Genomic DNA, 72,089 nt, shown 5'->3' with positions numbered 1-72,089 from the left:
AAGAAATATCCAAAATAAAAGTTGTGTATATTATGTGTGTGTATGTATACTATTATGCATATATAAAGACAGACACATACAGTATATATTTTGAAAATATTTAAAAAATATGTGCATATAATTCATATTATATATAAATATATTCAATACATAAACATTACATATTTTTCTTAAATATATACATGCATGTGTTTGTATTTATATATACATAATAAAAAATACACAGTACACACACATATATTATGTAAACAAACACTTCTATTTTGGATGCAATTAATCGCGATTAATAGTTGCCCAGCACTAGTTTTTACACTTAAAAAAAAACATAAATATTAAACTTAATATTTAAAATATTATATATATATATATATATGTATACAGTTCCTTATAATAACTTTTACTTCAATACACACAAATGCATTGGGAACATTGCACATTCTATTCTAAATCAAAACATGAAGAAAAATTTAGCAAGTTTGTTATTACTTTACAGAAAGTGAAGAAAAAGGAATATTAGGCTGTTCAAAAAAATAGCAGTGTCGAACATTTACTGTATAAACAGAAAAATGCTTGAAGATTTAGCTTTCTTGTGAATGACTGAACTAACATCTAGCTGTATAGCCACGCTTTCTGAGAACTGCTTCACTTATGTGTTGCATGGAGTCTGGCGGCTGTGAACAGGTTTTCCAGCCCAGGACGATTGCACTACATGCGACAATTCCTCTGCATTTCTTGGTTTTGCCTCAGAAACAGCATTTTTGATGTCACCCCACAAGTTCTCTATTGGATTTAAGGTCTGGAGATTGGGCTGGCCGCTCCATAACATTAATCTTGTTGGGCAGGAACCAAGATGCTGCTCACTTACTGGTGTGTTTGGGGTCATTGTCTTGTTGAAACACCCATTTCAAGGGCATTTCCTCTTCAGCATAAGGCAACATAACCTCTTTAAGTATTTTAATGTACTCAAACTGATCCATAATCCCTGGAATGCAATAAATAGGCCCAACACGTAGTATGAGAAACATGCCCATTTCACGATGCTTGCGCCACCATGCTTCACTGTCTTCACAGAGTACTGTGGCTTGAATTCAGTGTTTGGGGGTCGTCTCACAAACTGTCTGCGGTCCCTAGACCCAAAAAGAACAATCTTGCTTCATCAGTCCACAAAATATCGCGCCATTTCTCTTTAGGCCAGTCAATGTGTTCTTTGGCAAATTGTAACCTCTTCATTTTTTCAACGATGGGACTTTGCGGGGGCTTCTTGCCAATAGCTTGGCTTCACATAGGTATCTTCTAATCGTTACAGTACTCACAGATAACTTTAGAGTTTCTTTGATCACCCTGGAGCTGATCATAGGCTGAGTCTTCGCCATTTTGGCTATTCTTTGATCATTCGAATGGTAGTTTGACGTTTTCTTCCACATCTTTCTGGTTTTGATTGCCATTTTAAAGCATTTGATATCATTTTAGCTGAGCAGCCTATCATTTTCTGCACTTCTTTATGTTTTCCCCTCTCTAATCAATTTTTTAATCAAAGTATGCTATTCATTTTAACAATGTCTGGAACGACCCATTTTACTCAGATTTTCAGAGAGAAATGCACAGTACAACATTTGCTGCCTTCGTCCTTAAATAAGGGCCACTTGTTTGACACCAGTTTTTTCACAGAATGATTTACCTCTCTAATTAAACTCCTCAATGCTATTATTTTGAACGTACCCTTTTCAATTAATAATTCAATTACACAGAATCAACAGCATGCATGTCATGACTGTTGGCTCTGTTAGGTCTGTTGGTTTTCTATTACTCTACCACACCTACTAGTAAAACATTTGCCATGTAGAAATATAATTTCTACCAAAAACAGTGATTGATCTGGTTAGTGATATTGGACTGCTATTATTTTGAACACAACTGTATATATATATATATATACACACACACACACATCCTCTAAAGCTTCCCCATAATTACAAAATAAATAATTAAAAATGTTTTTAAGTACCCTAACAAACACTAGCTGTGCTATTAGCTTCCAGTCTCTGAGTATAATGTAACAGCAGCGGCCAGTAACTATGGCGCCCGGAGCGGTGATCTGCATCTGAAAGGCGCATCAGCGTGTGTGGCTCGTATATATGTGAGCCCCCGGAGCTCCGGCAAGCGAAGTGCCAGGTTTTAACCTGCCCTGGAGACACGTGGCTCTGCGCACACCAGGTGGCCTGGAAAAGCGCCAGCGTGCCGATGTTACGACCGGCACCCAGGGAAGAGAGCAAGAGCTTGTCAGAACCGGCCTCGTCTGCCACGCAGAAGCCACGAACTCTCCCCGCCACCAAACATGGCTGCCACGAAAACTCCACTAATTAGTCCCTTAATGACTCCCAGGCTTGGCAAACACGCTGCTACAACTTCATCATAAATAAATTAGCAGATAAATAGTTAAGGAACTCATTATAACTCAATAACAAGATGTCGGGGCACCGCGGTCAAGCGGCGCAGCAGCCCCTCCTGGTGGTCAATCTAATCTACATGCGCAACATGCGCTAAAGATTTGGGACGAAACGCTAACATGAAATCAAAACTGATGCTATTTACTTCCAATCTACTAGCACATGTCAATCCAAAGAAAATAAAGCCACCACCATGCTATAAAACACAGATAAATTTAAAGTCAACCATATTTTTACTTTACTGTATATCCAGTTTCCCTCAGAAATACATCATGTAACAAAAGAAAAAATGGCTTGAAAACACTTTATTATGACTTTAATGAGAAAAAAAGCTTAAGGATTGCACTGAAGTGACAAGATTAGCATGACTGCAAGTAGGTAGCTGCCCTGTTGCGAACTTGTCATCATAATTTCTCTTTACCCTGTTGAAAACAGCGTATGCTGGTTAGGTATGGTTTGAGCTGGTTTGAAGCATTGTTTGAGCTGGTTTGAAGCATTGTTTGAGCTGGTTTAAGCTGGTCCTAAGCTGGTCCTAAGCAACTAGCTCCTGCTCAGGACCAGCTTAAGACCAGCACATGACCAGTGTAAACCAGCTCAAACCAGCTGCCATGCTTCACAACATACCTAACCAGCATATGCTGTTTTTTCAACAGGGTATAAATCCAGAAATACATCACATTACGAAAGTAAAATTGGTTTTGATTACTTTATCATGATTTAAATTAGAAATATCTTGTGATTTCATGAGATTAGTGTGATAGCATGTAGCTAGCTGTCCTGTTGAGAACTTCTCATAATTTCTCTTTATGCATCCAGAAATTCATCACATTACGAAAGTAAAATGGGTATTTATCACTATATCACGATTTAAATGAGAAATACCATGTGATTTCATGAGATTAGCGTGATAGGATGTAGCTAGCTGTCCTGTTGCAAATTTGTCAACATAATTTCTCATTATATATCCATGAATAGATCACATTATGAAAGTAAAATTGATTTTGATCACTGTATCAAGACATTAATGAGAAACACTTTGTGATTCATGAGATTAGCAGGATAGCAAGAAGCTAGTCTTGAAACTATTTAACTGCGACACTCCAAATGATGTTACTCAGAAACAGGATTGTGTTTTGCGCTAATGCTAAGTATATGGTGGATAGCAAGGATGAAGACTATACTAGCACGTCAAGTAGACTTGTTCGTTAGATGGTATGAAAAACATAAGCTGCACTAGCCGTGCAATATTGTAAAAATACTGACCTGTGCTATGAATCAAGCATGAATGCTACATGCTAATGATGATGAAAAGTAAACATGAAAGCGCATTCACAACTCAGTTTACTTTGTAATGCAACAGGATCGTCAGCTATAAACCAAGACATGTGAGGTGAGAAGGTGAGACATGACTGGGATTGAATTTACTAAAACAATGACTACTTAGCTAATTTGCTACTGGCTAACATTATCCATTAGCCTACCTAAACTGACTTTAAAGCACAGAAACACCAGCAATTATTGGCTGTATTGCTTTTGTAACAAATCTAAACCGGTTTAAATGGTTCAAGTTGAAATGTAGGCCACAAGTTAGCATCTGTGATTCTTAGCATAATAGCGGTGAGTACAAACACCTTAAGACATGTTGTTTTAGCTGTTAAGCTGCTGTGGGAGGTTTGATAAGAGTAGACAGGCCTGTAATTACACACACACGGAACAAAGGACCAAGTGAACGTTAAATAATCATGATAGTCATTTACAAGCCAGACGTGATGGGAGCAAAATTAAAAAAGCTTCCTAGTGAGCCGCTAGCCTTGATTACAATCCAGATGTGTGTCACGCGAGCACAATAATACATCTAAATACATTACAAGAACAAAACAACTCTAATTTTAGACGCCAACAAACCAAAACACGAAATGGCCACAATGCCAAGTCATTGTTAGTGGTTGCTAACGCACTGCTATGCTAAAATGCACAATTTTGTGATTTGTTAGCATGTTGCTATGATTCTATCATATTAAATGCGATTGTGAAATGTATTACTTGCCAGTTTTATCACCCTCAAACCTCTAACCCTAAGTATAAGCGCTAGCGATGCTAATCTAAGCAAGAAAAGCTAATTACTTAGCAAAACTAGCACTTTGACATTAAATTCTTTAATACACACTGGGTGTATATGCTTCCCACATCCCTAGTGCCATTAAATCGCAACACAAATCACAGCTCAGAGACTCTCAGAGAACAGCTACAATGTCCTCAGCGCAAATGCTAACTTCTTGGTTGTGCAGTGGGTCAACATCAGTGCTAATCCCATCACACACACAACAACATTCAAACGCACAGCGCTAGAATAAAAACTATCAAGTTTGAGTTTCTTGGAAACGAGTCTGACTCGCACGCACCGCGTCAACGCAATTATCTCACGACTACACGCTAGCATTACTGATTACTTTAGCATGACTATCACTCTGCTGCAGCTCAGACGTCATTTACTGATAATGCTAGTTCACATTCATCATGTGTATAATGTGATTGTATGCATTTTGTAGCTACACCGTGTTTGTTTTTGTTTAGCGAATGCGATAAGCTAATCCGTTACACATGGCAGCTAACTTCCTGTTTTCATGGTTAATGTTTGTCAGTTTCTCAAAACAAACAAACAACTTCCTGCTTGAGATTCTTTCACATTGATAGCATAGATCATCTCTCTGAATGGAATGGGCTAGCAAAAAACTCTCACGGATTGAAAAGTAGCATGAAATGCTAATGCTAGCTGCTAAACCACTTTAAACAACAACAGTACAAGTCAGTCAGTATATAAATCTCTACAAACTAACCTGTCCTGTCAGCATAAATGACCATAACACAAGGCTAATATCAATTAGCATTGAGATTTGAAGGCAGCTACAGTGACTAGCATACGAGTTAACAATTTTGGTGGCTAGCTAAAGCGGTAAATTGAATGTATTGCGTTTATAAATAAAAACATAGTATTGCCATAATACCATGTGCAAAATCAAACAAACATTTCCATTCTGTCTGATGTGGAGTGTGTTTGTGAGCAGTAAATATGAGCATGAAGACAAAGTGAGCTGCTCTTTTAAACTTGTGTGTGTGTGTGTGTGTGTGTGTGTGTGAGAGAGAGAGATTGACTGGTTTTGCAGATCGATACTGCGGCTTCTCTAATTGGACAATTTTTCTCGACTGCAACCAGATACCCACAACAGAGAGACGAAGCATCCCAGAGCATTTAGAGCCAAACGCAAACCACTGCCGGATCGTCTGCAGCTATTCCAGCTTCAAAGTCACCTGCTGTGTGTGTGTGTGTGTGTGTGTGTGTGCGCGTTTTGTGAAAAGTCAGGACATAGATTTGTATAATAACAAAGGTATGACATAGGTATTACAAGGTGAAGGTGACATCTCAGGACATTGACCCATGTCCCCACTTTTCAAAACGCTTATAAATCACTCAGAATGAGGATTTTTTGGGGAAAGTTGAAATACACAGTCTCCTGTAAGGGGTAGGTTTAGGTGTAGGGTTGGTGTAGGACAATAGCACATACAGTAAGTACACTATAAAAACCATTACGCCTATGGAATGTCCCCACTGTGTGTGAGAGTGAGAGTGTGCCAAAGTCACATGTGAATTTCTCCTCCTTTATGGTGCAATAAACAATAAAATACATTAAAATATATCAAATAAATAAAATTAATTTAATTAAAGGTTTATGGTGAATTATTATTTTTTAATAAATAAATATTAATAAATATTAATTTTTACATTCAAGCGATAGAGGTTTATGGAGCAATAAACATTCAAATACACAGTTTCGAGAGAATAAAAATATTAGATATGTATCAAATAAATTAAATAATTAAAATGTAATTATTTTAAATATAATTTCAAATTAATAATTTATATTCTTTCACTAATCGTTCATGTTAAAAACACAAACATTTATTTACTTACTGTAAACACAATATTTAACCTTAAAAATAACAAAACGATCTTCAGTGTTATACTGACTCAATACTGTTTGTTGAAAAAACCCAAAAGATTTTTTTTTTTTTCCTGCATCCCAGAGGATTCAAGTCAAATTAAACTGTCAGATCAAGACAGACTAGCAAACAAATCCACACATTTATCATCTGTGGACTGACTGCTGATTTTATATGATTGAAGTGATTATTTCAGGTAAACCCGCCCCCAAATGACACGGAAAACTCTGATTGGACGCTTTATATGTCAATCAAACGTTCTGTTTTTGTCTAAGTGGGTGTTTCTTATCTAGGAAAAGTGGCAAAGTAAAGCAGGCTTTATTAGATTGAACTGGAATAACTGGTTTTAATAGTAAATAATGCTTCTGACTGATGATTGAATATTCAAGGCTCTTCTGAGTGAATCCCATCATATAAACAGTGTGAAATATTAACAGAAAAACATCTGGCAGATATTCCAGTCACAGATTTCAGATCAGCGCCGCTCCTAAAGCCATTTCACATGGGCTTTAGCAAATCACATTAGCATTAACGTTTATTTAATACATATTTAGATGCCATAATTACAGCGCTAATTTATGTATATGAGCTGAGTGTGACTTTAATAACGCAACAGCAACAGCAACAGAATAAAATACATCAATAAATAGCCACATTTATAATATTATCATTGATCAAAATGACTAAAAATAAAATACTGAATGAAAATTATTACACTGCAGCTACTTTACAATAATTTATATTTTTATTTATTTATTAATAACATATTTAGGTGCCATAATTACAGCGCTAATTTACGTATAAAAGCCTAGTGTGACTTTTATAACAGGACGGCAACAATATGACAAAATACACCAATTATTCATAAAAAGCCACATTTATAATAATATATTACTAATGATAATTAAGACTAAAAATAAAATATTGAATTAAACAGTAACAATAATAAAAAATACAAAAATTATAAATATTATAGAAATTATTAAAATATTACAAATGATACAATTTACTGATGTTTGATTTTATAAGATGTATTTTACAATAATTAATTAATATGATTTTTTTATTACATATTTACATATTAGTCATAATTACAGTGCTACTGTATGTACAGGAGCCTAGCATGGCTTTAATTAATGACAGCAACATGAATGCTACATTTATAACATTAATATTGATCAAAATGACTAAAATTTAAATATTTTTAATTAAGCAACAATAACAAAAAATAAAAATCATAAATACTTTATTTTTTTTAAATATTAAAAATGATTTATAAAACATTTTATTTTTTTATTTTTCATTCTATCTTTTAATTAATATTTTTATTTAGCAATGTTTAATTAGCCTCTTATCCAATCGAGATATTATATTCAGATTGTATTATATGTATTTATTGAACAGTGAGGTTATAATTATTATATAATTGTTATTATTATTAGGGCAATTGTTGGTGTAAACAAAAATGCTAATACATTTAAATTGATCAATAAAATAATAAAAATAAACATTAAAAATACAAATATATTGTTCATGAAAAGAAAAATACTAATCAATTAAAAATAATAAATTAAACAAAAATAAACAGTAAAAATATTAAAATACATGTATATATATATATATGTATATATATATATATATATATATATATATATATATATATATATATATATGTGTGTGTGTATATGTATATATATATATATATATATATATATATATATATATATATATATACACACAGTGGTGTGAAAAAGTGTAGGCCCCTTCCTGATTTTTATATTTTTGAATGTTTGTCACTCTTTAATGTTTCAGATCATCAAACAAATTTAAATATTAATCAAAGATAACACAAGTAAACACAACATGCGTTTTTTAAATGAAGGTTTTTTTATTATGAAGGGAAAGCAAAATCCAAACCCACATGGCCCTGTGTGAAAAAGTGCTTGCCCCCTCCTATTAAATCATGAAAGAACTGATTAACCACATTATTTTAGAAAGCTGAGTTAAATTTCACTAGCCGCAACCAGGCCTGATTACTGCCAGACCTGTTGAATCAAGAAATCACTTAAATAGATCCTGTCTGACAAAGTGAAGCATGTTTAAAGAGCAACACATGATTCCACGATCTTAAGAAATTCATAAACAGATGATTTCATAAACAAAATAGTTTACATGTATCAGTCTGGAAAGGGTTATAAAGCCATTTCTAAGGCTTTGGGACTCCAGCAAACCATGTCAGAGCCATTATCCACAAATGTAGAAAACTTGTAACAGTGGTGAACCTTCCCAGGAGTGGCCGGCCTACCAAAATTACTCCAAGAGCACAAAGACGACTCATCCAGGAGGTCATAAAAGAACCCAAAACAACATCTAAAGAACTGCAGGCCTCACTTGCCTCAATTAAGGTCAGTGTTCATGATTTAACAATAAGAAAGAGACTGGGCAAAAACAGCATCCATGGGAGAGTTCCAAGGCAAAAGCCATTGCTTACCAAAAAGAACACAAAGGCTCGTCTCACATTTGCCAAAAAATATCTTGATTATCTCCAGGACTTTTGGGCAAATATTCTGTGGACTGATGCGACAAAAGTTGAACTTTTTGGAAGGTGTGTGTCCTGTTACATCTGGCGTAAAACCAACACAGCATTTCATAAAAAGAACATCATACCAACAGTCAAATATGGTGGTGGCAGTGTGATGGTCTGAGGCTGCTTTGCAGCTTCAGAACCTGGATGACTTGCCATAATTGATGGAACCATGAATTCTGCTCTCTATCAGAAAACCCTGAAGGAGAATGTCCGGCCATCAGTTTGTGACCTCAAGCTCAAGCGCACTTGGGTTCTGCAGCAGGACAATGATTCCAAACACAGCAGTAAGCTCACCTCTGAATGTCTCAAGAAAAACAAAATTAAGGTTTTGGAGTGGCCAAATCAAAGTCCGGGCTTAAATCCAATTGAGATGCTGTGGCATGACCTTAAACAGTCCTTTCATGCTCGAAAACCCTCTAATGTGGCTGAATTAAAACAATTCTGCAAAGAAGAGTGGGCCAAAATTCCTCCACAGCGATGTGAAAGACTCATTGCCAGTTATCGCAAACGCTTGATTGCAGTTGTTGCTGCAAAAGGTGGTGCAACCAGTTATTAGGTTTAGGGGGCAAGCACTTTTTCACACAGGGCCATGTGGGTTTGGATTTTGTTTTCCCTTCATAATAAAAAACTTCATTTAAAAACTGCATTTTGTGTTTACTTATGTAATCTTTGATTAATATTTAAATTTGTTTGATGATCTGAAACATTAAAGTGTGATAAACATGCAAAAAAATAAAAAATCAGGAAGGGGGCCAACACTTTTTCACACCACTGTGTGTATATATATATAAAAGTTTGTTAGTTTCATTAATATAATTTATAGTTGTCAAGCACATACTATATAATTGAAGAGATGTGATGTTTGTTTCTGTATTTCAACTGATTGTGAATCGCAGACGTTCACCTGTAGATCGTGAGGAAGAGGAAGAGTCTCAGCGAAGCACTAATGACCGCAGCCGTTATTAGAGGAAACACAGGAATGGATCTGCACTCATTAGTGTGCAGCGGTCGTTTGTTCTGTTAATGAGGCGTTTCTGTGGGTCGCTCTCAGGTGTTCGGCGTTCTGCGGGTCAGACAGCGACAGACCGACACGGACCTTCATCGAGGACCAGACGTGACCTCAGAACCAATCAAACACAGATCATTAACAGAGATCTGAGAGAAAACAGAGAGATGACAGCAAACTCACCTAAAACACACCAAACTACTTCTCTGACCAACACAAACTAATGGCAAATCATTTATTAGAATTACATCTAAAATATAGAAAATAAAAAATATTATATATTTAAAAGTATTAAAGTAAATATAAAATTGTATCTAAAACTAATCTATTAACATAAAAATATTTAAAATGCATTCATTGTGTTCACGCATTTAACTTTTATTTTAGTATTATTGATTACTTAGTTTTTCTTAGTATTCTGAATAACATTTTCTTTTTTTATTTTAAATTTTTAAATTTTAAATTTTTATTTTAGTAAGTTTTATGAACTTAGTTTTTTTAGTTAATTTCTATTTGTGTGTGTGTGTGGGGGCTGTTTATTTTTTTTTAAATGTTCATATGAAAATTAAACTTTTGTTGACAACATTTTTATGGTTTTAGCTTTAGTTAATAATAATTTAGATTTACAAAATTATTTAAAAAACTATAAAATCATAATATTTATTTAAAAATATATTAAAATGTAAAGGATAATATATTTAAAATTCAACAATTATATAAAACATAAAATGTATGTGTGTGTGTGTGTGTGTGTGTGTAGCTAAAATAATTAAAATATAAAATGTTGTTTAAAAATTATAGTATATGTAAAAGGCATCAAAACAAAAGTACATAAAACACACGTATATTATATTTAAGAATATGTATAACATATTGAAATTTAAAAACAAACTTTAAGTGTATTAATGTAGTTTAAAACATGTAAAACAATAAACATTTCTAATAAGAAATTAATATAAAATGTTTAAAATTAATTTAAAAATAAATATAAAACCGTCTACAAATGTTTAAAAGCAAGTATATAAAATGTTAATATGAACATATTGAAAATGGATTTAATATGTAATTTATAATATATTTTGATTATATATATATATATATATATATATATATAAACAAAACTCATATAAAATAATGAATTTAAAATACATACAAATTATAAAAGTTTTAAAAATATATTAATAAAACTAAATTATATATTATTAATTGCTAAAACTTTAAAAATACAAAAGAATTTAAAATTAAATACCAATGAATTATTAAACTAAAGACACCCTTGTCATAATAGTTAGTAAGATATTAATATGTAGTCTTCCTACTATGATTTGAGACGCTCTAATGCTCATCTCTCACACACTAAAGCATGCAGACAGGAAGTGAATGGAGCTGTTACTGTTCTCTGGGTTCAGATGTGCAAGCTTGCTCTCTCTCTCTCTCAGAGATGATGACTTCTGCTCTCTGGCTTCCTCTCTAATTTCCATGCTGATTCATGTATTGTCATCAGTCACCCGGCTCGCCCTCATACTCGCTTGTTTGTTTGTTTGTTTGTTTGATGCCAGATGTCGGCATTGACTTACAAACTTTTGAGTTTTGTCGCAGCTTGTCATCTTGTCGTGGAGCAACGAAGCGTCCCGATTACTGAGCGCTGATGTCCTCACATCTACAGAAAACCAGAAACACCGTTAATAAAACTAAAAACAACATACAGGAATATCAGGAATAACAGGTGACCAATAACATAAATCCGACCGGTTATTCTCACAAAACTGATGAATCTCATAAAAACATGAGCAGGTCATATTTTAAAAATAACATACAAATATGCATAATACAGAATAAATCTAGATATAAAAATAAAAATAAAATTCTCTTAAAATTAATATTTTTATTTTCTATTAACATGTAAAACAAAACAAAAAAATATATATATAGTTATATTTTAGTAGCATTTTAACCATATTTATTTGTCAGTTTAAAATGATCATTTAAATGTCCTTTATATCATATTCAAAACACAAAATTACATAGATACAAATATAGATAAAACAATTCTGTTAAAATAATATGCACAAAACATGCAGATACAAACTATCTTAAATTAATACATTAATATAATAAAAACAGATAATAAAATGAAAAATAATTTTTTGATAAATTAATTTAATATTTTATCGTTTTATATTAACATACGATAGTAGTAGTAATAATAATAACAATATCTCTTGGTTACATTTTACAATTATTGTTTATTTTGTCAACTTTAAAAGTGACTAATTAATTTAATATTAAATAAAAATATAGATTGCACTTTAGATATATAAATGTAATATTTTTAGTTACATTTAATTCACATTTTAAACCTAAATTGCATACAATTTAAATTTAAGATAGCAGAAACTGTAAATGAAACCAATGCCTTCCAGTCACCTCAGAGTTTAAAAGAGAAACGCCACAGCTGGACTTGAACAACATGGCTGGTGTTGCATTGGTTGGTGTTGCTTTGACAAATAACTCTATATCTACAAATATATCACATTTATTGGAGCTGTGATGTATTTCCTCTCAGCATCACACTCTTATTTAGGAAATAAATAAATAAATAAACAAGACAAAAGGCCCAGCTGAATCGTCATTACAGATGAGCGCGCCTACACCGGGCGACAAGTCCACTTCATCTTCCCGCGCTTACACTCTGAGAGCAAGCAAACAGAGGTCGCGATTTACCCAAGAGATCGCTTTTTTTACTCTTCCCGCCAAGAAAAGCAGTGGTGTAATGGCGCGAGTCAGCTGGAGTTAAGCTGAAACCAAGGAAAAATCATAACGAATGGAGGAACCGATGGCCGTGGCGGGAAAATAAGTCCAAAAATCCCCTTTCAGTTCAACAAAAAACAACTGTCCTGTCTTTATTTACTCACCCTCTGTGCACGAGGCTGTTGTCTATCTGCACAGTCAAACTAAACCATGAACATTTATGTTCATAAGTTTGATGTGGTAAAGTTGTTAGAGATAACAAGTCATGAACACATTTTAAAACCCCTTCTAAAGTAATTTTACTACAAAAAAAACAAAAACAAATGACGTTTCTGGAACTTTCCTTTTTTATTTAAAGTAACAATCTGCACATTTAAATTACATTAAACAGCGGTTTGTGTTTATAGGTTTATGGTAAAGTTAATAAACATTGAAGACATTAATACATTTCAGAACATTGTAACGTAATTTTGTTTCCGTATCGTTTCGTATAGGATTTAATAGAAAAATTAACAAAAAAATGCATTTTTTATGGGTTTAAATGTGATAAAGTTAGGTATTTACATCATTTCAAACATCATTCTACATAATTTTACAAAAAAAAAACATTTGTGGAACATTTTATTTGTATTTAAAGTAATTTTAAAACCAAATAGCATTTCTGGAATGTTTCTTTTGGATTAATAGTAACAATTTGCACATTTGAATTAAACATTAAAAGAAACCAAAATGTATTTATTTATAGGTTTGATGTGGTAAAGTTAGCCATTTTAGTCATAAATGCATTTAAAAAAAATTTACTGTAATTTTACTACAAAAACGGCAACGTTTCTGGAACGTTTCATTTGTATTTAAAGTAATAATCTAAATTAAACATTAAATAAAAAAATGAAAATGTATGTTTATAGGTTTGATGTGGTAAAGTTGTTAAGCATTAAGCATGTTGTTAAGCATGTCAAGTCATAAATACATATCAAATTATCATTGTAATGTAATTTTACTACAGGCAGACACACACACAAAAAAAAAAAAAAAAATCAGTTGGAGTTAAACTAAAACCAAGAAAAAAGTGTTTCTGAAAGCCGTCAAATCATAACAAATGGAGGAGCCGATGACCAGCAAAAAAATAAATCCAAAAATATTCTTTTGAAGGACTAGTTCACCTAAAACCAAATGGTGTGTCTTTCTTCATTTGCAACACCAGAGCATCTCATTATCATCTTCCCCTGTTTAAAGCTCATAAACACACACAAGGCTGTTGTTTCGCAGCTGAACAAGGGTTTATGAACTCATCTGTGCAGCAGAAACAGCAAAAGCCCATTTGTCTGGATTCATAATACATGTTGTGGGGTGAAGATCTATATATACCAGCCACTGGCACCATTCTGCCGCTCTTCTTCGCGTTTAATCTCTTGTCCTCTTCGCAAATGGCTTCTGACGGCAGTTTATGGCCTTGCAATCTGTTCACAGGCTCCTAGGTAATAAACATGCGTTTAATGATGGTTTGGTAACTGAAATTATAAATCAAATTAATCAAATACACCCACCTTAGAGGAGCCTGTGGTCCTTCATCTTCTTCTCATTCTTTTTGGTCTTTAACGCAGCACTCGTTAGTTCTTCAGAGTCATTTTCAGACAAACATTTAATTTAGTAATGAAAACATCTTCATTTTACACAACCACCATAAAACATTATGAAACAATGTAAAAATACCAAAAAAATGTACCTTTGAAATATCATTATAATGTAATTTTACTACAAAAAACAAACATCAACGTTTCTGCAACATTTCTTTTAGATTTTAAATAACATCATCTGCATATTTAAATTAAACGTCAAATTAAACAGTGAAAATTTATATATTTATAGGTTTGATGTGGTAAAGTTCTGAAATATTTTAGTCATAAATACATTACAAAACATTATTGGAACCTAATTTCCTAAAAAAATAAAATAAAAATAAACAATAATAATAAAAACAGCAACGTTTCTGCAACATTTAGTTTGCATTTATAGTAAAAATCTGCATATTTAAATTAAACGTTAAATTAAACAGTGCAAATTTATAGGTTTGATATAGGTAAAGTTTGTTAAACATTTAAGTCATAAATACATTTCAAAACATCATTCCAGCATAATTTTCCTAAGAAAAACCAAACAGCAATATTTCTGAAATGTTTGTTTGGATTTGTAATACCAATCCGCACATTTAAATTAAACGTTAAAGGAAACAGTGAAAATGCATTTGTTTATATGCATTTTTGGTCATAAATTTCTGAACATGATTCCAATGTAATTTTACTACGAAACAAACAAATGTCAATGTTTCTGGAATGTTTAGTTTGGGTTTAAAACAACACAATCTGCACATTTAAATTAAACGTCAAACGTACCAACAACAACAAAAAATATATATATTTGTTTATAGATATGATGTAAAAATGTTAAAACATTGCAAAAGGATGTGCGAACAATATCATAACGTTTCTGCAATGTTATGAAAATAAGTATTATGTTAAAACAACAAACAGCATCACACATTAAAGAAGCTTATGGTAAAAACAGTATTGCAAACTTTTTTACAACATAGTTGTGAAAGCTTGGATCTCAGCTCTTTCACATGGAAACCTACCAATCAACTGGGCATGGTAACGTTTATATACGGTAGCATTAAACTCACATATCTAAGGATGTTTATGCACAGTCATTGATACTATATGTATCTACTCAAATGAAACACATACAGTGTAATCTTCACACATGGATTTCGGGCCATCACCAAGCTGTTAATTAAGAGTCCTGATTTCCTCTTCCTCTTAAAACTTTACAGGTGCTGACAGCCAATCAACAACCACAACAGCTCTTAAGTCTGGATGTGTCAAAAACACTTCACAGCCAATCAAATTATGGCTGCGTGATGACATGAGAGCGGACTGAATTCAGCTCGTAGCAGAATAAGTGTCAGTTTATATTGTGATCATTGTGAGGTGTTTTAGAATGGCTCAATTTCAGGTTCAATTTGTGCAAAATGAATTAGTCTATTAGACTTCAGCTCACCATCTGAGCCACACACATGAATGATGCCTCGAATTATCCCGCCGCACAATAGAAATCTGACAAAGGCCCATAGACTTACATTGAAGGAGGGACTCAAGCAGTATCTAGGCACCAGAGGGGGAATTGTTTTCACATAGGGAAGAAAACACCTAGCAACAACCCACAACATCTTACCAACTGCCTAGCAAGAGGGGGAATTGTTTTCACATAGGGAAGAAAACACCTAGCAACAACCCACAACATCTTACCAACTGCCTAGCAATGGCAAAGTAACTCTACAGAGCACTGTAGAAATGGCAAAGAAATGTCTAGTAAGTTCCCATTACACCCTACTAAGAACAATTACTTAACAACAGCACAGAACACCATAGAAACCACATACAGTAGTAATACCTTAGCAACCACCCCAACACCCTAGCAACAGCATGGAATATAGCACCCTTACAAACGTAACAGAACAGCCCTGTCAATACCCTAGCAATCACTTTTAACACCCTAGAAACTGTATAGCAAATATCTTAACAACTAAGCACCCTAGTCACAATGTAGCTTTCACATAGCAACATCCTAGAAACCACCCTAGCAACCACCTATGTATGTTACCACCCACAAAACCCTTATAAACCTTAGAAACCACCTAGTAACACCCTAGCAAGCACTTTCAACACCAGAACTGCATATCAATGCCCTGACAACTAAGAACATCTTAGCAACATACCAGCCACAACATAACAATTACATAACATCCGAGCAACCATTATAATACTTTGTCAACTGCATAGCAACACCTAATAATACAGAAAACCTCTGCAACCACCCACAAAATCTGAGTGCATAGCTATTCCTTGACAACAAACCACAACACCTTAGAAACCACCTAGTAATACGTTAGCAACCACTTTTAACACCCTAACAACTGTAACTAAGAACACACTAGCAACTACATAACATCCTAGCAACTAATATAACACTGAATAGCAACCTCTATAAAAAAAAAAAACACCTCTAGTTGCTGGGCAACGATTTATCACGATTAATCACATCCAAAATAAAAGCTGTTGTGTACATAATATATGTGTGTGTACTGTTTATATTTATTAGGTATATATAAATACACACACAGGCATGTACTGTATATATTTGAGAAACATATGTTGCTTATATATTAAATGTTTTTATATCAATATAAATATGTACATGTAAATACATGTAAATATTTTCTAAATATATACTGTATGTGTGTGTCTTTATATATGCATAATAAATATACACAGTATATTATAAAAACAACGTTTTTTGTTTGTTTTTTTTTCCCCAGCTGATGAACGCTAAAAATATTGACAGCCAAACAGAATCCATCCTGCTATAAAGTGCTCGAGAATTTAAAGTGGCAGACGCACGTGCGCTTAGAATAAACAGACGATATCGTTCGCTGGAAGCTAATATCGTTATCTTTATAGTTATCGTTCTTGGTGTGAACGGGGCTTAAGTCCACCAAAGTCTACTCTCCTGTCTGATTTGTTTGTGGTGGATTCAGCATTATGATTGGTCAGATCACCTTTCAATCAAGCTCTTTGCCAATGGTCAATTGCATAGCGACACCTTAGCAACGCCCTGGCAACAAGAGTTTAATCACAGAAAAAAAATTGACCATATTAAAACCCAGTTTCTATCTAAAATGTGTGTCAAAAAAGGTATCTAAATAACACGACAGAACTGAACAGCTAAATCTGTTGTGTCGAGGAAGCACAGGCATGAGTGTAAGTGGTTGTCTTCCAGAGGTCAGAGATGACATTGTGAGGCTCCTCGAGCTGCAGGTTTGTTTGCAGGCCGCTGGATGAGAGAAACTGAAGATGTAATTTGGCCTTGGAAATCTTCAGCGAGTCTTGGACGGAGCCTGCGGCGAGCAGCGGGGAGCGGGAGTGTGTTTTCCCGCCGGTGTGCTCATCTTCACTACCTCTCGTCGAGCTAATGGCCGCTGGAATCGCGCTGCAAGCGCTCGGGCCCCTGAGAGTGAGAATAAACCTGCTGGGAGGAGAGAGAGAGAGAGAGAGGGACCCTCGCTGTTCCAAACAAGAGGGCAGAGGAGGTGAGCCAAAACACACGGCAAAACCTGTTTATATTCCTCCTGAAGCTCCAGGGCGCCTCACGTGTCGAGTGTTGCTTCATTTTCATTACCAAGAACAATATTTCAGTGGCGGCCACACCGGCCCCGTGAGGTGGAAAATTACGCGATTTAGGGTTTTATCATCTGAAACACAAGAGTTTCATTTTCTGAGAGAAAGTGAAGTGATGGCTGGAGACCTTTAAAAGAGATAAGGGTTCTGTTATATAATATACTACAAACTTAAAAAATATATATATATATAATATATATTTATATATATATATAAATATACACACACACACACACACACACACGTGTTATAAGAACAAGGCAAGCTGAGTCATTGGGTAAATCTCAATAAATAAATAAATAAATACCAAATGACATATTAATAATAAAATTATTAATATTATTATTATTGCTACACACAAAACTAGTGAAAACCAACAAACATAGTAAAAATAATGACTAATAAAATTGATATCAAATGCATCTAGTGGTGTGTTGTATTAATTAAAGGAACAGTGCACCCAAAAATGAAAACTCGCATAATTTACTCATCATGTCATTGCATCATGTCAGTCCGGATTTAAAGGTTTGTGAGATATGGGAAAAGATAAACATATTTACTACTAATTTTATGCAAAATAAAAACTAGAACTAGATGCATTCTAGTCTTTTCCATTTGTACACATACTTTACAAAACACATAATTTGCATACAATGTGACACTGCCACATAAGGGACGTGTTTTACCACTCTGTATATAACTGTATATTTCTGTATATAGAGTTTTAATAGGTTATACATGCTTCCTTGTGCATTTGAACTCTTGTCTTGTCTTTAAAAACTGAGGGCCAGTTTAACTAAACAGGGCAAATTAAGGCGAGAGCGTAATTCCAAAACAGAGCTGATGGGAGGGGACATTTCTGCAGGTGATTTACTGACAATGCACAAATTAAAGAACACAGACGCAACATCCCATTTGCATATCGACCAACGCAATGTGTCAAGCGCAGTGCAAATTAGTAGTCGCAAATAAAGATTAAAGAAATAAAGAAGCCACAGTATGTTGAAAAGAACCGGAGGCCAAAAGTGAAGGTTTGCTAGACGTTTTGATAGAGCTGGTATTGTGTGACACCTAGTTGGGGGTTCAAAGTCGTCTTTTATTTCCTGAAGCAAATTAAAAATAACATGGCTTGGCAAACGATATGTTTGGATAATGTGTTCTTCTGGTATTCAAAATAAATTAATACATGGGAAAAAATCCTCTCTCTTCTACCACCTCCTCCTAGCAACAATAATTGCAGCCATTTCAAGCGCAAAATAGTTTAAGACATGTTTTTTGGGTGGCATTAAAAAATGAGTGCAAATGTTAGTAAATCTCGTTGCGTGATTCATTTGAATACTCTCCTCCCATAACTTTTGCGTCTCCTACAAATGCATATTCAATAAGGTCAGGCGCAAATATAACTGTGTCCATGCCTTTTTAGCACTAATTCATCACTGTGCATCTTTAGTAAAACCTAACAGTACAATTTTAACGGCAAAAGATGGTTTGTGCTGGTGCAAGCTGTTAGTAAAACTGGCCCTGAGACTTTTACCTGTCATGTGAGCAGAAGTAGGAACTAGCCAGTAGCCTCTCAGGATAAAAGTATGGATCTCAGTATGGCCTATGTTTGGGGCCTGAAAAACCAAATGGGACTGGATTGTGAAGTACCTTGTTTTGAACACTTGCCATTCCAGGAGTACCTTTTCACACTTGCACTTTGGATTATGTCATATGGGATTGTATATACATGGGTGGACATTGGACCAGGGGTCGGCAACCTGTGGCACGCAGAGGGATAATTACTGGCATGCGAGCAATAGGGAAATCTGCATTCCGACATACATTTTGAGGTAATCATTTGTCATAGTTACACAGCCTGTTAGAATCTATAAATACTATTAAAGTGTGAGAATTAACTTGCGCTAATCTACAGATACGCGGGGGGATATTGGCACAGTGGTTAAACAGAAAAATTAAAAATGGCACTTCATGCCCGAAAGGTTGCCGACTGCATTGGACTGTCAACACACACAGTTTCTTATGGACTACTGTAGGGTATGGAATTGATGGACTCTATGCTGCTTTTACTAGTCTGAGGATTATTTTATATTGTGTTGTTTTAGTACAGTGTCATTCTTGTTGGTGTACATACCTGTTATTTTATTGCTGTTTTCTTGACCTCATTTTTAAACTCAACGTACAAGTATTTGTTTGTGGGGCAGTCGTGGCCTAATGGTTAGAGAGTCGGACTTGTAACCTGAAGGTTGTGGGTTTGAGCCTCAGGTCTAGCAGGGATTGTAGGTGGGTGGAGTGGATGACCAGCGCTCTCTTCCACACTCAATACCACGACTGAGGTGAGACCCTTGAGCAAGGCACCGAACCCCCAACGCCGCTCTGGGTGTGTGTTCACTACTGTGTGTGTGTGTGTGTGTTTGTGCATTTGGATGGGTTAAATGCAGAGCACAAATTATGAGTATGGGACGCCACACATCACTTCACTTCAAGTCTTTTAAACAATTCTCCAGTAGGGTGTTACAACAAATTTAGCTGATGTTGCACATACCATTATTAAATTATAATTGGAACTTGCTTTATTTGTGCAGCTTTATATTGTTTCTTACAACTGTTTTAATGGGGTGCAATGAAAACTGCAGGAATTGCATTGAAATTTTTTGTTTTATTTTTGAATATTTCAAATCATATGAGCCCTTCACAAAACTACAGTGAACTTACAAATTGAAGAAAAACAAAAAAGTATTAAAAATGTATAATTACAGGACTGTTTCTTTAAAAAAAAAAAAAAATAATAATAATAATCTGTTCTACCACATCCTGAAGATTCCTGATTATACCGAAATCTGGGAAAAGTGCAGATTTTTGTCATTCCAGGTCAGCGTTTTATTTTGAAAGATTGTCTGCTCACACTTTGGTTTCTGCAAAGTAACATCATAATTAAATAAGGATATTTTTAATTACACTTTTTGAAAACAAGCCAACAAACAAGATTATTATTCTTCTTTTTTTTTATCTTTTAAAAACATTTTGAATCCAAATTAATTTGGCCAGTTTATTCCAGCTTGTGTGGTTACATGAGACTATAAATAAGTGCTGAATATATAGACCATGTATATGGACCATGCAGCAGTTGAAGACTGAATTACGGATTTAGAGGTTGTTTGGTCAATAAATCGGAAAAATAAATAAAATAACCAATATTATGAATACTCTCATCATACAGACAAGTGTTTTGAAGTATGCCTTTGTAAGTCCTTAAAACAAAACAATATACTAAAATAGATATTTAAAGCGATAGTTCACCCAAAACTGAAAATTTTATGTTTATCTGCTTACCCCCAGGGCATCCAAGATGTAGGTGACTTTGTCTCTTCAGTAGAACACAAACAAAGGTTTTTAACTCAAACCGTTGCAGTCTGTCAGTCATATAATGATGTCCTAAGACACGAAACAATCAGTTTGTGCGAGAAACTGAACAGTATTTATATAATTGTTTACCTCTGATACAGGCAATGTCCAACCATCCTGAGCTCATCCACAACATCCGGCGCGTGACGCGTCAATGGCTCTGGAAAATAGATATATATACTGATGTATACATAGATATATATGTAGATCCTTACCTATCACAGCCCATAGAAACCGTCGCTAATGAGGCATCTATGTATATATATCTATGTGCCAGAGCAGGTTGACGCGTCACGTGCCGGATGTTGTGACAGTCGGACATTGCGGTGTATCAGAGGTAAAAAATTATATAAATACTGTTCAGTTTCTTTCACAAACTGATCGTTTAGTGTCTTAGGACATCAATGTATCGTCACGAGCCGCAAGGTTTAATTTGGATTTGTGTGTGCATGTTTTTTTTTCTCTCAAAGATTGTGTGCCCATTGACTGGCATTATATGACTGACAGACTGCAACGGTTTGAGTTAAAAACCTTCGTTTGTGTTCTACTGAAGAAACAAAGTCACCTACATCTTAGATGCCCTGGGGGTAAGCAGATAAACATCATATTTTGAACTATTGAACTTTTGAACTATCCCTTTAAGGAAGAAACAACTAACTGATAATAATAAATACAATCATTCCTCAAAGCTGAAACCATGTCCTAATAAATACAACAATTGATTAATTAAATAAAATGGAATAAACAGAAAACAAAATAATGTTGTAAATACTGTTCAGTTTGTACACCTATTGTACAAATGTACACCTTATTGACACCTTACCAGAATATGAAAGCAACATGCTAAATGTTTTCTTTATGATGGTTTTATGGAAAAAAACATTAATTGCGAGAAAACAAGAAACTGACAAACCAGGTGGGCTTTCCCATAAGGATGTAATGTTGCATGAAAATTATGAATAATAATAATAATAATAAAAACATAACCATAAAAACACTACACCACACTATAAACAACTTACTGTTGTTTCTCTTGATCTTGTCCTCAGTCAGAATCTTCTAGATAGTCTTTCCCTCGTGATAAACCACACAAACGTACCGGGTGTACCAGTTGTCTGAAGGAACAACAAGGGTATACTGTAGATTTATTTCATATTGATTGATTGATTGATTGATTGATTGAAGCTTTCTGCAGAAGACAGTTAAGAATGACATGCATATCTGATCCTGTGATGAATGAATCATTCAGCGCTTCAGTTCCTCCAACAGTTCGACTCAGACCAAAGAGCCGTTGATATGAGCATGTGTGAACCGAGCTCTTCAATGAAGGGGCCAAATTAAAGTTTTTATGGTTTCTCATTGTTTATGTAAAGACTAGTTTATTCACTTAACCAGTCCGCAAAATCATACCAGACTTCCCCATTTGTCTGAGACTTTAGAGGTAATAATGTTGTAAATAAAGTTCAGTTTCTTGCACATACCGATCGTTTTACTTATTAATACCTCAATATTTTATCAGGAGCCATGGGTATTCATTTTGTCTTGCCTCATATGCTCTTTTTGACTCTCGAAGTGATGACAGCTGTTGACTTGCATTATATGAATTACCAAGGACCATGGTTTCAGCTAAAAATCTCATTTACTGTTCTACTGAAGAAAAAAGTCAATTATATCATGGATGACCTGAGGGTGAGTAAATTGTTTATTTTTGGATCAACTTTCCCTTTAAAAACTTACTGATGTTGCTCTTGATATTGTACTTAGTTTTCTGGATGGTCCCTGTCATGTGCTCCACCACACAAACATACTGGTTCTTCTTCCACTCGTCTGGAGTAACATAGACGGAAGATGTCTTCTGAAATGTCCCATCTTCATTTGGAAGTAGCTCTCCAAGATCCACATCCTCATCTTGATCCTGTCCATTTCTTAACCAGGTAATAGTTACTCCTGATGGGTAGAAACCTGTGGCATGACACAACACTGGAGACGAGGGATCCTTCTGTAACAGAGACACTTCAGGAGCTAAAAAAGAAAAAAAAAATATTGAGATAAATGTGAGGAAAATACTTAACCGTTTGAATCAGATCAGTTAAATAAATACATCTACATTTTGTTTTAAAGGGGTGGTTTATTGCAATTTCACTTTTTTAACATTAGTTTGTGTGTAATGTTGCTGTTTGAGCATAAACAATATCTGCAAAGTTGCAGTGCTGAAAGTTCAATGCAAACAGAGATATCGTCTTTTAAAATTCTGGAAGTTTAATGCCTACAAAAACGGCTGGTAAGGGACTACAACGAGATACTTCCCGGGTCCGTTATGAAAAATGAAGCATGAACACATGTTAGACTGCACCCCATAAACACAATCAAGCCTAGAAAAAAAACAGTAAACCACCCCTTTAATGAAGCAATCCGTAAGAAAGAGAAGCACAAATAAAATAGTCTACTTCTTGAACAAAGTTCTACTTACTTCTCGAAGACATTCTACCTCTTCTCTTTAAATCTGCTTTCCTTAATGTCAAGAAATAGTTTAGCCAGTCAACGCAATAATATTTGTAGTATTGTTTCAGTAATTCAAGTTGTTTTCTGTCATCGTTCCACTGTATCACTGTGGGCATTCCGTGCAGTACAGGTGTGAAGTATCTGAGCTCCTTCAGGTCTAGTGAGATAAAATCCTCTCCATCATAACCGTGCAGATCAAACCCTTGTGAGTATCCAGTCTGATCATCCCATTCACATCCATACATCCTCTGATATGTATGAACACCTGAAGAGAGCAAGTGAGAACCATAAAATCTGTTTGTTTGCTTTTTTTTTTTTTTTTATTATTATTGTATAAGGTAATTCTTTGACATAAAACTGTAGCATAAAGTATTGTAACTCACCATGTGAGTGATTGAATCGCTCCATTAGAACAGTGATGTTGATTTTGTTGGTCTGCTGTACTTGTTCTCTGATCTCAGTGTATTCTTTAAATCTGTCTGTAGATACAAACTCCTTCATCCAGTCCTGTCTGGGAATCAGCTTCTTTATCCCACTGTCATAATAATCAATCTGTTGTCCATCCAGTGTAGTTACAGCAGAAAACTCTGGGATTCCTGCAATCGTCTGTCCATTTATTTCAGTGTAAAATGTGATGAAGTTGTGAATCTCTGAACAAACAAGATGACAAATACAGTTAAACACCATGTACAGTGCCATAAACCAAATTACTGTTTGAGTCATTAAGTTTTTTTCCCCCTTAAATTTCACATCAATACTTTTGCAGGTTCATCATAAACTAGATCAAGTTTGTCAAGACAATCTTCAGGTTAGCTTGAGAAAGCCTAGTCTGAAAGTTTGAAGTAGTTACTTCAAATCTCGTAGATAGATAGATAGATAGATAGATAGATAGAAGGTTGCCACTAGGCAGCTGCTATGCAGTTGTTAGGGTATTCAAAATGGTTGCTAGGGTGTTGTGGGTGGTTGATAGGTGGTTTCCAAGGTGTTCTGAGTGGTTGCTAAGGGGTTATGTGTGGTTGTTAGGGTGTTGCTATGTATTTGGTAGCAACATGCAAACATGTCATACACACGTTAGCAAAGTGTTAAAACATGCAAGAACCTTGCAAATTACCAAATTACACCAATTACAAACAACTGTTAGCATGTATTTACACATTGCTAACGTGTTTTAACATGTTAGCATGATTTAACATGTTGCTAGCAAGTTTTAGCATATTAGCATGATTTAACATGTTGCTAGCATGTTTTAGCATGTTAGCTTGATTTAACACACCTTTAGCATGTTTTAGCATGTTTCTAGCATGATTTAACAAACAACTTTCATGTTTAAGCATGTTTCTAGCATAATTTAACACATTGCTAGCATGTTTTAACATATTGCTTTCATGCTCTAGGCTATTTTTAAGCTTTGCTAGTTCTCTTCGAAGGGAGCTTGATTGTTAGGCAATCTGGCCAATCATGACGCAGAATCTGCCATTTTTGTGTGACAAACAAACCAGACAGTAAAGTAGATTAACGTTGGTGGAATTAAACTTGAAAAATAGTGTGTATTGACGTCATTCCAAGGTTGAAATAAGATACCTTCTGATATTCATTCATGTTTTTTTCGTGTTGTAACTAGTAAAGAGGAAGATATGATCAATTCATGTGCCGCTTGAACTGAGGCGCTACAGCGATCTGTCACGACACATTAAAGAGCCACAAAATGCTATTTATTGTTTGAATTTCTTTTTTTTTTTTTTTTGTTTCATACCAAAAGTAACCTGCTCTGTCTTGTCTGTCGGGATGTTGTCAGTGTTTTTTTTGCTCTGCAGTGTATTTTTCACGCCGTGAGAACATTATGTGTGAGAGCGCCATTGCTTGTCGAACATAGCAACGATAACTATGGGGGGCCGGTGTTTGCGAAAGGTCAATTGAATCTCAAGGGATTCTGGGAGTTTAAATTTTAATTTTGACAGTTGGAGTTTGAATAGTCTTGGCTTATCTGAACATTCCGTCAATGTAAGTCTATGGAATTTTTCATCTTAATTTTTGGGAAAACTGTAAGTCCAATCAGTTAGAAAAGATATAGCATACCTAGTCATAACATCTGAAGATCTGAGGTGAGTACGGTGAATATGGATGGAAAGTTTTAGGAGAAGTTAAGCCTTGTTCAGACTGTCAGTCCAAATCTGATTTTTGTTTATATCCAATTGGAAGCCGATCTAAAGTCTAAACAGCATAACAAAAAAAATAAAATAAAAAAAAAGACCCCGTGAAATCTGATTTTTACAAATCTATTTCAAGGCACATTCGTATGTGGTTTGAAATCATACCCAAATCACATTTCGGGAAATAAGTTTCAGCCAGATAGATCAGATTGGATTTTGCGTAGATTTATTTCGCCTACGTCACTTTCTCATGTCACATAAAAAATAAACATGTCAGACATTGTTTGTAGAAAACATGCTGGCTGTCTTTGCAGAAACAAGGTTGTGTTGTTGTGAAGCGCAAGTCAAGTGGAAAATGACAATATACTGCTGGTCTACAGTACTCTGAGTTTTGAGACTGGCTGAGAAGGAAGCGTGGAATAAAGCAGTGCATTCCATCTTCATATGTTTCTGCCACTGCCTTATAAGACACATATATTCCAGCGAGATGGCAACGTGTTGTTATGTTCTAAGACAACATCCGTATTGAAAACTGTATTGCTGTTATTGTTGTTTTTAGTTTAGGCATACCAATGCAATGTCACTAACATAGAAACCAATGCAGATAAAGTAAAATAATCAGTAAAACAAAAGAGTGTCACAGGACACAACAGTTTTGATATTGGATACCATGGAAATGGTATTTTAAAACCTTTTAAAACTCATTTTTTGTGATATCAACTTCAAATTTGGAACACGACTTGTTTAGACATATGGCTTTGATTTTATAGCAATTTTGTCCAAATTCACAAATCCAAATTTTGTCAAATATATTTTGTATAGAATAAAAAAAATGTTTGTACATTTGCACTTTCATTTTTTTTGGCATGCTTTTAATCGGCAATGTGTCTTCTTTTAAAAAAGACCAACCTTGAGTCTGTATTCCAAAGCATCCATGAATTATGGATCTATGTTAAAAAAGGGGGGTTGACATTTAATGGGTTAATATCTCTCACTTGACGAGTGTGGGTCTGCCCTGCTTTTGAGCATTTCCTCCCCCTTAAAAAAAAAGAAAAAGAAAAAGAAAGAAATCGCATGCCAGTGCCACCACAGGCCTGTGGTGAGATACTACCTGTCAATGATACAGCTGATTCTACAGGTATATACAGATAGTTGCAACATTCGCAAGTTAGCTAAAAGGATAAAACCAAATTAGACAGTCATTATTGAGCTCAACTGCCCCATCAAACTCAGATGGTGAAAAAGTTCACTTGTTAAAAATTAAATCAAACTGATTTGGCTTAAATTTGAGGGTATGAGCTAGAGGTGGGAAATAAATATGCCCAAAATCTTATTTCACAATATGATTATAATTTATTATATAATTTATTTCATGATCTAGTCATTTTTGTTATTTTTTATTTGCTTGTTTTTTTTTTTTTTTTTTTTATTAACATTATAGATACAGACAGCAGAAGGAATATTAGCCTGCTGTAAAGATCCAATATATTGATACGCATGCATTTTCTTTCTCATCTGTTTCCATTAACTTAAGTCATAAGCCAAGACGGGCATGTTAACATAATTGTGTGTGCAGTAAGTAGTGAAAGATATCTGAATTTACAATTGCATGCTGTCTGTGAGAGAGGTGGCTTGGGTGTGTGATAGCACACAAGCACTGAACTGAGTTTATTGCGGTTTAACTCTTTTTAGCATGTCCCGTACTTTATTTTCTCATTCATGCATGTTCATTATTCACTTTAAACTGTCAATAACCTTAAGCAGTCCTGTGCTGTCTGAAGTTTGGGACGGCCAGTGTTTATGCAGGGAGCAGAAGCAGAGCGCTTTACACAATGCTGTCGCAAGCCAACACAGCTCAGGAAATAGTTGTGCAACACTATATTGGACTAGATAAATAATAAACTAAAAAGGGACAAAATAAGTAAATAAAATTAATAATAATAATAATAATAACAATAGATTGTTTTGTATTTGAGAGAATTAGATTAAAAACACCTGTCAGTTCAACCAGGGATAATATCGATACTTAAAAATATTAAAAACGTTTCTGTTAATTAAAATGAAGCTGAAAACGAAACAGAATTGATAATAAATATACTGTAACATGAATATCAACTGAAAATTTGAAAATTAAAACCATTGCCTTGGAAATGTTCAAATTGAAGCACTGGAAATAAATAAAAATTGAAATAGCAATATTAGAAAATATAAAGAACAACAAATAATTAAAAAAAAAAGAATAATAAAATGACAAAAGCACAAAATAAAATAAATAATAAAAAGAAATAAACAAAATAAATACTAATTCAAAATATTAACAAAAGTAAAGAAACTCAGAGTTCAACACACGGAAGTAGCTGAAGGCCTTGCTGACAGAAATCTTTCTTTTTAACGCAATACCAGCATCTATGGCTATATTCATGGCGAGAACCGAGTTTAATTATTCAAAAAGAAAAAGAAAATTAGATTTTTAAGATTTTTTTTTTTTTTTATTGTTGTTCAAAAAAAACCCAAGACCAAATTTGGATTAACTTGATTAGTTGACAGATTGTTAATAGTTAATCTCACCTGAGTAAACAAAAGGTATGTAGATGAAGAAAATGATGAACTTCATTATGGACAAAAATCTGTGCATTTGACTCTCAAATAAGTGTATTCGTCAAAAAGCGCAGCAGACACTCTCTAGTCTTCACCACATCGACAGGAAGAAGTGGTTACTCAGGGAAGCTGCAGCTCTATATAAACAGTTTCAATACGGATGCTTAAGGAGGAAACTTTCGAGCACAAGTTCACTGCTTCATTCATTAACCATTTTTTTCCCAGACAGACATTTGATCATTTCTGTTAACACTTTATTTTGATAGCCCACGTTAGACATTCTACTAACAGGCAGATCTAACAGTAATATTTAGGTACTGAAATACTGCAGATATTGAATGCAGTAATCAAATGCAAAATAACACTGAATATTTATCACTATATAAATACAGACAAGTCATTACAGATAAAGTTAGAAAAAGTTATTTTGTCAAGAGCAATGAGTGATTTTCTCTTTGTTGTTTGTTGCTGCTTGATTAACATTAATGACGAAGACAGCAGCAGGTTTATTAGGCTGCTGTCACTTTAAGACCTAATGCACGTCACGTAATGTATACTTTCACACATGTGTTTTCTTGCTCAACTGTTTAAACTCATTTAAGATATAACCGACTGTGTTTACATGAATACTCACCAGGACGGGCATTTTGACATCATTTTCTGCGTATCAGAAAGTTTATGTGCAATATGCCATAAAAAGAACTCAGTTTAGTAGTCACAAACTGTCTGAAAAACATTTTCCTGTGTGCGTTTATCTGAGTTTCACATCTTCTTGCACTTGAATGGTGTAAAATCTCTTGAATGTTTACATTGGAATCAAGTCGATAGTATTGCCAAAAATTAAATGGTCACCAAGTAAGAAATCCAAAAGCAGCAAAAAACCTTGGGAGAAACCAGGTTCAGATAAAACCAGCATGGTGTAGTTTTAATTCCAGGCTGCAAAACAAGTCAAAATTGCGCAGAGGACTCATCTGGTTCCTGTGGTCTAGGTGACGAGGTCTTCATAAAGCAACTGTCTCTGGGGCTCATCTAGTTGACATGGTCTCCTAATCTGGATATGGGCTGGATTCGGGTGACTGCAGTGACAATCTGATCTGGATACAGAGTGGGTCTTGGTTGCTACGATGACCTTGGATTAAGAATGAAACAGATTAATATATAAGTATAATTTATATATAACCTCATATATAACGAACACTGATTCACTCTTAAAAACAGTCTCTTGTCGCCATCAAATGGCGCATAAACACACACTGTTTCTCAATACTAAATACTATTATTATATACTGGTATTATTTCTATAAAACATTATTTATTGAATAATAATATTTTTTATTTTAGGCCATCATAAAAGTTGACAGTCAATTCAGTCAAAAGTATAAAGGCGGCGCTCTGATATACAGCATTAAATTTATATAAAATGTGATGAGATTTTACCCACAGCCAAAACTATTTGCTCTGGAACAAATAATAGAATAATGAGACCTAAAACTGCCCGTTAGATTTACCCAAAATTATGAATTATATTTCATATAATAAGAGATATCAGATCAGCAGTCAATTCTAGACATATCTGAAGTCTAAAGAACTACTTTCTCAGTGACACAAAAACAATTTATTTATAAAATTAATTGTTATCAAATTATCATTGAAGCTTTGTTTTTAGCTTTATATTGTTTCTTACAACCGTTTTAATAAAAAACAATGAAAACTGCAAGAACTGCACTGAATTTTCAATGTTTTATTTTATTATTGTTATTATTATTTTTACATTTCAAATCATAAAAGCCTCAAACTAAACACATAATCAGTAAACTTATGAATTGGAATAATAAAAATAATTATAAATAAAAATGCATAATTACAGGACATTTTCTTTAAAAAAAAAAAAAAATGTTTTGGTCTGGCATGCTGGAAATCATCTGCTCTCCCACATCCTGAAGATTCCCAGTTATACTGAAATTTAGGAAAAGATGATTGGAGGCAATGTCATAATGATTAAAAGGGTATATATAATTATTATTATTTTTTAAATCACTGTGTACATTAAAGGGATAGTTCACCCAAAACATAAGCATAAAAACACTATACCGCACTATTACTAACTTACTGTCATTACTCTTCATCGCAAATCTTCTGGAGGGTCTTTCCCTTGTGCTCCGCCACACAAAAATACTGGTTCATCTTCCAATTGTCTGGAGAAGCATGGAGGATATACAATAGGTAGTCAACTAAAATGCCTGTTACCAGTGCGGTGGTAAATACAACACAGTCAAATTTAAAAACTAGTTTATGAAATCTCCACCAGGTGGCTCAAAGCTGGAATTGTGACAATGTCAGTGAAGATAAAATAATGAAAAATGACTGGTAATATTAATTACAATAATAATCTAGCAATATATCATTTAATCTCAACAAATTATTCATCATTCAAATCCTTAATGTTCCAACTATTTGACTACTGTTACATTGAAATACTACAGTGACGGCAGTGCTTGAAGTGTGCTTTTTACTGTACAGTACTAGCCAGTCGATTACTATACTGTACATTTAGAAAGGTGTGCATTATGCCACAAAATAAATAAAACAATTAAAAATGCATGTGCCATCTTCTGACGAGATGTGGGAATTCATTTGGCATGACCCTCACAGTGCATTATGGGTATTCTCAAGCCGTTGAGTGTACATTGTTTGTACGCTTGCTGTTGTAGTGCATTATGGGATACATCAAGTTCATTCCTAACACTTCAAGTTATTCCCATCTCATTTGGTTCAGTATGGTACGCAATTATGTCCGTTTCCATTGTCAGAAGTTGTGAATGGTATAACTATAATTGATATATTTTTGAGAAAATTTGGCATTTGATTAAAAACACCACATGAATTTATGTTAGTTCAACCAGTGATTTTATCAATAATGAAAAAAAAAAAATTCTGTTAATTAAAATAAAGATAAAATAAAACAAAATTAATAATAAACTACAACAAACAAAAAGAACAAAAAAAAAGAATAAAAAGACAAAACTAAACATAAAAATAAAAAGCTTATTCAACATATTAATAAAACTAAAGCAACACTAAGTTTAACACAGGGAAGTAGCTTTAGCCTTGCTGAAAGAGAAATCTTTCTTTCCTTTCCTCTTATAGCTTCTGTGGCTATATTCATGGCGAGAGCCATTTGGATTCACTTGGTTAGCTGACGAAGAATTCAACCTTTAGATGATGTTATGAAATGAATCTCGCCTGAGTGAACAAAAGGTACGTAGATGAAGAAAATTATGAACTTCATTATGGACAAAAATACATGCATTTCACTCTCAAATAAGTGTAACCGGCAAAAAGTGCTGCAAAAACTCTAGACTTCAGCACAATGAAAAGGAAAAGTGGTTACTCGAAGATTCAGAACATACGTCACTGCGCTCTGATGAACAATCTCAATACAGATGATTGGGAGGAATTTTTTACTCACAAGTTGACACCGCTTCACTCAGTAACCTTTTATTTGCAGACAGACATTTATGATAACGCTTTATTTTGGTAAGACATATTAGCTATAAGTAACTTTGTACCAGTCAGAGTATTTGTGGACACTTTTTTTAAGTAGTAGATTTAGTAGTAGATTCTTTTTTATATTTGATCTCACCTAAATGTTTCACTCAATGTGTGTTTTTACAATTAGATTCATATTTACATTAGAAAGATAGTTACAGAAATTTGAAAGTGTACAACTCTGGATGGTGCTATAGGGCCAATTTAGTTGTGCAATAGCTTTTGTTGTTTGATTAACAGACAGCAGCAGGTATATATAGGCTGCTGTCACTTTAAGACCTAATGCACGGATCTAATATACTGTTACACGTGCGTGTTGTTTCTTGACTGCGTTTACTTGAGTACTCACCAAGAAAGGCATTTTGACAATTTTGTGTGTTTCAGAAAGTTTAAGCTCAGTAAACCTTGGAAAATAACTTTATATGTGAGCGTGCATAGAAAACATCTCTCAGAGAGCATGTGAGCACTGAATTGAGTACTTATTCACGTCTTCTTGCACTTGAATAGTTAAAAATCACCTGAATGATTACAATCACTAGCAAGACGTGTGCAATGTGCATATATATTCCGTCAGTTGTCCTAAGCATCTTTCATGCTGAAATGTTTGAGGCATTACAAGCACGGAACCTGTGGGAATGAGTAAAATTTCATTTTTCATTCAGTAAAATGATTTCTTCATTTTCATTACCAAGACTAATATTTCAGCAGAGGTCACACCAGCTGTGAGGTGGAAATGACATAATTTAGGGTTTTCTCAGCGAACACGACAAACAAGTTAGGTACTGTAAGTTATTAGTACTAATCTAGAGGTTAAACTAGAATTTGATTATATTTTTTCAGCTTTATATTTTCTTACATACAACAGTTTTATTGAAGAAAAAAAATCGTTTTTCAATGTTTCTTTTTTAACTTTTAAATTCATAAAAGTTAGCATTCAAACTACACGTAATGACGCTACAACTTGAAAAAAAATGAACATTGTATTTATAGGAATGTTTCTTTTAAAATATTTACAAATGCGAATGGTGAAAGACAAGATCAAAGTAACATCTACAGCACCCATTACAGCTGCTATTAACATAAGTTTCATAACTATACAGTATCTGGATATTCTTAAGCTCGTTTGCATTTGAACCTTCACGTCTAGTGCATTTAGATATACTTCACACAATGTTAAAAATGTTAAATGTTTAAAAAACAAAAAAAGTCCATGACGTCGCTGGGTTTTATTCACCACTGAAACATGTTTTGATCACACAAGCATGCTGGCAATCATCTGTTGTCCCACATCCTGAAGATTCATGATTGGACTGATATACAGGGTCTTTGAAGACGACTGGAAGAAAGTCTTCAAAAATGTTTGTATCTTTCCTGCTTTTCCTTTTGATAGACTGCAAGGTAAAAGATTAAATGAAAATTGTATAAACAGCAAATTCTGAAACAGTTTTTCTCTTAAGATTTTAAACATCTTAAACTTTTGAAACTTAAACTCAACCTTGCATCAAATCAGTACGTCTGTATATAATGATATATAAAATATTTTTTACAATTTCTACAATGAGTATTTCTTTTAATAGTTTTATAGATTCTTTTTTTTTTCAAAACGTTTTGAAGAAGAAAAAAAAAACAACTTTATATCCAAATGACGTGGTTACATGAGATTTTTATTATTAGGTGTAGTCTGAATAAGAGTGGACTATTGTGATCCATGTCAATACAGCTACTGAAAACTGAATTAAATATCTAATGTTTGGTTGAGCAATACAAACTTTAAACATCATGTGGAGATCATTTGTTAACAATGTCTAATTCCTTGATGTCTGAAGACATTTTGGAGTAAGTTTACACTAGCATTCAAAAGTTTGTCAAAAAAAAATTTGAGCCAACTTATAATTTTAAGGCAACCAGCTTCAACAGATTTTTGAGTTTGCTCAACTTATTTTTGTGGGAGATTCAAAAAATTGTGTTGTATAAACTAAAAATCTGCTGAAGCTGGTTACCTTAAAATTTTAAGTTGGCTCAACCTTTTTTTTTTTTTTTTTTACAGTGCAGAACTGTGGTAATGGTTACTGAAGATAAGGCATTGCATTTTAAGGTATTTTAATAATTCTGAATCATTTCCAGCCATAATAGTGTTTTTCAACATTAGTAAAGTATTGGCTTTATTTAATTCCACACTACTGGAATTTCAATGCATTCCCCGTAACATTTTACATTCATTCACAAAAATATTCGTTCCCCCAAGAAATTTTGCATTCGCCTGAGACACTTTTGTGGAAAAGTTTTCTACAGAGCCCCTGAAGGGACATGGTGATAGAAGATATACAAAAGAGAGGAAAAAATAAATTTCAATGCTTTTTGGGTCTCACAAAGGTTTTGTGAGTTTTGCTTTCACTCGCCAAAGTTTTGCATTACACTCTTGCATTCAGTTAAAAATATTTTGTATTCCCCACTTTGCTTTCCCACATTTATTCCCATCATCCTACAGTTGAAGCCAACTGAATGTGAAATAAGATCATTGCAGAGAAAGATCAGAAAAAGTACTTGCTTTATAGGGACTACAGTACAAATATGAATACTCCCATCACACACAGAAGTGGATGTATGCTTTTGTGGGTCCTTAAAAAAAGGGTTATTATCGCGTTAATTAAATAAATATTTTGTTAAGCTGAAATCAAAACACTATAAATATTATAAGAAAAACATACTAAATTAAAATTTTAAACATTGTCTTGGCACCCAGAGTAACTGTTAAAGCTAAAAAACTAAACTAATAATAAATTAAACCTAATAGTAATATTTAAAAATAACAAAAAAAAAAAATACTTAAAATGTAAATAAAAATTAAAAAGAAACATGAAAATATACAAACTAAATAATTTAAAGTACTAATACAAACTATAATAGTATATAAATAATGTTTTAAGTCGTGTGACTAGCATAGTTACCTGGAGTGAAAAACGTCCGCTGCATCGCAGCACAGGCCTAATAGTTTTTCATCTCAAAAGAAGAAGAAAAAAAAAAAACTATGTTAACATAAATGCAAGTTTTTGGGCATGTTCCTGTGTGACTTGATGTGAAAACTATGAATAAAATAACAACCATAAAAATACTATACCTCACTATTAAGAATTTACTGTTGTTACTCTTGATCTCGTCCTCTCTCAGAATCTTCCGGATGGTCCCCGTCATGTGCTCCACCACACAAACATACTGGTTGCTCTTCCAGTCATCTGGAAAAACAGTGAGGGTAGATGTCCTCTGGAAGGTCCCATCCATATTTGGTAGTGTCTCTCCAAAATCCACATCCTCATCGTGATCCTGTCCATTTCTTAACCAGGTAATAGTTACTCCTGCTGGGTCAAAACCTGTGGCATGACACACCACTGGAGACGAGAAATCCTTCTGTAACAGAGACACTTCAGGAGCTAAAAAAAAAAAAAAGATATAAATGTGAGGAAAATATTTAATACTTAAAATTAATGATAAGATCAACTCAAACATAAATGTTGCTTTTATTTTCAGTGCTCCTCATTTGTGAGTCACATTTGTGGTTTCGTGGTCAAAAGTCACACCTGAAATGATTTTGCTGAAAAAAATAAATAAATTACATTTCTGTTCAATAATATATTTTTTTCTTTATTTTGCATTTTGAGAAAATGTTATGTTACTTATTAATATGTATGCAGTAATTATGATCAATTTTTCCAATTGAAAACATTTATTTTTCAATTAACGCAGTATTTCAGGTTAAATATCGCCAATGAGCACCAGCAGGTTAATGAAGCAAACCATGAGAAAAGACAAACACCAATTAATCATTCAATATAATGATAATAAAAAAAATCTACTTGATAAATAAAGTGAATTTCATGAAGACAAGCTACCTCTTCTCTCTAAATCCACTTTTCTTAACGTCAAAAAATATTTTAACCAGTTAATGCACTCATGCCTGTAGTATTGTCGTAGAGAATCAAGTTGTTTTCTGTCATTGTTCCACTATATCTGTACTGTGGGCATTCCGTGCGGTACATATGAGATGTATCTGAGCTCCTTCACATCTAGTGAGATAAAATCCTCTCCATCATAACCGTGCACATCAAACCCTTGTGATTCTTCAGTCTGATCATTCCATTCACATCCATACATCCTCTGATATGTATGAACACCTGAAGAGAGAAAGTGAGTATTGCTCTGCCTGATTATTTCGACTACTGATTACCTGGATTTGCCCCTTTACTCTGTTTGCCTGATTGGACTGTTACTCTGGTTTTGACCCTTTGCCTGTCTTCCCATTTCTGTCTGCTGCTAATCCTTTTAATAAACTTCTGCGAATGGATTCTAGTTCTGCCTCAGCACCGTCCTTACAGTTGGACATACTGCTTTGATTTTACAGCAATTTTGGAGTCCAAATTTTTTTGTAAAACATATTTTGTATAAAATAAATATGTTTAGATCAGTACATTTGCTTTTGAGTAAACTTAAACTAGAACTTTTTAACACTTTAAAGGGGTCATATGATGCAATTTCAAGTTGTCCTTTCTCTTTGGAGTGTTACAAGCTGTTCATGCATAGATAAGATCCCTAAAGTTGCAAAGACTAAAATCTCAAACCCAAAGAAATATTCTTTATAAAAGTTAAGAGCCCTCCTAAAACGGCTCATTTAAAAAAAACACCCCCACATGTCTACGTCACGGTGTGGGAAGATTTTCATAACACCGCCCAAATGTATACGCAAAGAAAGAGGGCATAATGTTTATTCTCGCTGTAGTGTTGTTTCTGCCACTGGCGCCATGTCCTGGAGACGCTGTGTTTCGTTGTGAAAGCGAAAGTACTTTCTTTGGGCTTCCAAAAGAGGACACAACTAGAAATCAGTGGTTAAATTGTATTTACAACACTGTTCCAGAACAGTTCAACCCAAATATTCGAGTGTGTGCAATGCATTTTACGAAGGACTGTTTCCTGAACCTAGGAGAGTAGCCTACAATGCCAGCTGTGCTCAAAGACTGTTTCTATAAAGTGGGGCAATTCCAACTTTGCAAGGACAGTCTGGTGCTTCTGACTCACAGCCTGTAAGTATGTTTTCTTATTTAAAGAATTTTCCACTGACTATTCAAACACGAGTTTTGAGCAGTGTAGAGTAGCACTTGTTGTTTGTCGTTTCTCAAATGCACACATGGTAATGTATAACACACAGTATAAGTCATTATAATCAGTAATTATGTCCCCACTGGATGCAACAAATTCCTTGTTTATAATGATTTATTGTTTTTGTCTCATCGCGCCGGGACACGGCATTACAATACGGTAAGGGGCATATCATTTCCGTCACACGCTTGAGGTATTCGGCCAATCACAACGCACTGGATAGCTGACCAATCAGAGCACACCTCGCTTCTCAGAACGATGAGCTTTGTAAAAATCGGCACGTTTCAGAAAGGCGGGGCATAGAGGAGCAACAATAATGTATGTGGAAAATAATATGTTTTTTGAACATTAAACCATATAAACACATGCATTACACCACATGCACAAAATAACGTTCTTTTTAGCAACGTCATATGACCCCTTTAATTTGTATATGCTTATAGAGTGTCTTCTTTAAAAAGACCAACCTAGGTCTGTAATCTAAAGCATTCATGAATCACAACCATATAAGTTCAGAGCTATGCTCAAAAAAGGCAGGTGACAATTAACAGGTTAATTTACATTAAAAGTGTGCATAAGTTTAAGTTGAAGCACTTAAACTTATTTATTTAAGGGAAATAACTAAAACTGAAACATAAGTAAATGAAACCTACATATTATTTTTTTTTAAAAGAAGAAGAATAAAATTAAATTGCTAAAATCTAAACAAATTAAAATGAAAACTAAAAATCTAAAAAATAAAAGCTAATTCAAAATAATAATAAAACTAAATTAACACTGATAAGTAGCTGAAGGCATTGCTGACAGAAATCTTTTTCTTTCTTTTTTTAAAGCCATGTCAGCTTCTATGGCTATAGACATGGCAAGACCCAAGTTTAGTTATTCAAAACTAAAACTAAATTAGATGTTTAAGATCCATTTTTTTCTTCTTTTTTTTTCTTAAAACCTTAAAACCAAATTTGGATTAACTTGGTTAACAGACAGAGAATTCATCCTTTAGATGATATCATGAAATGAATCTCACCTGAGTAAACAAAAGGTGCATAGATTAAGAAAAAGATTAACTTCATTATGGATGAAAATCCGTTCAAATAAGTGTAGTCATCAAAGAGCGCTGCAAAAACCGTGTAGTCTTCAGCACAATGACAGAAAGATGTGGTTACTGAGGGAAATGCTGCTCTAGATAAACAGTTTCAATACAGATGCTTGTTTCTTTTACTCACAAGTTGACGCTGCTTCATTCAGTGACCTTTTTTCCCATGCAGACATTTGATTATTTCTGGTAACACTTAATTTCAATGGTCCACTTTAGACATTCTAATAACTATACGTAACTTAACAACTACATGTCAACTACCAGTCATTAGAGCATTATAGACTTTTAGTAGATTTACTAATGAATGACAGACTAATGAATGAAACCTGCTATGATTACTCTACTTTTAAAGCATGAATTTGATTTAAACAATAGGTCTACATAATATTCACATATGCAGTTCATAGGGAACATATATGTGCCCTACAGTTACAGCATGAAATACTATTTAAACCTATAACATTTTACTTTTAACGTTACCTATTTTGTCTCACAACTCTTTTTTGAGACTCTTTTCTCGCCAAATGCAACTTTATATCTCGTATTTCGGACTTTATAACTCGATTTAACTCAACAATAGCGAGTTTGTCCATTCTGAGGGGGGAAAAAAGCCAGAAGTGTGGGATACAAACTCAAAAGAGAGAATGACGAGTTGATTTTTCTTATCAGAATTGTGAGATATAATCTCGGAATTGCGAGAATAAACTCAGAATTTTAAAATATAAACAATTTTTTTTTTTCTACATTCTTATTCTTTTATTCCATGGTTTCCATAGACCGTCACTTGAAAACTGTCATTTTCTGCCACCAGATAGGCTCCACCCACAAAAAACGTCATCACTGTTTGCAAACACCAAATTGGTCTATTAGGTGTTGATTTATATTTATATTGTTAGAAAGATACTTACAATGTAGTGTACAACTCTAGATGGTGCTATGGGGCAATTTTGTTGCGCATTAGCTTACTAGCTGCCCCTTGGTATAATCGCAAACAGCGCCCCTGCTTGTGGGGATGAGTAATATTATGTGCAATACCTGTAAGACCTTTGTTTATCATCAGAACACAAATTAAGATATTTTTGATGAAATCCGAGAGCTTGTTGACCCTCCATAGACAGCAACGTAATTACTACATTCAAGGCCCAGAAACCGGGGGGGTGAAAGGCGCCTTTGATATTATTTTCATCTAAACCACTAGATGGCACAAAAACGTGGCGTAGCACTTTCTAAAACATTCGCTTTTCAAGATGCACGTGTAAATTTGTCTGATCTGTGATGCGATCCCGCGCGGCAGCACAAAGTTGATTCTGTGCTTACTTGATCTAATATTTTATGTTTTTCAAAATGTTGTAGATTTAAGTAGCAAATGAGAAACTCTAAAATTAATGCATATATTTTGAGACAAAGGTCTTCTTCATGATTTTCAGTTTTGTTTAAGATAATCAAAGCAACAGTTTTTAAATAACGAAAGAATATGTAAAAGTATGGTATTTGGGGTAAAAAGCGCCATTGCTGTTAAAGGCGTAGTAATTAACATGATAATTAATAGATGGCTGACTTTTCCATTTGTTGACATGACATGCTTAGATTCAGATGGTAAATATCATATATTATGTTGGATGTCCACATTAGAGATAATCACCATGTTTAGAATGAAACCATCATATTTAAAAACATGATATTAATCATATCATATAATAAAATATAATTTGTTGTTACTACTGTAAATATATATTCAATTATTATTGGATCTCCTTCAATACTTTCAGAATCTTTACTTATTAAAATGATTTTGTTTCTGTATTTTTTAAAACAATTTTTACTGTATATTTACAGGCAGTACAGGGTAGTAACTGATTACATGTAATCTGGATTACATAATTAGATTAAAATGCTCATAATGCTCATAAAAGCTCAAACACATATGATTACAAATTATTCACACAATGGCAATAAATTATTCATAATTTATAAATTCTCTCTAATTCTTTTTTTTTTTCTTCTCTTTTTCAATTTTGTGTTCATGTGATGCAGGGAGTCCCAAATTTTTTGTCAGTCAAACCAATTTAACTTGTAATACGTAACAGACTACAATTTGTAAGTAATCTAGCCTGCACTGTTGACAGGGCATTTTCTTTTGAAATACTGTATTCACATGTGGAAAGACAAGATCACACCCAGTAACACATCTAAGGTGCCATTACAGCTGCTATTAACATGAGTTTCATATACAGACAGTATCTGGATGTTCTTTAGCTGGTTCCTTCAGTGTCGTATCTTGTCCAAGGCACCAAGTGAGCAAAAAGTGCCACTGATGCAGGTTTATGATGTTCTCATGGATATTATTCGACACTAAATCATGTTTTGCTCCTGAAGATTCACAGTTGGACTGAAGTCTGGGATCTGCACAGATGAACAGAGGAAACTCTTCAAAGATTTAGGTCTACTTTTCATTCTGACAGTCTTCCAGCTCATACTTCAGCTCTGCAAAGAAATGTCATAATTGTCTTAATTGAAGATATATATATTTTTAATTACACTATTTGTAAAAGCACTGAAACAACACATGAACATTCCAAATCCAGAATTTTTGGATTTGTAAAAAAATAAAATAAAAATACAGCAAATTCTCCAAACAATTTCTTTCTCTAAAATGTTGCCTGAAGACAAACATTTGGCTTTGACCGTTTTTGTAAATGTAGATTTTGAAACTTAAACTCATACACAGTAAAATATCTGCAAATCTAGACTTCTGAATGCTTGTGTAATCACTGCTAACATTCCCATCTCCTAACACTGATGAAGCCATAATAAGAAATAAGAGCAGTTCAGAGAAAGATCGGAAAAAATACAGGTAAACATACTTAGCATCCTTCGGACTGAAAGACAGATGAACAGGAACAGGGAAACTCCCACCACAGACACAAGTATTTTGAAGTATACATCTGGAAGTCATTCAAAAATATAAAAAAATATAATCAGAAAAAAAAAATACAATAATATACAGAAACAGCAATATTACGATGACACGAGTAGTCAATGAAATAAATAATAATCAATACTAAAAATGACAAGTTATTAGCTGGGTCCAGGGTTATTATCATAACTTAAAATGTACATTTAAATAAAGCTAAAATAAAATAAAATTGTAGATGAAAAAAAATAAACTAAATAAAAAAAATAAATTAAAAAAATGTTGCATTGGTCAACTACCTGAAATAGGTTTAAGTTAAAGCATTACAATTTTTTAAATAAATAAAAACTAAAACTGAACAAAAATAAATGGCTGATATAAAATAGCAATCATACTGTGAATGTCCGATCTTGTGAGACATCTGAAGGTGTTTAGATTCATGAGAACAAACCTCTTTGCATACAGCAATGAATAACTTACATGTTCATCTGTCTCTCAAAAAAATCTGTCATTTGACTTCAGAAGACTTAAAATATAACGCACAAGTGATACTGATGGATAAATAATACTTATGCTGTTTTCTTCTCTTGTTCGAACCTTGACAAACTTAGTCACTTTCATTGTACAGTGACAGAACCGCACTATTAACAACTTACCGTAGAGCTCGTCCTTAGTCTTCCAGATGGTGCTTCCCTCGTGCTCCACCACACAAAAATACTCGTTCTTCTTCCACTCGTCTGGAGTAACATGGAGGATAGCTTTCTTCTGGAAGGTCCCATCTTCATTTGGCAGTAGATCTCCAAACTCCACATCCTCATCAAGCTCATCTCCATTTCTTAACCAGGTAATAGTCACTGCTGATGGGTAGAAACCTGTAGCATGACACACCACTGGAGACGAGGAATTTCTCTGTAACACAGACACTTCAGGAGCTAAAAAAAAAAAGATTAAGACCAATGTGAGGAAAATATGAAATACTTAAAATATGCATAAGTTTTTAAAAATTCAAAGTGTTAAATTTTTTAGTCAAAAGTGACCAAAGAGCACCAGAAGGTTAATGAAGCAAACCACAAGAAAAGAAAGACAAACACCTATAACATATTCATTAGAATAAAACATGCTCTACTTGATGAACAAAGGAAAGTTCATGAAGACAAGCTACCTCTTCTCTCTGAATCTGCTTTCCTTAACGTCAAGAAATATTTTAACCAGTCAACACACTCATGTTGGTAGTATTGTTTGAGTAATTCAAGTTGTTCACTGTCACTGTTCCACTTCATCATTGTGCGTACTCCCTGCCATACAGATGCAGTGTACATGCTGTATTTCACATCTAGAGAGATAAAATCCTCTCCATCATAAGCGTGCTGATCAAACCCATGTGAGATGTTAGTCTTATCATCCCAACCACATCCATACATCCTCTGATACGTATGAACACCTGAAGAAGAAAAAGTGGGAACCATAAGATTTGCTCTTTTTTCATTGTAAGGTAATCCTTTGACATCTAAAACAGTAGTATATATTATTGTAACTCACCATACGAGTGATTGAATCGCTCCATTAGAACAGTGATGTTGATTTTGTTGGTCTGCTGTACTTGTTCTCTGATCTCAGTGTATTCTTTCCATCTGTCTGTAGATGTAAACTCCTTCATCCAGTCCTGTCTGGGAATCAGCTTCTTTATCTCACTGTCATAATAATCAATCTGTTCTCCATCCAGTGTAGTTACAGCAGAAAACTCTGGGATTCCTGCAATCGTCTGTCCATTTATTCCAGTGTAAAATGTGGTGAAGGTGTGCAACTCTGAACAAAAAACACGAGGACATAAAAACACCACATAAAGCATCATAAAATTACTGTTTGAGTCATTCAGGTTTTTTCTTTTAACTTCAAATCAATACATTTGCAGTTTCATCATAAGTTAATAAGTCATCATAAGTCATCATAACTCAGAAATCTGAAAATAATGTATTAAAATTAAAACTGTACCTGCGGGTTTGATTTTTGTGATTTAAACTTCAAATTTGGAACATGGCTTGGTTAGGTACACGGCTTTGGTTTTATAGCAATGTTAATAGACCAAATTAATTTGTAAATGAATTGTATAAAATGTTTAGTTCACTACATTTGCTTTACAGTAAACTTAAACTTCTAGAACTTTTTTACACTTAAATGTTTTGCCGTGCTTATCTTTGTTAAAAAGACCAGCCTTGGGTCTGTATTTCAAAGCAATCATGAATCTAAGGATCTATGTTTAAAAAAAGGTGGGTGACGGTTAACGGTAATTTACATTAAAATATTCAAAACTTTATTCATAATGGACTAGATAAAAAATAAACAAAGAATGGATAAAAATGAACTCAAAAGGGAGAAATAAATTTCATATTTGAGGAAATTATCGACATTATCGATAACAAAAACTACTTAAAGTTCTGCTAATTAAAATAAAGCTGTAATAAAACTAAATTAATAATGAATATAATATAAATAGTTGAAAACTTAAATTAAATGAAAATTCAAAATGTTGCCTTGGCAATAAACTGAAATAAGTTTACACTGAAGCACTAAAATAAAAGCTTATTCAAGATATTAATAAAACTAAAGCAACCCTGAGTTTAACACACAGACGTAGCTGAAGTCCTTACTGAAAGAGCAATATATATATATATTAACATTATTCGTGAGAACCTAAATTTGGATTCACTTGGTTAGCTGACAGAGAATTCAACCTTTGAACGATGTTATGAAATGAATCTCACCTGTATAAACAAAAGGTACGAAGAAAATTATGAACTTCATTATGAATGAAAATCCTTGCATTTCACTTTCAAATAAGTGTATTTGTCAAAGAGCGCTTCAAAATCTCTGTAGTCTTCTGCACATCGACAGGAAGAAGTGGTTACTGAGGAAAGATGCTGCTCTAGATAAAGAGTTTCAATATGAATGTATTGAGAGTAAGGTTTTACTAACAAGTTTTTGCGTTGTTTTATTTGTAACCTTTTTTTTTTTCAGACAGACATTTGATAAATTCTATTAACGTTTTATTTTGATAGCCCACTTTAGAAATTCTAACAGGTAGGTCTAACAGTAATATTCACGTTCTGAAATACTGCAGAAATTGAATGAAGTAATCAAACACAAAATAACACCGGATAGTCTTCACTGTATTAATACAGACTAATCCTAACAGTTAAAGTTACAAAAGTAATTTAGTCAAGAGCAGAGAGTGATTTTCTCTTTGTCATTTGTAGTTTCATTACAGACAGCAGCAGGTATTTATAGGCTGCTGTCACTTTAAGACCTAATGCACGGATCTAATATACTGTTACACGTGCGTGTTGTTTCTTGACTATGTTTACTTGAGTACTCATCAAGACAGGCATGTTGACATAATTTTGTGTGTATCAAAGTTTAAGCTCAGTAAACCTTGGAAAATAACTTTATGTGTGAGTGTGCACAGAAAACATCTCTCAGAGAGCATGTGAGAACTGAACCGTGTTCTAATTCGCATCTTCTTGCACATGAATGGTCAAAAATCACTTGTTTACACTAGCAAGACAATATACTGTTACACATGCATTTTCTTTCTTAATTGTTTACACTCACTTAAGACATAACTGATACATGGATACTCGCCAGGATGGGCATTTTGATATAATTTTGCATGTATCAGAACATTTATGTGTAATAAGCAGTGAAAAATAACTAGTAGGTAGTAGCGAGCTGTCTGAGAGATGGCTTTGTGTGTGTGCAAGTACTTCTTCCACTTGAATGGTCAAAATAAATCTAATATGTACACTGGCAAGACTTAAAAACATGTGCAGATAATACATTTCATCAATTCTCCTGAGTGTTGTTCATGCTAAAATGTTTAAGGGAATTTCCTGCATTATACAGTAAGTGCGGAACCTGTGGGAATGAATAAAATCATGCGCAAAAAATATTAAAAATATTTTTTAAATTGATTTCTTCATCTTCATTAACGAACAATATTTTATCAATGGTAACACCGGCCCATGAGGTGAAAAATTACATAATTTAAATAAATTTCCCAGCGAACACGGCAAACAAGTTACATGATTTATTGGTGCATTTTGGTAATTTCGTGATTTACTTACATTACTAAGATGTCACATGCTCGTAATTCCATTACCATCAAATTATCAATTCATAACGTCATCAGTCATGTAATATAGTCAAGTCAAGTCACCGTTATTTATATAGCTCTTTTTACAATGCAGATTGTGTCAAAGCAGCTTCACAGTATTATACAGGGAAATAGTGTGTCGAAATAGTGTTCCATTCTTCTCTGGCCAGACGAAACCAGCAGTTTAATTCTAGGCAGCAGCAAAGTCAGATTGTGCAGAGGACTCATTTGGTTCCTGTGGTCTTGTCCCCGATGGCCGTCTAGGTGACGAGGTCTTTACTGGGGATATGTCTCTGGGACTCATCTAGTTGTCCTGGTCTCCGCTGACATTCAGGGCTGTAGAGGTTGTCTCTAGGTGCTGATCCGGGTGACTGCAGTGACCATCTGATCTGGATATAGACTGGATCTGGTGGCTACAGTGACCTCGGAATAAGAAAGAAACAGACTAATTTTAGCAAAGATTCCATTCTTTTAACAATGTAACAACTACATTGTGTGTTATGGGAAGTGTTTGTGGTTCTGGTTGACCTAATTAATGCAGCCTAACAGTAAGCCAGGTTAAAGAGATGGGTCTTTAATCTAGATTTAAACTGACAGAGTGTGTCGGTTTCCCGAACAGTGTTAGGTAGATTGTTCCAGCGTTTGAGCGCTAAATAGGGAGAGGATCTCCCGCCTGCAGTCGATTTTGATATTCTAGGTATTATCAAATTGCCAGAGTTTTGAGAAGCAGCGGACGTGGAGGACTAAAATGTGATAAGAGCTCACTCAGGTACTGAGGTGCTAAACCATTCAGGGCTTTATAGGTAATTATCAAGATTTTAAAATCTATACAAAATTTAATAGGGAGCCAGTACAGTGTTGGCAGAACCGGGCTAATATGGTCATACTTCCTGGTTCTAGTAAGAACTCTTGCTGCTGCATTTTTGAACCAGCTGGAGTTTGTTTATTAAGCGCGCAATATAATAATGCTAGCTGTGCATTAAACAATTTTAATGCACTCTGCTTTGTGTCGGGTGGTTCTTGGCCTCCACACACTAGTACATACCCATTATTTTTACAGCTTTATATTGTTTTCGTACAACAGTTTTATTGAACCTGCATGTGTTGTTTAATTTTACAATTGTAACTTACAGAAGCAACACATCAATCTACTAGAAATCCAAAAAATACAACTATTTTTACAGACAGTACTGAGTAGTCTGAGTAGTAACTGATATTATATAATGTTATCTGGATTATAGAATTAGATTAAAATGCTCATAATCAGATCGCAATTACTTTTTTATGGACTGTATGATTATAAGTTATGAGTAAATTATTCATCATTTATTGATTCTAAATATAGATCAAATAGAGATTTAGAAAATGTATGTAAAACTGACATCTTAAAGACGTTCATTAGATGTTTGTACACAACAGCTTTCCAGCTGAAGCGATCTTTATCATTCATCTTGCAGATGTTCATGTGCTATATTTAATCAAAGTTAATACTTCAATAATTTAACATATTTGCATGTTCTCTGATGTCAGTTAATGGTCATACATTTTATTTCTCTTTCCTCTATAACAATAATCACATTTTAATTTAATCCAAATCTGCAAACGAAACATGTCAAAAGTAATCTAAAAGTAACCAGAATACATTACTTAAAATGATCTTGATTACATTACTGACTACAATTTTCAATATGTACTGTAATTTGTAATCAATAACAAACTACAATTTTTAAGTAATCTAGCCAGTACTGTTTACCGAACATTTTCTTTTGAAATATTTACAAATGGAAAGACAAAATCACACCCAGTAACACATTTAAGGCAGCTGCAATTAACATGAGTTTCATATACAGAAAGTATCTGGATGTTCTTTGGCTGGTTTGCATTTTGCACCTTCACATTCACTGTGTGTGGTACTGTATGTTAGAAAGTGATTTTTCTTATTCCTTCATGTTGTATCTTGCCCAAGGCACCAAAAACTACCACTGGTGCAGGTTTATGACGTCCTCACGGATATTATTCAACACAAAACATGCTTTGGTCCTGAAGATTGTCATTTTGGACTGAAATATGGGATCTATACAGATGAACAGAGGCGACTCTTCAAATAGTTCTGCAAAGAAATGTCATACATATTAACTGAGAATTTTAATTATGTTTGTATAAATATACTGAGGACATTCCCATCGTCCTACAGCTGATGAAGCCATAATGAGAAATAGGAGCAGTTCACGGAAAAACAGTAAAAATACCGGTAAACATACTTACTTTTAAACTTCGGAATAAAAGACACATCTTAAGGAATATGGAAACTCCCGCCAGAGACCAAAGTATTTTTTCGAAGTTTGGTTTTTTGGAGTATCCTTAAAAATACAAAAATTATACTTAAAAAGATTTACAGTAATATACAGAAACATCAATATAGGGCTGAAAAAAGTAACTTGAATAATTTTGGTCTATTCCTCAAACAAATCTATCATTTGACTTAAGAAGACTTGAAATATATATGACACGAGTCATACTGACAAATTAAAAAATACCTATTCTTGCAAGCTTCACAAACGTAGTCGCTTTTATTGTACAGTATGACAGAAGAAGAACTTCGCACTATACCACACTATTGAGAACTTACTGTTGTTACTCTTGATCTCGTTCTCAGTCAGAATCTTCCCTGTCATGTGCTCCACCACACAAACATACTGGTTCTTCTTCCACTCGTCTGTAACATAGATGGTAGATGTCCTCTGAAATGTCCCATCTTCATTTGGTAGCGTCTCTCCAGGATCCACATCCTCATCGTAATCCTGTCCATTTCTTAACCAGGTGATAGTCACTGCTGATGGGTAAAAACCTGTGGCATGACACTCCACTGGAGAGGAGGAACTCTTCTGTAACAGAGACACTTCAGGAGCTAAAAAAGATTGAGACAAAAAGTGGTGAAAATACTTAATACTTGCAATAGATCAATTTAAACTTAATGAAGCAATCCAAGAGGAAATATAGACAAACACCAATGATCCATTCATTATAATAAAAATTATATACTTGTTGAACAAAGTGAATTTCTTGAAGACAATCTACCTCTTCTCTCTGAATCTGCTTTCTTTAATGTCAAGAAATATTTTAGCCAGTTAACGCAATAATATTTGTAGTATTGTTTCAGTAATTCAAGTTGTTTTCTGTCATTGTTCCACTGTTCCATTGTGGGCACTCCCTGCAGTACAGCTGAGATGTATCTGAGCTCCTCCACATCTAGTGAGATAAAATCCTCTCCATCATAACCGTGCTGATCAAACCCTTGTGAGTCTCCAGTCTCATCATCCCAGTCACATCCATACATCCTCTGATATGTATGAACACCTGAAGAAGAGAGAGGCAGGGCTTACTTCATTTTATTGTATAAGCCAAATCTTGATATTTAAAACTGTAGTATATAGTATTGTAACTCACCATGTGAGTGACTGAATTGGTCCATTAGAACAGTGATGTTGATTTTGTTGGTCTGCTGTACTTGTTCTCTGATCTCAGTGTATTCTTTAAATCTGTCTCCAGATACAAACTCCTTCATCCAGTCCTGTCTGGGAATCAGCTTCTTTATCTCACTGTCATAATAATCAATCTGTCGTCCATCCAGTGTAGTTACAGCAGAAAACTCTGGGATTCCTGCAATCGTCTGTCCATATATTTCAATGTAAAATGTGGAGAAGGTGTGCAACTCTGAACAAACAAAAAGACATACTGTAAAACTCTCAAACACTGTTAAACACCACATTAAAATGAGTCATTCTGCTTTTTCTTTGAATTTCAAATCAATACTTTTGCACTTTCGTAATAAATTAGGCATCACTGAAAGCTTTAAACTCAAAATTCATCCTGTGAAAATACTTAGTTAGAATTAAAACTGTAATGTAAAACCTTTTTGCGGGCTGAATTTTTGTGATATCATCTTCAAATTTGGAGCATGACTTGGTTAGACATATGACTTTGATTTTATATAAATTTTAGGGTCCAAATTGTTTTGTTAAACATATTTTGTATAAAATATACATTCTTAGTTCAATACATTTGCTTTTCAGCAAACTTACAGTTCTAGAAGTAATATGTCCGAATTCACAGTACTTATTCACAGCTTCTATAGCTATATTCATGGCGAGAGCCTAAATTTGGATTAACTTGGTTAGCTGACAGAGAATTCAGCATTTAAATGATGTTATGAAATTCATCTCACCTGAGTACACAAAAGGTACATAGACAAAGAAAATTATGAACTTCATTATGGATGAAAATTGATTCAATTGACTCAAATAAGTGTAGTCGTCAAAGAGCACTGCAAACACTCTGTAGTCTTCGGCACATCGACAGGAAGAAGTGGTTACTGAGGGAAGATGCTGCTCCAGATAAAGCCCACTGTGATAGCCCACTTTAGACATTCTACTAACAGGCAGGTCTAACAGTACTATTCAGGTTCTGAAATACTGCAGAAATTGAATTAAAGGGGTGGTTTACTGCCTTTTTTCTTTGCTTGATTGTGTTTATGGGGTGCAATATAACATGTCTTCATGTTTCGTTTGTTAAAAAACGCCTTATTTTTCATATATTTCACCTTTATTGTAAGCCGCTTTCTCCTCTGTCATTTGAACGACCGGTTGACTTCCTGATTCTGTGAAACCACTCCCTCAGAAACAGGCAATGGGCTCAGATTGGTCAGTTGGGCCGGTGTGTTGTAATTGGCTAAACTGCGTACTGCACATTGTCCGGAAACTTCACGCTCATTACCTTTACCTCATTACCTTTACAGGTGACAGTTGCATCAGATGTCAAATGTAAATAATGGTGTCAATATTGCCGTATCAGTTTGAGCCAGAATCAGACCCAGAAAGCGGTAATGAAGAGAGTCAAGCAGAACTTCCGCAAGCACGGCTCTTACAAAATGTTTCTGAATGGAAGTTTTTTTTTTTTTATTATTCTCTCAAAGAATTTCGATACGCTGTTACTTGAAAATGCTACTACTGTTTGTTAGCTTTTGAGATACGTTTTTTTGAGATACGTATCTTTCTACTATTACCAAACAGCGTTGGCTTGTGTTTACTGTCTTGATCAAATCGAAAAATTACGTCATAAAGTATACATGGAAAATACATTTACAAAATTAGTACATAATTACAAATTCGGGTCCAAAATGTTTGTACGCGTTTGTCATAGACACACGAGATAGCATTTAACTAACTGGCTACTAAAGCCAGCGTTGGCATTTGTTTATGTCCTTGATAAAACTAAAACATTACGTCTGAAATTATACATGCAAATACATTTAAAATTATGAAATCTTACTTACAGGTTGTGGCCCAACAACTGCTGCCTCTGGTTTTAAAGTTGTAACTGCTCCATGTTTTAGTAATAGTTTCTGTGTGAATCCGGCATTGAACTCGTGTAGATTCTGGAAGCTGTCTTCCGTAAAATGCGCAGCACAGAGAGCTAAATTAGGATTGTAATTGTCAGGAACATAATCAAACATAAATTTTAACCATTGTTGACGAACTACAGCGTCTGTAGGAAGCCCGAACACAGAAGACCTGACAGCTGGGTGAAAATAACACCGTTTCGACGGCATGGCTACAACTCTCCACTATAACTCTTCCTCTTCGACAAAGCCGCAGAACATGGCCTTGCCCCCTTTTTTGCATGTTCCGGAAGGAGGGGTTGATGCAAATTTATGGGTTTGTTACGTATGCAACCCGGGAAGTATCTCGTTGTAGTCCCATATGAGTCATTTTTGTAGGCATTAAACTTCCTGATTTTTAAAAGACGATATCTCCGCTTACGTTGAACTTTCAGCGCAGCAACTTTGCAGATACTGTTCATGCACCAACAGCAACATTACACACCATTTAAAATGAAAAAAGTGAAATCGCAGTAAACCACCCCTTTAAGTAATCAAACGTAAAATAACACTTTTTTTTTTTTAAACAATCACTTTTTAATTCCAAATCGATAAACGGATAATGTCAAAAGTATTCCAAAAGTACTCAGAATACATTGCCTAGAATTAATAATATTGATTACATTACTGATTACAGTTTTCAATATGTAATTTGTAATCAGAAACAGACTACATTTTTTTAAGCAATCCACATAGCACTTTTCACAGGTCACTTTCTTTTGAAACATTTACAGATGGAAAGAGAAGATCACACACAGTAACACATTTAAGGCAGCTGTTATTAACATGAGTTTCATATACAGACAGTATCTTCACAGTCGCTGTGGTACTGTATGTTAGAAAGTGATTTTTCTTATTCATGTCGAATCTTGTCACCAAGTGAGCAAAAACTGCCACTGATGCAGGTTTATGATGTACTTGTGGATATTATTCAACACTAAAACATGTTTTGGTCCTGAAGATTCACAGTTGGACTGAAGTCTGGGATCTGTATAGATGAACGGAGGAAACTCTTCAAAGATTTAGGTCTGCTTTTCATTCTGACTCAGCTCATTCCAGCTCATACTTCAGCTCTGTGAATTGATGACACAAATCCTAATTAAGGATATTTTTAATTACACTATTTGTATGAATAATGAAACTACATGTGAAAATCATGAATTTTTGGAATTGTAAAAAAAAAAAAATTAAATAAAAATAAAATACAGCAAATTCTCCAAACTATTTTTTTTTCTCTAAAATGTTGCCTAAAGACAAATATTTGGCTTTGACCGCTTTTGTAAATGTAGATTTTGAAACTTAAACTATATTAAAATGTGTAAATCCAGACTTCTGAATGCTTGTGTAATTGCTCTGGACATTCCCATCATCCTAACACTGATGAAGCCATAATGAGAAATAAGAGCAGTTTAGAGAAAGATCAGAAAAAAATACTGGTAAACATACTTACTAGCATCTTTCGGACTAAAGAACAAATAAACAGGAATAGGGAAACTCCCGCCACAGACACAAGTGATAAGAAGTCTACTTTTAGAGGTCCTTCAAAAATATAAAAAAATATATAATTAAAAAAAAAAAAAAAAACAGAGAAACAGCAATTGGGCTGAAAATGATAAAATCAATACTTGAAATATTAAATAATAAATACTAAAATTACAAGTTATTAGCTGAGCCCAGGGTTATTATCATTAACTATAAAATAAAATATATAAATTTAAATAAAGCTAACATAAAATTAAATATTAGATGAAAAAAGTAAACTAACTGTGACTAACTGAATTAGGTATAATTTCTCAAACAAAATCAAACAAATCTATCATATGACTTCAGAAGATTTGAAATACAGTGCACAAGTGACATTAATGAATAAATAATGCTTATGGTGTTTTATCTTTTTCCAAGCTTGACAAACTTAGTCACTTTCATTGTAGAGTATGATAGATGATGAATTTTACTCTGTACTGCACTATTAACAACTTACTTTCATTACTCTTGATCTTGCTCTTGCTCTCGATCTCAGTCAGAATCTTCTGGATGGTGTTTCCCTGGTGCACCACCACAGGAACATACTGGTTCTTCTTCCACTCGTCTGGAGCAACATGGAGGATAGCTGTCTTCTGGAAGGTCTCATCTTCATTTGGTATTAGCTCTCCAAGATCCACATTCTCATGGTGCTCCTCTCCATTTCTTAACCAGGTAATAGCTTCAAAGCAATACTTTTGCAGTTAAAAAAAAAATATGGCATTACAATTAAAACTGTACTATAAAACCTTTTTGCAGGCTCGGTTTTTGTGATTTCAACTTCAAATTTGGAACACAACTTGGTTAGACATGCAACTTTGAATTAATAGCAATTTTAGTGTCCAAAATCTTTTGTTCAGTACATTTGCTTTACAGTAAACTTAAACTTCTAGAACGTTTTTACACTTAAATTTTTTGACGTACTTATAATCTTTGTTAAAAAGACCAACCTTGGGTCTGAATTTCAAAGCGATCATGAATGTATGGAACTGTGTTAAAGTTATTCATATATGACTAGATAAAAAAATTAAAAGGGGGAAAATAAATAAATAGTTTCATATTCGAGAAAATTAGATTAAAAATCAGATTTTATCAACAGCTAAAACTATTTTAAAAAATCTGTTAATTAAAAAAAAGGTGAAATAAAACTAAATTAATAATAAATATAATATAAATATTAGTTAAAAACTTTAACTAAATAAAAATTAAATGTTGCCTTGGCAACAAACTGAAATAAGCTTACTTGAAGCACTAAAGCTTATTCAAATTATCAATAAAACTAAAGCAACACTGAGTTCAACATATGGAAGCAGCTGAAGGCCTTGCTGACAGAGGAATTTTTCTTTCTTTTTAAACGCCATGCCAGCTTCTCTAGTTATACTGTATTCATGGCGAGAGCCTAAATTTGGATTTATGTGGTTAACTGACAGAGAATTCAACCTTTAAATTATGTTTCGAAATGAATCTCACCTGAGTAAACAAAAGGTACGTAGACGAAGAAAATGATGAACTTCATTATGGATGAAAATCCATGCATTTGACTCTCAAATAAGTGTAGTCATCAAAGAGTGCTGCGAATACTCTGTAGTCTTCACCACATTGACAGGAAGAAGTGGTTACTGAGGAAAGATACTATTTCAGGGAGGAAAGTGTTACAAGTTGACGTCACTTCATTCAGTAACCTAAATTCAATCATTTCTGTAACCACTTCATGCTCTATAGCATGTATTAGCCACGGCAAGGGAACCGACAATTAAGCAGCTTGAGAGGACAGCGTCTGATATTTCTCTCAGTTTCTTGTCAGTTACATCACAAAAAGTTCAATAGCTGCACCAGATTGGTTAAGTAACATTACCCATAGTATATATCAAGTACTTATGTTAATATTTATGTGTTAATTTTAATATAATCATCTGAAATGTTTGCTAATTACTATGATGCTTAGCACCAAACGTATACACACACTCCCAATTAAAATTATATGAACCTATTAAAATATATAAATGGGATATCAAATGCATCTAGTGGTGTGTTGTATTAATTAAAGGAACATTGCACTCAAAATAAAAACTCTTATGATTTACTTACCCTCATGTCAGTCCAGATTTGATGTTTAAACGCCTTCTGGGTAAAAGACAAATGCAACAAAATTTACCGAGGTCACAGATTTACTTGTTAAGCCCCTTCTGAACAAGCGCAATCTTGATAACACCATATTGAGCAACTATAGACCAATATCAAATCTTCCTTTCATAGGTAAGATTATTGAAAAGGTCGTTTTTAATCAGCTGAACAACTAAATTTTCAATCTGGTTTCCGAGCGCATCACAGCACATAGAAAGCACTCATTAAGATAATAAATGATATTCGCTATAATTCTGATTCTGGCAAAATATCAGTGCTGGTACTACTAGATCTTAGTGTTGTGTTTGAGACTGTCGATCATAACATACTTCTAGAGAGACTGGAAAACTGGGTCGGGCTTTCTGGGATGGTACTCAAATGGTTCAGGTCATACTTAGAAGGGAGAGGTTATTATGTGAGTGGTCGCCGTGATTTTGCCAAGTAAAACATGCTCCTGGATCAACATCTTTTTATTAGTTGGGTTACTACATATTTGAATGAACACAAGGTGAGCAAACTTTCTGATGCTGCTATCATGGCAGATGAGTTTGTGTTAACCCATCGGGGGTCATTCAGTTCAGTCAACTTCAAAAGTGACATGAGTAAGTCTAAATTTGTCTATCAAGTTAAGACAAAGTCTGCAGTGTTGGGACAAACTGCTAAGGCAGCTGTTGTTTGTAGTCCTAGTAAGACAGCAGTTTCAAGAGACCTGTTTTACTTTAGTTGTAAAAAGCCTGGCCATATATTATCTGACTGTCTTGTTTTTAAGAAGAAAGAAACACTTTCAAACCTGTTGCTTTAGTCGCTACTTCACCATTTATAAATGGCACTCTTGAAGAACGAAATAGCCTTTTGTCTTGTCTCTGTGATATATCTCTTGCTTTGAATGCTACTGGTTCTGTTGATTATACACCCTTTATCACTAAAGGAGCTGTGTCTTTGCCAGGTTTTGAGGAAATGGTTCCAGTGCGTATTCTCCGAGACACGGGAGCTGCACAGTCGTTCCTTTTGGTGAGAGGTTTTGAGATGCGGTTTGTTGAAGTGCCTTTGCACCGAATCCATCTTTCCTCTGCCATAGCATCTGGTGATGTTGTGGTTGGTGTCCGTTCTGCACTTCCAGTTCCTGGAATTATGTTCATTCTGGGAAATGATTTAGCTGGGTAGAATGTTTGGGGAGAGAGAAATGTGGCAGCTCCACCTATAGTAGTATCTGTACCCAGAAAATCGGATATTGAAAAACATAACACAGAATTCCCTGATTTGTTTCTAGCTTGTGCAGTTACTTGATCTATGGCTAACCAACTCCCTGAAACCCAAGCTAGAGAGGTTCCACTCTCCCTTTCTGCTGTTAATGCAGGTGATCCAGAATCTGATGTCTCTCAATATCTTGAACAAAAATCTAATCAGGAAAAATCTACAATCCTCCAAACTGAAACTGCTGATACATCTGTGTTGTCCACTCCTGAAGCGAGTAGTACTGATTTTAATGATGTTGATTGCTCTTTGACTTCTCTTTTACAGATCTCTCGAGGGGAGCTGATAAGAGCACAACAGACTGATGAAACACAAACCTCTACTTTCTGCAGTAGGGTCTGAAAAGGGTTCTGATGATCTGCCGTCATCGTATTTTCTTGAGGACGGCCTTCTTTGTAGGTAGAGGATCATGCATAAAGATGAGTTGGAACCTAAAACCCAAATTGTAGTCCCTCTGACGTTTAGAGATTCTATATTAAAATCAGCTCACCAAGGATTCGCTGGTCATACCGGAGTCCGGAAAACTTATGACCACCTTATGTGATAATTTTATTGGCCTAAAGTAAAACAGGATGTGGCCAGGATATACGGTCCTGTCCTGTCTATTCCTGTGGTTTCCAACCCTTTTGACCATTTAATTATTGACTGTGTTGGTCCTCTGCCACGGTCTAGGGCTGGTAATCACTACATTTTTAACATTATGTGCCAGACTACCTGTTATCCTGCAGCTTATCCATTAACCCTCTGGGGTCGACAAACGCATATATGCGTTTTGAGGCAGATTTTCCTGATAAGGCCGAAATGAGCTTGAATTACTCTGACATTTTTGATCGTACAGATAAAAGCAATACACCATTCGAATCTGTAAGGGGTCTACTTTTATTTGTATTCACTCATAATGACAACTAAACTTTGTGCTTCTGAAGAATAAAGAAAACAAACAGGGTGTGCTCTCTGTCTTCTCCGTCTCCGCGAACTGTTTTTAGAAATGCGTCACTAAAATGAACTGTAACTCAGCAAATACTCAACACAGAGACATGGGAGTTATATCTATAGAAAGCTTGAAGTGTCTACTTTGAAATGAAGCAAGTCTTATCGAAAACAAACATTCTGTGATGAAGTAATCCATATGAAACCAACACAATGTTCAGTCTGTCCCGTCTGACTCATTATCGCTAATGTGACCCCGCCCCCGCGTGTCTCGCGCTGTTCATATGTAAATAGCCACGTGGTAAGTGCGCGCTTGCAAACGCCCAACAACACAAACAAAGAGGAGGTCCTTCATCGCCGCTACTGTTCGTTTCTGGAAGAAGACGCGCTGAGTAAAAGCAGGATTTCCCTCCAAAGAAGAACACGATTTCATCCAGCAGAGGAGATGAGTAAGTAATGTTTCTTTTTTACATTAGTTAACGTTTTATTGTGACATAAACTTGAACAGATCTACTAACAGTTAGCTGGGTTTTCCCCCAAACCACAACATGATGAATGCTACGCGTCTAAGAATGTTTAGACCATGTTTATTATTAATACTCTGTTCACAAATATATTTTAATAGCGTGCTAAACAATAATAATTAGTTTCTCAGATATAAAATATCATTTTTTTATAGTACAAAGTACATCCTTTTATTGTACAAAGCATGTTTGAGTCTGTGGCTACAGAATCATATCATAGGCTACTATAAAATCATACATACTAGACTGTATGACTACAAAATCATAGTTGGGTTTTTCCCAAACTATAATTCCTGACTACAATGTTTGAAATCGTGTAAAACATTTTGAATATGATAGGCAGTTCATTGTATTTAAATTTCTTACAGCGCTATGATGTTTTCATGCTCTATATAAAACAATAAAAGTAATATGAGTGTACACTGTAACATGATGAATGCTACGAGTCTAAGTATGTTTAGTACATGTTTATTATTAATAGCCTACTCTGTTCAGAAATAGATTTTAATAACGTGCTAAACAATAATAATTAGTTTCTCAGATATAAGATTTCTTTCTCTTTTTTATGATAGTGATATATATGATATTTATGATATATATACAGATGTTCCTGACATTAACATGCTCACAAATGTTTTTTTGTTTGTATTTTATTGAATCCGATACCAGCACCAGATGAATCCTGATGTCTCTTCAAACTGTTTTCCTCTGAGAGCGCTGTACCAACATCAGATGTTCAACTACACTGATATTCTATGTCAAAACAAGCTCCTTCTCTACTGATTATGTTTTTTTCTTCTTGAATCCATGGAAAGAAGTAGAAACACTTAAATAACACACGTAAATATCAGGTATGATTTACTTGTTTCACTTGTTGAACAGAATCTGTTGCAGGAATGACTCAAAGTCTGTTCACATCTCTGTGGTTAGATCAGTGTGCACAATAATGTGTCTTTGACCTTCATTATGTATGTTTTGATTATACTGTGTTGTAAATAAAATACAAATAATTAAAAAAAAACCTTTTTTTCAATCTCCTCACATTCTCTCTTACCTGCCTCACAGTCACATTCACACTGATGGGCCATTAGGGGCCCATAGGGGAGGGCCCTTTGTCTCTCAGGTGAAAATCACTTAATATTCATGGCCATTGCCACTCCCTCGCATATAGACCCTCGATCACAAAACATGTCTTGAAAATTTTAAATCAATATATTGTTTTCTGTGAATGAGTAAGCAGAATGATTTTCACATAATTGTGAAGTAAATATTCTAGCCTACAAGACTGATTACTCAAAAGTCTTGGTCAGGACTATTTAATGTGGGTTTTATGGCCTTATTTCAGCTACATTTTTTTTCCCAAAACTTACAAACCACGCATAATATTTTTTTTCTAAAAAATGCAAACATGTACATCCATCTTGGTCACATATTATTGTAGCACAGTTTGTGCTGAATACAAAAAAAATTACATGTTGGTCAATAGCATGTTTTAAGTAGCTGAAATAAGCACAAATATCAGGGCATGTCAAAACATCTCAAGGGCCCCAAAATGACCTCAGACCCCAGAGGGTTAAGGTCTATCACCACTAAGTCTATTTTGAAGGCCTTCACTAATTTTATGTCTACCTATTTTATGTATTCCCAAAGTTATTCAGTCCGATCAGGGTTCAGACTTCATGTCGAAACAATTCTCAAAAGCCCTACGTCAACTTCGAGTTTCCCACAATATTTCCAGTGCTTACCATCCACAGAGTCAAGGGGCTCTTGAAAGGTTTCATCAAACGTTGAAATCTCTTTTAAGGTCATATTGTGTCGAACTTGATGCAGATTGAAAAGAGGGTCTGCCATGGATGCTATTGGCTATACGTGAAGTAATCCAAGAAAGCCAGGGTTTCAGTCCGAATTAATTAGTATTTGGGCATGCAGTACGATGACCTGCTGCTGTCTTTGCTGGTGGTTGCAGTTCCAAGTCTCCTGAAAGTATTACTATGTTAATGGATTTCACTGTAGACTTTATGAGGCACAAGCTATAGATCAAAAGAAATTGGCTAAGTCTCAAGTGAAAATGCAGCAACTTTTTGACAGAAAGGTTAAGTCTAGGAGTTTTCAGGTGGGTCATCAAGTACTGGGTTTATCGTCTCTCCCTACTAACCCACTTCAAGCTAAGTTTACTGGTCCTTATAGTATAGCTAAACGTCTGTCAGATAATAATTATATGTTGAGCACTCCTGATCGTAGGAGGAAAGTTTAAGTTTGTCACATTAACCTGTTAAAATCTTATGGTGATCTAGTGAGTACTGCTTCTGTTGGTGTTGTGACAACGTGTGATCCTTCTAATCTAGTACAACAGGGTGTTGTTCCTTCTCATTCCTGTAGCACGAGTGGTGAATCTTCAGAGAATGTTGACGAGGATGGGAATCTTCATTCCTGGGGAAAAGTGGATGGGCGGTTTAACAACTCTCAAATCCTTGCTGATTTGCCTTGTTATTTGTCATATTTGGACAAGGGAAAGAGATACGACGTTACTGGGTTGATAACGTCCTTTCCTTGATACACCTGGTAATACTTCTATTATTGAACACGACATTGATGTAGGAACCTCTTCCCATATTAAACTAAATGCTTATAGGGTTAATCCAGTAAAACGAGAATTGTTAAAACAGGAAGTAAACTAACTGCTTACTCACCGTTTGGCTGAACCTAGTTTTAGTTCATGGAGCTCTTCCTGTTTATTAGTAAACAAACCCAATGGCTCTTATCGATTCTGCACTGATTATGGAATTATCTCTGACAAAACCCGATTGCTTTCCTTTGCCTCGTGTTGATGACTGTGTCGGCTCTGCCCAATATGTAAGTAAGTTTGATCTTCTAAAGGGGTATTGGCAGGTGCCTTTAACTGCTTGGGCAAGATAATTATCTGCCTTTGTTACCCCAGACACCTTCCTACAATATACGGTGATGCCTTTTGGGGTTCGTAACGCCCCTGCTACATTCCAGCGTTTGGTGAATTGTATATTGTCGGGAATGTCTAGATACGAGGCCTACCTTGATGATGTCGTTTTATACAGTTCTTCCTGGTCCGAACATCTTAACCAGATAAAAGATCTATTTTTCCATTTATCTGAGGCTAATTTAACTATCAAACTGGCTAAATCTGAATTTGGAAAATCGACTGTCACCTATTTAGGTAAGGTGTGTAAAACCTATTAGTGCTAAAGTTGAAGCCATATACAGTGTTCCACTGGTCTGAGGTTTGTCAACAAGCCTTCGAGAATTGCAAAGCCTTGTTGGCTAGTGCTCCTATCTTGACCGCCCCAAATTTTGAGAAGTCTTTCAAGCTTGCAGTTGATGCTAGTGCTTGCGGTGCAGGTGGTGTTCTCTTGCAAGAAGACCTGAACGGAATTGAACATCCCGTTAGTTACTTCTCAAAGAAGTTCAATCAGCATCAACAGGTTTATTCAACTGTTGAAAAAGAAGCCCTCGCCCTTGTGTTGGCGGTACAACATTTTGAGGTATATTTAGGATCGATCTCTGCTCCAATCGTCGTTTACACAGTTCACAACCCTTTAGTTTTCCTAAATCGGATTAGGAATGGAAATCAGCGACTCATGCGATGGAGTTTAATTTTGCAGCCTTATTTGAAAATTAAACATGTGTGAGGAAAAGATAATGTAATTGCTGACACTCTTTCCAGGATGTAATTTCATGATGTCTGTGTTCATGTTCTTCTCATCTTCTCTTTGCATTTCTAGGGCCCAGAAGTGCTGAGAGATGAGATGGAGTGAGAGATGTTTTTCAGATAGACGGATTATATTCTTGATTTGTTGTTTAATACTTTCCTCATGTTTTTTCCCCTCCTCTCTTTTCTTTGATTCTTTACAGAATCTTTTTGAGGAGGGAGGTGTGACGACCCTGTCTCTTCCTTTTCTGCCTGTGGGTGGCAGTGTAATATTAACGTGTGTTATCAATGCTAATTAAAGACATTATGGGCGGAGAGGGTAAAAGGTGTTCCTGATCTGTTCAACAATACTTCCTCTGGTGGAACGTTGTTCTCCAGAGAATTCTTTTGCTCCAACTCTTAATGTTCATTCTTTTGTCAACATTCTCTACCCCTATTGAATTATTGTTTTTTTATATTTATTTCAATCCCTAGACTTTGTTTTTTTTGTTTGTTTGTTTCTGTAACCAATAACTTTCTTTAATAAATAATCTTGCAATTGAAAATATTCGTTTGTATGTGTGATGTGTGACACCATATGGCTTTCCTCTAGCTCAAATAGTAGAGCATGGCGCTAGCAATGCCAAGATCATGGGTTCGATTCCCAGGGAAAGCAAGAGCTGATCAAATGTAACTGTAACTTGAATGCAATGTAAGTTGCTTTGGATAAAAGCATCTGCAAAATGTAAATGTGATCCTCTTTATGCTACAGTCGGGAATGAGCTTGCCGTGACAGTATACAAACCTTTATTTTGCTGTAGAAGTGCACCAAATCGGTGGCGCTGAGAACCGCTCTCTCCTGTAGTAAACTCAAAAAGCCCGCGCTCTGATTGTAACTCAGCAGCTGGGTTGTTTCATCGGAGACAGGCTCAACTCAGCGGTTGGGTAGAAAAAAATAAAATAAAATAACCCAGCATTAAAAATGATCCAGCTACTTAGTTACTGAAAAACTACCCAGCAACTGGGTAAAAATATTAAAAATAAAATGACCCAATAAGCTGAAGCCAGCATTTGGGTTAAAAAAATTACCCAGCACCTGGGATAAAATATTGAAAACAACCCAGTAAAACGACTCAATGGGTTGAACCCATTTGGGTCCAAAAAAATAAAAAACAGCATTTTTTAGAGTGTAAAAGCTTCCGCCATATATTTCCATAGAACTGCTGATCTGAAGCTGCAATGACACATTTTGCTGCTGTGTTTAGATAGATGTTCCTTATATAAACCACATCAACCTCACTTTTCAACTAGTTGCTAGATGACTATTCAGTTGTGAAAGTGCTGTTGGTGTGTGTTCTCCTGATGTTGTGGTTTGTGAGGCCGGTCACTGGAGGTAATTAGTCTCTTCAGTGCCACACTGAATCAGGGCTGTGAAAGGGCCGTTGTCACATCAGTTGTGCAGCGCACGAGTCTGAGCACCAGAACACAAAATAAAGCGCTGCACGACTGTCTGCTTCAACCTGAGCACCAGAGACACACTGACACCTGTGTGTGAGACAGGTACACCAGAGCACAGAAAACCTGCACATTCATGAGGATCCAGCTACTGTTTCACAATCAAATAAACAACGTAAACCATACAATAACAGAAAAACTTCTAAACAATACAGTAATATATCCATGTAGCATTTTACTTCATACGCAACATTTTTGCATATAAAAGTAAAAATTACATTCAGTATATACATATTTTAATAAAGGAAACAAGATATAAAATGTAAATTCTAGAAACTTAAATACAAGTGTATTTATTATATCCAAATAAAAATATAAAAAGTGTGTGTGTGTGTATATATATATACATACAAATTCAATAAATTAAAATAAATGTATTACATTCTGTACATAATAAAATAATTCAAAAAGTAATCATATAGTGTAAACAATAATCAAATAAATGTAAATGTAATATAACTAAACAATCATCCAATAACTTAATTAAAAGAGTAAAATTATATATAGTAAATAATAATAATATTAAATCAGAGGTTGCATTAAACATTGTCTGTCATTTTGACGGACAGGGTCATACAAATTCCATCATAATCTATTACAATTTCTCAATTTTAACAGATTCTCATTTTTCTCAAGTCCTGACCATCTGTGGTCATTAAAAATCCCATGGCACTTCTCGTAAAGAGTAGGGGTGTTACCCCGGTGTCCTGGCCAAATTCCCTCCACTGACCCTTGTCAATCATGGCTTCCTAGTAATCCCCATCTACTTGATTGGCTCTATGACTCTCTCTCCTCTCCACCTGTAGCTGGTGTGTGGTGAGCGCACTAGCATCGTTGTACTTTGGCTGCCGTCGTATCATCCAAGTGGATGCTGCACACCGGTGGTGGTTGAGGAGAGTCTCCTCAAATTCTGTCCATTTTATCAGGAAATTCAAGTAATAAATATCATTTTGGCACTCTTTAATGTGGTGCAACGTGAACTGATCATCTCTTTCGCTTTACTAGTGGATACTCTAGTGCAGTGGTTCTCAATTCCAGTCCTGGGGGCCCCCTGCTCTGCACATTTTGCATGTCTCCCTTACTTAACACACCTGATTGAGACGATCAGCTCATTAGTTCAGTTCATGGATCTCTCTCCTAACGAGCTGATGATCTCAATCAGGCATGTTAAGTAAGGGAGACATGCAAAATATGCAGAGCAGGGGGCCCCCAGGACTGGAATTGAGAACCACTGCTGTAGTGCAGTGGTTTTCAAACCTCTCCATCTAGTACCCCCAGCACTGCAAATTTTGTATGTCTTCCTATATCTGACACGCCCACTTCAGGTCTTGCAGTCTCCACTAATGAGCTGACGAGCTGAATCAGGTGTGATAGATGAGGGAAACATACAAAATGTGCAGGGCTGGGGGTACTCCAGGACAGGCATAGCAAAAGACTTTATTTTTGTTCTGGAGGCCGATGATCCGATGCTCTACTGCCACACTGGAGCGCACTCGCCACCAACTGGACAGGGGTGGGAATTACAGTTATAAATTAAAATAGATCACCCTCAGTGTAATCTGTCAAAGTAACGGACGGCCTTCAGATTTTTCTGTCGCTGCAAAAAAAAAATTCCATAAATGACAGAAAATCTTCGGTTAACATACCTTTGACATACACACACACAATTTAAATAAAAATGTAAATATAACAATTTAAATATAAATATTAATAACATTAATGATAATTTACTTTTTAGAACTAATTTTGTTAGATGTAAGAAAAATGCATTGCTGATAAACAATGCAAAAACATGTTAAATATGTTCTTGCACTACTGTGCCAAAATAAGTCCCCCAGTACTCAAGGGGGCGATAGAGATTCTTTAAAATTGTTATTAAGGTAGCTAGATATAAACTTGAAAGAGAAAACAGACCATATTCATGCAATGAATAGTCTCAGCCTCAGACGTCACGCCCATGGAACGTTGGCTAAACGTCTGATGCATATGGCACACAAAAGTGGAAACACTTCAGGAGTTTCGAAGTCGTCATCGGATTTGTTAAATTATACAGGATTTCCGGGAGACATGTGTGTCGCGCTCTTTAACGTTCTGCCTGGAAATAAAGATGCTGTGACGCCAAACCCCCTCACGAAAGAAGAAAGCCGCTGTGGTTACAACTTTGACGACGAACGCTTATCAGGATCAACTAAATGCTGGATTTTCAAAAGTATGTGAAATATTTAAAGTTCACGGCATAGAATCTTTAAAATACATCCGAAAGTTTTACACACCGGTCTGTTATTGTGGCGACATTTTCACGCCCTGAAACATGACGCTGAACGAAATGAACTGTGATTGGTTGTTTGACATATTGGTCAAACGGCCTCACGGGCAGGCCTTGGCCAATAAAAGCTACCATAGATTCCAGACCTTCAGCCGTCAGTCTGAAGGTCTGGCTATGCAAGACTATGCAATGAATAGAATATGCGTTTCACTTACGAGCATTTGCATTCCTGTATTAGCATACAGTTTTATAATTTAAGCATAAAACACACTTGTACCACAATAATTTCCTCTAAACCCCTCAGTCCCACACTCACAGTAGGTGAAGTCCAAGTAGAGCATGGCTTTAGTGGTGACTGATGATTTGTTTTGTTCACACTGGCCTCGGGCATCAGGAGTCGCTGCACCCAACAGACCTGTGTGCACGCTAGCATGAGCCACCCTTTTCTGAGGCTAACCGGGCCAAATCAAGTCATGATTAATAATGCGACAGAGGCATAAGTGGAAATGCCCACACGCTGCTGTACATGATTAGTGTACAAACAATTACTTCACCCCAACATTCCCCTCAATGCGCAAATCAAGATTCTGCCATGCTAATCTGCCTGATCGTACGAGAGCCATTCATTACGGTCCACTTTGAGTGAAAAACGGCAAATCTCTGGGAAACATACCAGTGTTCGCCCACTTGCCGCATACAGCCGCTGTCTATCATACGCCGTGTGGCTGGTTCATCACAGCGCTCACAATGAGCTAAAACATAAGCATACTGACAGAATCAAAGTCAGAATAGCTAAACGCTAAGTTTGATATGTTTATTTTACTAATTTTAGTGGCTTTTGAAAAGCTAGCAATGGACTATTTTCCTTTTTTTGAATCTGCGGATACCTTTTGGCTAATGCTAAGGGCTGCACGATATATCGCATGCGATTGTTATGAGCATCACGTCAGTAAAGCCAGTTCTGTGATTATTAATAAATCTCCATCACCTGATTTCAAATGGAGCGGCATTTAATACACAGAGCCGTAGTTCACTGACAAGCTATGCAATATCACGTTCAATATCGCAGGTGATTCATCTGCGATTCTGAGTGCGAATTGCATAGCTAATCACAGAATTGGCTTTACTGACGAGATGCACATAACAAATCGCATGCAATATATCGTGCAGCCCTAATGCTAAAGCTAAATTACCATGTTAGACTTTGTTCAAATGAAAAAACAGAAACAACCCTCATGCTAACACAAACAGAAAATCTAGCTTTTTTAGCAAGCTAACACAGAAATAAAGAGAAAAATTAAGAGACGTCATTGAAGACAGAATAATAAAGTCGATGCTAAACTATTAAATCTGACAATTGGATTCGACTCTGCTCTCGCAGAAGCTAACAGCTCTGTTTGATATGATTATTACGCTTTTCCCAATGTTCAATGTTTTAAAGGCTTTTAAAAGAATCTAGCAATCAACTAATTTATTTTATCTATGGAGGCATTTTAGCTAATGCTAAAATACTGCATTGAACTGTACTAAAATGAAGAAACGACCCTTGTGCTAATAGAAAGATAAGCTAATGGGGAATTGAAGAGAATGCCACATGTTAGACTGTGCTAAATAAAGAAACCACCCCCATGTTAGCATAAAAAAACCTTTGAAATCTAGCTTTTCTAGCAAGCTAGTGAAGAAATAAAGAGAAATACAGAAAGAAATAATGTGTAATGTTGCATTATTTGAAGAGAGAGAATTAAAAAGTCACTGCTCAACTATGAAAAAGTAGCGAGAGAGACAACTGACAAGGACAGTTGGCAAACTAGCTTTAGCATGTCGCTCGGTTTGGAAGAAATACAAATATTACATCACTTTAGCCAATGTTCCCTTAAACTTTGTATTTCCTCCAAACGTTCATTTTACTAGCTTTAGCGACAACGATAAACATTGAAATTTCTATTTGTATTTACAGTATTTTCCTAATTACCCATATACTTTAGATTAATATAACATTATATTCGTGATTCAGTTACATCCCACCATAAACACCATAAATAGGTTTATGCTTAAGTGACTGTTAGTGCATTAAAACCCTCTAAGGACGTTAGCAAATACACTCAATGCTAACAGTGCGCAAAACTAGCATATGCGCTAACCACTAGGTTCTAGCTCGGCTTAAGTTTTTTTAAGGTCCTTTAAGGCAAGTCATGTCACCCGGCGGCCATCTTTGAAATGCCTCTCAGGCATGCAAGTGCAGCTCATATCTCTTTGAATGGGGAGACATCAAATTCTTCAAAACTGTTTGCCAAGCTTACATTTAAATTTCATATTTGAAATCGCCAATGAAATCTGACAACAACTGTATCATAAGTGTTTTTTATTTAGCTCAAATAGTGTTAAAAAAGCATATATTTCAGGCTAGACCAGCCAAACATAGTCCTGAGCGCATGTCTCAAAACGCTGAGTGTTTCTATAGCTAACGGCAGCTGCAGTGACGCGCTGATTTTACAGATTAGCGATTGGCTCTTTTGCTCAGAAGGCCGGGCTTTGTTCGATTGAGCGGCCATATTGAGTGTTGCATTTTTCCCCATTCAAAACTACAGGAGTGACACGTCTTGAGTATTCTACAGTCTTTGATTTTTTGACACGAACAGGTTCAATAAGGCATTTTCTGTATATACGGACACTCTGAAGAAACACAGCATCAAATGTTTTTCTGAAATGTGATTTCTCTTTCAGAGCCTGGTGAAAAGCAGCCAACTGCGCTGGATTCACCCTCAGGACAAAAACACTGTGTGACAGGTGTCAGCGAACCTGAAGCCAACGAAAAACCCCAGCGACGGCCAACTAGCGCGTCAGTTTCCACAGCTAAAGCACAGCAGATGGAGGAGTCCTGACGTCTGGAACATCGAGCCGATTCACGGGATGCGAAGATAACAAGACATCAAAACTCATCCAGTTCACCTCCTCAACACAAGTCTGTGTTATTCTGCACATGTACTGCCACTGAATCAAACGTGGATGTGATTCTGAAGGAGGAAATGTTTGTTTTCATAATCTTTCATCAAAATCTAATCACATTCCGCCACTTTATTGACTTTGCAGCTGACGCAAGTCTCTTCTTACCAGCTCTGCTGCGAAATTTACATATTGGCCAATAGAATATGTATTTCTTGCTTTTAACTTACTAAAAGCTTTTTTAGCTGTACTACAGCAAAATGAGCTTAAAAGATGTGCATTTTATGCAGGAAAATTAAGGAAATGTCTCTTTTTTCTGTTTGCCTCAAGTTTGTTGCCTACGGAGCCCCTAAAGGGACATTGGCAAAAAGAAGACTTTCTCGTGCACGAGAAACTATCAGCGTCTTGCGAGAAACTATAGTTACAGTTTCCTGTTGCATCACTTCTGCCATCTTACACAGAAGAAAACAAGAGCATGCATGTGCATGAATTAGCCTAATTGAGATCTATTTTGGCCTTCAATACTAAAACATTGTGTCTGTTCTTGCATTCGGACACAGATAAATCATTACTGAACAGCATAAGAACGGCTTTTCTCTCAGGCTATATTCCACCTGAACAATACATAGCCTAATATCTCAGGACTGTCCATCTGTACATAACTTCTCAAAACTTTTCATCTGTAAAATAGCACATTCATAATTCTTTCTATTTTCTCTATAGGCCTATGTTGTACATAACCTAAAACATTTGCACATTCATAATTCTATTTTATCTATATTTTATTACCATAGTTATTGTTTTTAATGCATTGTCTATTCTGTTTATTATTAGCCTTATATTTCACTCTATTACCTTAAATTATATGCATGACTACACTCTCTCTGTACTTTCTCCACTGGATGCTCCTGTCACCAAGACAAATTTCTTGTGTTTTTGTGTGTAAACACACTTGACAATAAAGCTCTTTCTGATTCTGACATTTAAAACGCATTTTGAGGTCTAGAAGGATTGGTAGCTACAGTATAAAAGCTCAAATTTTAGATTTCGATATGGCAATAGCCTATTGTCCCACATACAACTCTAAAAGCCAGTCAAATATGTATATAATCGAAAGCGATTATTTATTTTTGATAATTATTACTTTACTTCAGTTTGGTTTTCAATAACTGCTGTTAGTTTCGTTTCATTTTCGTTTTTTATTTCTTTGACATTTCTTTGACATTTCTTTCTTTCTTGATAAATAAATGCCTTTATTTTTGTTAAATACAGTTCCTAATATAACATATTTTACCGTTTAAATATGTATACGATATTTCATTTACTTCTAAAATGCTTGTTAAACGAGTTTAAATGTAATAAATATTGTATTCATGTTTAAACAGTAAAATATGTTGTATTAAGAACAGTATTTAACGGAAATAAAGGCATGCAGGCAAATAAAGAAAGAAAGAAATCTCAAAATAAATGAAAACTAAAATGAAACACAGTTATTGAAAGCCTATAACTACAATAAAGTAATAATTCTAAAAATAAATGTGACGAACATTCTAAAATGAGTAAAATGAGTCGGAATGCTAAATTTTCAAACATATTATTTTCACATTCTCCATTTAAAATACCTTCTAAAATTATATATGACTTGTTGGAATCAGCCAAAAAATGACTGAGCTATAGCCGTTTGAAGCCAATAGAGGCGGGCAGCAGATCTGATTTCGAGAAAAATCGAGTTAAAGATTACAAAGCAAAATCACCAAGCAACGTTGCATATTTTCCTCCAATTCTTTTCTTAATAATAATGACTATATATTAATCAATCACAATATAGCTATTTTTTATCTTTGTTATTCAATATAAGAACAAATATGCAAATAAACGGTAGTTTAATCAAGAGCATGCAAGTGATTCCACATTTTCTTTTATGTATGATTAACATTGAGACCGATCTATATTAAGACCTACTGTAATGCATAGATCAATACGCAATAATTGTACTTTATAAGGAGATCGCGACTCGAGGAAAGGCGCGTCTTGTGCACTCGCTTTGCAAATGTCAGCCGATCGTATTGTTTTCGTCAGCATATGTTTGAAAATCTTAAGACATGTTATATTAGGAACTGTATTTAACGAAAATAAAGGCATTTATTTATCAAGAAAGAAAGAAAAATGTCAAAGAAATGTCAAAGAAATAAAAACGAAAATGAAACGAAACTAACAGCAGTTATTGAAAACCAAACTGAAGTAAAGTAATAATTATCAAAAATAAATAATCGCTTTCGATTATATACATATTTGACTGGCTTTTAGAGTTGTATGTGGGACAATAGGCTATTGTCATATCGAAATCTAAAATTTGAGCTTTTATACTGTAGCTACCAATCCTTCTAGACCTCAAAATGCGTTTTAAATGTCAGAATCAGAAAGAGCTTTATTGTCAAGTGTGTTTACACGCACAAAAACACAAGAAATTCGTCTTGGTGACAGGAGCATCCAGTGGAGAAAGTACAGAGAGAGTGTAGTCATGCATATAATTTAAGGTAATAGAGTGAAATATAAGGCTAATAATAAACAGAATAGACAATGCATTAAAAAACAATAACTATGGTAATAAAAATATAGATAAAATAGAATTATGAATGTGCAAATGTTTTAGGTTATGTACAACATAGGCCTATAGAGAAAATAGAAAGAATTATGAATGTTTACAGATGAAAAGTTTTGAGAAGTTATGTACAGATGGACAGTCCTGAGATGTTAGGCTATGTATTGTTCAGGTGGAATATAGCCTGAGAGAAAAAGCCGTTCTTATGCTGTTCAGTAATGATTTATCTGTGTCCGAATGCAAGAACAGACACAATGTTTTAGTATTGAAGGCCAAAATAGATCTCAATTAGGCTAATTCATGCACATGCATGCTCTTGTTTTCTTCTGTGTAAGATGGCAGAAGTGATGCAACAGGAAACTGTAACTATAGTTTCTTGTGCGCGCGATAGTTTCTCGTGCGCACGAGAAAGTCTTCTTCTTCTTTTTTTTTTGCCAATGTCCCTTTAGGGGCTCCGTAGTTGCCTCATAAACCGGTTAATAAGGTTTTTAAAATCACTGTTCTTACAAAAAATTAATAGATCAAAAAATCAAAAATCAAAATAAATCAATAAAAACTGGTTGTTTTCCCACCAAACTTTTGGTTTAATTTTAAAATGTCACGTTATGAATGAATTCCAATCTGACTTTTACTTCTTTTGTTAAACTTGAGTGTATAGGAAAAATGTATTATATAAATTATGAATAAAATTCGAAAATTAATATTAATATTATTAATATTAATAAGAGTTATAAAATAAATTAATAAATATAATTTAATAAAATAAATAAATGAAATTGTCATACACAAAATGTTTATACAAGGAGTATAAATGTGTTTCTAAATACATACACACATAATTTAATTAAAATGATAATTTGATATTATATAATCATTGTGTATATTTCTAATTTTATATTTTACATTTTAATATACATATGAATATGTATTATGTTTATACATTTATTTTTGTATACTTTTTCGTATTTTGTAAATAAGTCTATAGTTTTATAAATAAAATATTTAAAAAGTGTATATATATGTGTGTGTGGGGGGGTGTGTATAATAATATTAAAATAATAAAATACATACAATTGGATTAAAATGCTGATAATTTGATATATATATTACTTGATAATTATATAATAATTGTGTATATTACCTTATTTGATAATTATATATAATAATTGTGTAGATTATATATTTGTATTTATTAAATCATTGTTTCTATACACTCAAACTGATTTAAATGAGGTTGCTGTTCTTTTGCATAAAGTTACAGACATGCTGTATTCACTCAGCTTTGCTGCAATGCAATTCTCTGTTTTATATATATGTAGAGATATTTGCCACACAGTGTGTTGATGATTTGAGTTCAGCGTATGGTCTGATGTGGTTTCTGTTGTTGTGCTGTTATCAGTGAGACTCAGGTGTTCTTCAGCTCTGAGAGCAAATCTGATTATCAACCAGTTAAATCTGCTGCATTTCATCTCATTCTGCAGTGCGTTTGGTCTCGGTCGCTCTCTTAAAGTCTCAGCAGGAGTTTCCAGGAACAGCGACACGCTCGTTTGAGACAGAGAACAATCGATCAGTGAAAGCTCACGCCGCGTCTCACACCTCACACACTCCTGAAGGACGTTCTCACAGCAAACACTAAACCACCAAACAATACTGACACAGACACACAGCCAAACTACAACAATACAGAGCTTCAAGAAAGTCTGTCAGGTTGTGTAATTAATACAATTAATGTACAATTTATAATATAATACTTATATGTAATAAATTATTTTAATA

At 34.6% G+C, this 72,089-nt stretch overlaps 3 protein-coding genes and 1 gene segment (V, D, J or C); all 4 read right to left on the bottom strand.

Annotated features, from left to right (window-relative positions):
- Positions 1–20,717: 20,717 nt before the first annotated feature.
- Positions 20,718–28,773, bottom strand: LOC131530865 (major histocompatibility complex class I-related gene protein-like). 3 transcript variants are annotated; one of them, XR_009268530.1, is made up of 7 exons: positions 28,650–28,773; positions 24,315–24,581; positions 23,900–24,196; positions 23,167–23,451; positions 22,452–22,544; positions 21,358–21,459; positions 20,718–20,939 (listed from the first exon to the last, which is right to left on the bottom strand). XR_009268530.1 is itself a non-coding variant. In XM_058761350.1 (6 exons), exons 1-5 carry the CDS (start codon positions 28,714–28,716, stop codon positions 22,489–22,491), a joined length of 972 nt encoding a protein of 323 aa, XP_058617333.1. In that variant the 5' UTR covers positions 28,717–28,773; the 3' UTR covers positions 20,718–20,939; positions 22,452–22,488. The 3 variants fall into 3 exon arrangements, 2 of the variants coding, with proteins under 2 accessions (XP_058617333.1, XP_058617336.1); XM_058761350.1 differs by lacking the exon at positions 21,358–21,459; XM_058761353.1 differs by lacking the exon at positions 20,718–20,939 and having other exon boundaries at positions 21,459–21,589.
- Positions 28,774–30,794: 2,021 nt separating this feature from the next.
- LOC131530967 (immunoglobulin lambda constant 7-like) lies at positions 30,795–38,494 on the bottom strand. The segment is given in 3 exon segments: positions 30,795–30,874; positions 35,375–35,656; positions 38,401–38,494. Coding segments are annotated over 3 exon segments (408 nt in total).
- Positions 38,495–40,696: 2,202 nt separating this feature from the next.
- On the bottom strand, positions 40,697–43,148 carry LOC131530966 (major histocompatibility complex class I-related gene protein-like). Its single transcript, XM_058761524.1, has 5 exons — positions 42,926–43,148; positions 42,549–42,827; positions 42,043–42,318; positions 41,337–41,417; positions 40,697–40,875 (listed from the first exon to the last, which is right to left on the bottom strand). The coding sequence occupies exons 1-5, from the start codon at positions 43,041–43,043 to the stop codon at positions 40,697–40,699; spliced, it is 933 nt and encodes a 310-aa protein (XP_058617507.1). The 5' UTR covers positions 43,044–43,148.
- Positions 43,149–48,106: 4,958 nt separating this feature from the next.
- On the bottom strand, positions 48,107–54,282 carry LOC131530965 (major histocompatibility complex class I-related gene protein-like). The gene is made up of 5 exons (XM_058761523.1): positions 53,965–54,282; positions 52,955–53,176; positions 48,984–49,250; positions 48,615–48,893; positions 48,107–48,444 (listed from the first exon to the last, which is right to left on the bottom strand). Exons 1-5 carry the CDS (start codon positions 54,029–54,031, stop codon positions 48,107–48,109), a joined length of 1,173 nt encoding a protein of 390 aa, XP_058617506.1. The 5' UTR covers positions 54,032–54,282.
- Between the last annotated feature and the right edge of the window lie 17,807 nt (positions 54,283–72,089).

The sequence above is a fragment of the Onychostoma macrolepis genome, chromosome 22 (genome assembly GCF_012432095.1).
Source record: "Onychostoma macrolepis isolate SWU-2019 chromosome 22, ASM1243209v1, whole genome shotgun sequence".
Classification (NCBI taxonomy): domain Eukaryota; kingdom Metazoa; phylum Chordata; class Actinopteri; order Cypriniformes; family Cyprinidae; genus Onychostoma; species Onychostoma macrolepis.
Note: the sequence above shows the minus strand (reverse complement) of the source record. Positions and strands in the feature narration are given on the sequence as shown.

Coding starts and splice junctions, on each gene's coding strand:
- LOC131530965 (XM_058761523.1), bottom strand. CDS start 54,031: ATGCATGGATTTTCATCCATAATGAAGTTCATCATTTTCTTCGTCTAC. Junction 49,251..52,954: donor CAAGATCAAGAGTAATGAAA/GTAAGTTGTTAA, acceptor TTGTTTGTTCAG/AGTTGCACACCTTCTCCACA. Junction 48,894..48,983: donor CCAATTCAGTCACTCACATG/GTGAGTTACAAT, acceptor TCTCTTCTTCAG/GTGTTCATACATATCAGAGG.
- LOC131530966 (XM_058761524.1), bottom strand. CDS start 43,043: ATGAAGGAGTTTACATCTACAGACAGATGGAAAGAATACACTGAGATC. Junction 42,828..42,925: donor GCGATTCAATCACTCGTATG/GTGAGTTACAAT, acceptor TTTCTTCTTCAG/GTGTTCATACGTATCAGAGG. Junction 42,319..42,548: donor AGCAGATTCAGAGAGAAGAG/GTAGCTTGTCTT, acceptor TTTTTTTTTTAG/CTCCTGAAGTGTCTGTGTTA.
- LOC131530865 (XM_058761350.1), bottom strand. CDS start 28,716: ATGCACAGATTTTTGTCCATAATGAAGTTCATCATTTTCTTCATCTAC. Junction 24,582..28,649: donor CATACCTTTTGTTTACTCAG/GTGAGATTAACT, acceptor TTGTTTGTTCAG/AGATTCACAACTTCATCACA. Junction 23,452..23,899: donor AGGTAGAATGTCTTCGAGAA/GTAAGTAGAACT, acceptor TTTCTTTTTTAG/CTCCTGAAGTGTCTCTGTTA.